General features: G+C 40.5%; 4 protein-coding genes across 6 annotated transcripts; 2 read left to right on the top strand and 2 right to left on the bottom strand.

The window, feature by feature from the left end:
- The first annotated feature begins 20,667 nt into the window (after window positions 1-20,667).
- LOC120793483 (alpha-1,3-mannosyl-glycoprotein 4-beta-N-acetylglucosaminyltransferase C-like) lies at window positions 20,668-22,435 on the top strand. Its single transcript, XM_040133602.1, has 3 exons — window positions 20,668-20,796; window positions 20,925-21,072; window positions 21,267-22,435. The coding sequence occupies exons 1-3, from the start codon at window positions 20,668-20,670 to the stop codon at window positions 22,433-22,435; spliced, it is 1,446 nt and encodes a 481-aa protein (XP_039989536.1).
- Window positions 22,436-26,541: 4,106 nt separating this feature from the next.
- rnf141 (ring finger protein 141) lies at window positions 26,542-36,009 on the top strand. Of its 2 annotated transcripts, none has more exons than XM_040133875.1 (6): window positions 26,542-26,629; window positions 29,136-29,339; window positions 30,258-30,366; window positions 32,079-32,260; window positions 33,174-33,281; window positions 33,430-36,009. In XM_040133875.1, exons 2-6 carry the CDS (start codon window positions 29,203-29,205, stop codon window positions 33,578-33,580), a joined length of 687 nt encoding a protein of 228 aa, XP_039989809.1. In that variant the 5' UTR covers window positions 26,542-26,629; window positions 29,136-29,202; the 3' UTR covers window positions 33,581-36,009. The 2 variants fall into 2 exon arrangements, with proteins under 2 accessions (XP_039989809.1, XP_039989810.1); XM_040133876.1 differs by lacking the exon at window positions 26,542-26,629 and adding an exon at window positions 26,641-26,741.
- A 2,018-nt stretch (window positions 36,010-38,027) lies between these two features.
- ampd3b (adenosine monophosphate deaminase 3b) lies at window positions 38,028-62,322 on the bottom strand. Of its 2 annotated transcripts, XM_040131885.1 has the most exons (16): window positions 62,088-62,322; window positions 54,542-54,615; window positions 49,626-49,848; window positions 49,265-49,442; window positions 48,462-48,627; window positions 46,663-46,882; window positions 46,290-46,419; window positions 45,846-46,040; window positions 45,322-45,453; window positions 43,473-43,636; window positions 42,856-42,982; window positions 42,478-42,641; window positions 41,581-41,701; window positions 40,682-40,855; window positions 40,227-40,337; window positions 38,028-39,279 (listed from the first exon to the last, which is right to left on the bottom strand). In XM_040131885.1, exons 2-16 carry the CDS (start codon window positions 54,597-54,599, stop codon window positions 39,103-39,105), a joined length of 2,340 nt encoding a protein of 779 aa, XP_039987819.1. In that variant the 5' UTR covers window positions 54,600-54,615; window positions 62,088-62,322; the 3' UTR covers window positions 38,028-39,102. The 2 variants fall into 2 exon arrangements, with proteins under 2 accessions (XP_039987819.1, XP_039987820.1); XM_040131886.1 differs by lacking the exons at window positions 54,542-54,615; window positions 62,088-62,322 and adding an exon at window positions 52,641-52,954.
- Window positions 62,323-67,683: 5,361 nt separating this feature from the next.
- Window positions 67,684-70,625, bottom strand: admb (adrenomedullin b). The gene is made up of 4 exons (XM_040131889.1): window positions 70,515-70,625; window positions 70,012-70,127; window positions 69,025-69,159; window positions 67,684-68,561 (listed from the first exon to the last, which is right to left on the bottom strand). Exons 2-4 carry the CDS (start codon window positions 70,113-70,115, stop codon window positions 68,276-68,278), a joined length of 525 nt encoding a protein of 174 aa, XP_039987823.1. The 5' UTR covers window positions 70,116-70,127; window positions 70,515-70,625; the 3' UTR covers window positions 67,684-68,275.
- Window positions 70,626-70,904: the final 279 nt, after the last annotated feature.

The raw sequence follows: 70,904 nt of genomic DNA, 5'->3' as shown, positions 1-70,904 counted from the left end.
CGTATATAAGGAAAGGGAAAACGGGAGAAACACGAGGAATAAGGGGAAAATGGGTGTAATGTATGATCATTTTTGAGGATGTAGTTTGCGGTGCTGTTGAATTAAATTGTGCTACACTGACAGGTGTTTCTATTATTTTGTCCACCCCATTTATATCAATGAGGGCAGGTTAAATACTATTAACCGTTGTGCCATCGTAGCTCTTAAAACACTAACTTACCCTAAGAAGTGTCTACACCTGGTTTTCTTGGCAGCAGAATTCCTGATTAACTCCGTGAATCAAAGTGCAGTATGTCACCTGAGCCCTGAGGGGGACAGGACAGTATTTCTCCTTTGACACGACCCAGGCCCACTTTGGCCCAGTGAGCACAAACAGTGTCCTCCCCAGTGTTTAAGGTCAGTGTATGGATCCTCTGCTCTTGTGCTTACGGTAGCAGTGGTATCCTCAGTGGCATCTCGGACGGTCTCAGCAGTTTAGTGGTGCGGCGGCAGAAGCTGCCCTTCGGTGTCTTGAACAGCAAGTGACCCTGCTCCGGATGAATTTGTTACAGTTGTTTCCAAGTCAGTGTCCGGTCACTGGTGGTGCCAGTGTTCGGTCTTCCTCACAAGTGGCGTTTTGTGATGAGGAGACGCCATGCTAACGTTATCACAGGCTGCAGCAGAGTTGTGAAGTAGCTGAGTCGCACAACTTGCACCTGCTGCTTTGTCGTTTTGAGCCTTTTCGGATAATCTGGCTAATTTTGATCGGCCTTTTTCGTACGGTTTGTTTGTTTGTTTGATTTGTTTTAGCAAATCCTGGTCCCCCGGTCCACCACGGTTGTTTATGATACAAGTGGTCGACGGAGCAGCTCATAACGTTACAACACCATGACTCCAAACTGAAGGGCACATTGTTATTGTTATTATTTATTATTTATCATTATTATTATTTATCATAATTATCATGATCATTCTAATATTGACATTGAGAGTCCCTTTGTACGCCCAGGCCCCTGGGATTCAGGTCAGCAAAGTGTCTGCATTTTGTCACCCGTAACAATGAGGAAGGCCGTCGCTGTAAAGATGTCATTTTCAATCATCCATTCCCACTGAAATGTGTCCGTTGCAACAGATCTTTGATCTAAACCTCATAAAACAACGTAATGCTAACAGATTAACTTAGTAGTGGTATCGGTAGCTCAGCTAGCCACCTTACAGAGAGGTTTTCCTCTGCGGTAAGAAATATCCCATAAATCTCATCTTGAACCGACCACTTGGTGTACTTACATTACCTTATTAGCCTACAGTAACTGATTAATATTTTAAGATTAAAACCTGTTTAAAAAAAAGAAATGAGACAAACCTAGTTGCATCCTCAAATATTAGGTATTGCCCAGTACGTTCTCAAGAGAAGTCTTGGTCAAATTTGTCACCCGGTAAATCTGTTAATTCCTTTGCAGTCGTCATCTCAGGGATGCATTTGTGGACTTGCACTTGGGAAGTGAAATGTGTGTCATGTCGTTGCTGGGTGTGTGCATCCTCATGAGCATGATAAATTTATGACCTCAGCAACCAGCTGTTCAGGACATTGTCCTCCTTTCTTTCTTTTTTCTTTTTTTTTTCCCCCCCGGCAGAATAATTGTCCTCAGTAATCAGATCTACACGGTGATTTGTCTTGTGGAGAATGTAAAAAAAAAACACACACACAATGGTGTTGGCCCATAAGATGAGATTCAGTGTGGTTTTTCCCTGCTCATTTTGCATTTTATAGGTATCCAATGTGATAAACCCTCCAGCCTCAGTGATTACTTCTGAAGAGCCCTGAAGAGCCCCACTAAGCTGAGTGACGAAAGGGAAATACTCTTCTTAAGCATAATTTTGAAGTAGTGGTACTTTATTAGCTCCGCCTAGAAGGTTACGTTTTTACTTGTGTCTGTTTGTTGGTTTGTCTGTTTGTTTATTTGTCCGTAGGATTACGCAATGACTGCTAAGCCGATTTGCACCGAACGTGGTGGAAGGATGGGGCGTGGGCCAGGGAAGAACCCATAAAATTTTGGGGCAAATATGATTTTTGAATTTTTTTCTATGAAGCCTGGTGTATGTTGTTTGAGATTGGCCGTGGTCTGTGCTCTCTGAGTTCCCTTCTAGTTATGTTCTGCCTTCTTATCCATTGTCCTTTCCCTTTTATACTTTGCTGTGTTGCCTTCATCTTTGTTTCCTTCTTTTCAGCCTTCCTTCCTTCCTTGTCCTTCCTTTTTCTCATTTATCCCCTTCTTTTCTTTCCTTCTTCAACTTTTCTGAAAAAAATGGGAATCGTTATAACTGTAGATACAACATTTATCATCCTCATTACTCCAATATCGATTTTATATCCATTCTGTTTTGAGTATTCTCAATATTTCACTGCACCTTGTACATGTTGATGTAGCCATAATTTTACACAGTTGGACAGAATTTTTCACCATCCGTATCTTTATTTTTGGCACCGGAATACTTTCTACCACTAAAGCGTGAAAACAAACATATGAAGTGCTGCCATCTTTTAAGTAAAAGAGGCAAGTGCCTCTTCCATCACTGGGCTCCACTCACTAACTCACACTCACATGCCTGTGTGTCTCCGACATACAAACAACCTTTTACCGTCTGTCAGAGCGCGCCGAGTGAAACCAGCACCAGTAAAACTATATGGAGCTGAAACCTTTATGAGAAACAACGGAATGAAGCCCGACAAAATGAAACACGAACAAAACGTCTTTCTCTCTAGCTCGTTTGAAGTGTTCTGCCGTGCCTCTGAGCAAGGCACCTCACGCTAGCTGCTGGCTGTCCGTGGCAGCTCCGAGAATATGTCTTCAGCCGGGTGTTGTGGAAACCGCACGCCAGCCAACTTTCCCTGGAGTTATCAGAGGCTATTAACGTTTCCAAGGCGACCAAGTTTCTCAAAAAGACCCACTCACCATCACAACTGCACCCACCTCCTGTCCACCGCTTCTCACCCAAATCAGTCATTTTCCACCATTCAGCTCAGCTTTGACGTCACACAAACCTGGAAAGGAAAAACTGAGTGAGTTAGTCATCGTGCCCTGCCACTGATCCCGAACGCTACATAATAATCAGACAGGCTGTTTGGATCTGCCTCGAATAGACACTGACACATGAAGTCAAATAGTGAGATAATCCAACCAATATGCATCATTCAAAAAAGACCTTTTTTTTTGTTACCGCCTCTTAGATAACAAAAGAGTTAAAAACCAATCTATTTTAAATCGTGTTTCACACTGTAATTGACATATTACTGCTGTAACTTTGAAGCCAGGACCTGTTTTCCTTATGTCATCTGTTCAGCTGAAAGCTCTCTCTGAATTATTTACATTTAAGATATTGTCAGTAGTGTTGTGCTCTCTGACAAACAATCAAAGCAAATATATTACAGTGTTTTTGAAACACCGGCAACAACAATGTAGAAATCAGTGCGATGTTTTGCGGGAGATTGATTTATCTAGAAACTCTTCTCCTCCCGTCTAAGATCCACTTGTATCACTGATTTGCTACAAGTTTAGAGGCAGATGTTTGCTGTTTGTTAGCTGTGAACGAAACGAGTCAATGATGCTGCAAATGACTTCTATGAAAAAATATACAATAATGTAAAACTAATGAGTGTGGAATTGGATATAGCCTTTGGCCGTGCAAACAAATGTTGACAACCTCTGCTTTCGGTGAACATTTTCGAAGAAACTATGAATATTTCATCTTTATGATGAATTGATCGATACTGTTGAGCGAGTACCACAGAGTTACTGACCAGGGGCTGAATGAAGTCCCAAATCAACCCGCTGTTTTGGGTTCTTCTTAGACGGCATGCTTCACGTCTTACGGCACCTTCACACTGTGCGATTTTTGTGAGGTCCCAGAGGAGAGAAACGTGGCGGAAACTTCGGTTGTCAATCCAAAACAGCGCTGCCGGTTGTGAGGCTGTGAGACACACCCGTCAAAAGCTTTGGAGACCAAAGACAGGCTTCACCAAATGATCACAGTGTGGTCGCTGCTACGACCCGTTGAAATACTGCATGAAATGACACAGACCTCACTCATAGGCACCCATACACCTGGCTGTAAACTCGTACTGTTGTTTTCTGTTTACATCACAACCCTTCGATTCACCGGGCATTCATAGCACAGTTTGATATGCAGTGTTGGGCATTATCGCACGACTTAGTAAAGTTTTACTGTAATGTAATTACTATTTTCAGTAATGAGTAGTCTAAAGGATTACAGTTTGAAATTCAGTAATTACGGTACAGTTATTAATCCCAGTTACGCTCCTTTACTTACATTTGTGAGTCGGCTTGTCCGCTGCCTTACTGGGAGTTAGGAGGAGGGTTGATATCGGCTTGGTCTATGTGTTCGCTGGGCAGACTGGTCCGGGACGTGCTGGTTTTTTGATTCAGGGGGGACGTTGTCAGCCACACACCTTAACATTTGGCTGTAACGCCTCTGTACTGGAAGCAACGGGTCTCATTAATGTAAAAAAAAAAAAAAAAAGCTTAAATAACGTGCCTTTTTTATATTCAGCATGCAGAAATCCCAAAAGAGTCTGGATTTTGACTTTTGAAATTTGCTTATGAAGACTTATGATCCGACTTGAGGCTTGATTCGACACACTTGAGATTTGACAAACCACCAAAGACTTAAAAACAGCTCTGGTGGTCTGTGTTGCTGCATCTTTTTACTCAGATTTTCTGTTGATGAGGTCTGGGTTTCTGTATTTGCCTGTGGTGGCTGTCTTGCTTCATGTAAAATACTCGCTTCTTCTTCTGTTTATTCCAAACGAACTGCACCAGTTCATTACCTGTACACCCGGGGATTTCCTCTGAAAAGATCCCGCAGACTCTTTTGGTGTTTAGAATAGCAAATGTAACGGCTTCGTGATTTGCAAGTTGAATCAGTGCGGACTTATGTAAATCACTAATGGGAGCTCCAAAATAAGCAGGAAAATGTTGCAATTATTACTGTAAGCGCTGTGAAACCTGGAGGCAGAATCAACAAACTGAAGACTGTAAATACATTTAACTCTCCTTCCCCCTAACAACTACGTCCCACTGGTTTGCTCTTGAACGCGGCTCTTTACCACAGCTTTGGTGTAGGCATACATCTGTATTAACAACTGCCTCCAATATGATGTAACTTTTCACGTACTTGTACAAAACTGGTCTCTAAAGCTCAATCGCTTTTGATCACTGTTTAACTGATACCAAATGTTAGAACTGAAATTTGCATCACTGACTCACCGCTGCGACTCCTTTTTCCCCCATCGGCTCCAAAAGAAATCACTGAAGTCATCACTGAGTTGAAGTCATGACTTCAATTAACTGTTCTCTTCTCTCTCTTACATGAAATGGTGGTTTCTACCACCTTTTATGTGTTAGCAGCAGTGTTAATGAGAAAGGAAATGCTCTTTTTTATCATCCCTTAAAGGATCGTAACACTGTACAAATGGTGTCTGCTTTTTGAGTCCTTTTCAATTTCCCAAAATACAGTTTTAGATCTTTGTTGTTTCTAACTTTTATTGGCAACCACTGATTTCTATTCATTTCCATAGAAGAAAGTTGGATAGAGTCTGCATTTATGTTTGTCAATGTTACATTATTGTTGTTTGATAATGCAGGTTAACTGATGGTTGATTTGCAGAAAGGTCTGAACCGTGTTACTTCATAAGAAGAATGGAACATATTAAATGCAGACTCGATGTTTACTGATTACAAAACTCAAGCAAGGTTCAAGAACCCGCTAACTGATTTTAATATTGCATGGATATTAATGGAAACTAACGGATACCTGAAACTGTAGGAAAACAACAATAAAACACAGAGGCATGATTTGACAATGGTTAGAGAGAAAAACAATACAACTCACAGCAAAAATAGCAATATTATAAGGGGACCTGCTGGCTAGGCGTCTTATTTTACTTAAATGGTAGTACTCTCCCTCCCTTTTTATGATAACTGGATTAAAGACATTCCTGACCATATTAAATTGGAAACGGTCAGATTCTCCCAGCTTGGATCCTACCAGCTTTGGTGATCGCTTGACTTTTCATCTAGTGTCACCGAGAGGCTGATATTTCTTGGCTTTTAGTGAAATGTGTGGACTGAGCTATTGGATGGATCACTGGTATAAACAGTCATCGTTAGGTAAAAAATATTTTTTTCCCAATGCTTCGGCATGTACTTTAAAAACTAACGACATTCCCATCAGCCTCAGCTGTTCTTTGTGTTTTGTGGTAATTAGCAAATGTTAGCGTGCTAACATGCTAAACTAAGATGGTTAACATAGTAAATATGATACCTGCTAAACATCAGCATGTTAACATTGTCACTGTTGGATTAAATCTATGTACTTTTCTTTGTTTTTTTTTTCCTTGGTTAATATATATAAGATTGTTATGTGTAGGTTGTTTTTAAGACAGAATAAAACCATGACTATGTTAGCATACTGACTTAGCGCCACGCACTGCTGTGCCTAACCCCTAGCATGGCTGTGGACTCTTGTTTGTTAAGTTCATAGTTAATATAAGCACATATACATTTTTTTCTTCTTTTTCTGATTTTTGGTTTCTAACGGATGGCCTGTGAAAGGGGCTTATTTGGGGCTAAATGGGAGGTTTAGGGGGCATTGGTTCCTTTTATAAAACTGTGCTAGCTTCATTTTTGATCTCTGAACTTCCATTTTGCTAAAATACCCTCTCTACTTCTCATTCCTTTTGAAAAATGTTTTTCTGTCGTGACTCTGAATTTACCTGGTTATGCCTGTGCAAAATTAATGAAAACATTTTTGAAAACAGAAAGGATTATTTGTTTTGATTGGCTAAGCATAAAAAAACTACTCTTTAAAAAGTTCTTTTTGTAAAAACCATGACAACAAGGCGAAACGCTGAATCACAGACTTCAATCCCCTCTCCGCTGAGAGAGTCACATCAACTCTGCATGCTGACAACCAAACATGCAGCGTGTGTGTGTGTGTGTGTGTGTGTGTGTGTGTGAATATTTGGTACACGTCTTTGCAGCCGCGCCTATTCCCATGCATTTTTAATCGTGTCTGCCCCTCTTGTCCAACAGCAGAAAGAGGGTAACTGCTGGAGCCTGGAGTCTGAGAAACTAGCTGGCCCCCTCCACCTTGATGAATAAGTAAACACATTGAACCCGGCAGAGATGTAGTCGGTAAAACTCCCAGCTGGAAGCAAGAAGATTTGCTTTCTTCTCGAGGAAATGTTATTTACTCGCTGATGATTCCACAGCTCGCTCCCTCTGAACTCTATTAACATTTTCCTCTGAGCCTGGATCCATGCATCAACTCTAATTCTGGCCAGGAGATTGCATTTCTGTGCCTCAATCAAAACTCACAGCAACCCTTATTAAAGCACAGACACCAACAAATCTTGCCTCAGCCTTGATATTTGTCTGTTAAAATTGTAGTTTTAAGATTTAACTTTCTAGTTTTTTGTTTTTTTTCTAAAGAAGGAGTAACTCATAACTCATTTTTGTCTGTATTTGTGTTAAATCTTTGCTCTTAGTTTGAAGTTGGTGGCTGTGGTGGGAAAAGGTGATACCGGGTATTTCCATGCACCAGTCAGAGTGTAACAATATATAGGTCTGTGCAGACAGAACAGGAAGCGAATTTTAGATGCGGCGCGATTGATTGCAAAGCCAGTAAAAAATATGTGGACATGAAGATGCTGCAGTTATAGACTGAACAGAGGGAAATGTGTGTCCGTGCAAGATGAAAATGTAGGGGGGAAACAGCTAACCTGGCTGTGTCAAAAGTTCCAAAATACATCTACCAGCAACTCTAAGCCTCACTAACTAACACATCATATCTTGTTTGTTTAGATATGATTCCCCAAAATTTCAAAATACGCCATTTGAATTCAAGTTTTTGTTAAGTTTTTTTTTCAACAGATAAAAGACATAATGCAACACCAGAAAACATATTTCTGAAACACAATGAAGAACAGGTAACAAAACAAACAGAATAAAACAAAACTAATCTGGGCACATATAGTAGCTAATCCAAATAAAATAAGTGAAATCAATAAAATAGGGGAGAAAAAAAAATTTGGGGGGGCACAATGTTTACAGTTATATGCAAAAGGTTTATGCACATGCTTGCATACAAGTGTAACTAAAAAAAAACAGAACATAAAAATGGGGCAGCAAATTTTCATTATGAAAACAGTAGGAATATCGTCATTCTGTTATGTTTCTTTCTTTATATGCAGTAAAAAATTAGACAAAACTTCAAAAAACTTCCCTAATAATAATTATTACTACTTGCGAATAAAGATTCAAAATGTCAAAATGTCCGTCATTAATTTTGATCATTCAGCAAAAACAGGCTTTGTCTGCCTTGAATCGCCGATGAAGCCTGCCGGTGCGAGTCGAAATTTTTGTTTACCTGGATTTACTTGGTGGTAAGAGAGAGCTGTCTCTTAAAAAACACAGCTGGGGAGATTCTGGCAGCAGTTTCCGCTGCCACTCTCCAGTACTCTTCAGTGCTTGTTTCCGAAAAGGAGGAAAAATTACAATCCCCCATCGTGTGAAGAAAAGCACCGGCTGCCTTTCAACACCTCAAACAGTAATTGTCATCCATTAGTCCCATTTTTTTCAGGTTCAACCGATGTAAAATAATACCTATGTATAATTCTGTTGTGTAACTGCAGCATCAGCCACTTCTTTTGCACGTATCCTCTTCTTAGTTTGATTTAAATTCTCTTTCCCAGATTTTTCCTAAATGTTCCTACAGTTACCATGCAGAGTGTTTGCCATAATTTTATTTAAATAAAAAAAAAAAAAACTGTGGCTGATTGTATACTCATAGGCAAAATTAAAATATCATAATAATTTATTCTTCTTTCACTTAAAATAGCCCCCAAACCCTTTATGCGGCTTGTAATTTGTAGGTATCGCAAAAATTCCCTCTTGTCCGTTAAGCCAGAAGTCCCCATGTTTTTCTACCTGGGTAAACAGCCGTTAATTGGCACAACACCAGACCCATTTCAATCGCTGAAACTGTCCAGTGTCCTAATTTGACAAATCATAGTTTACCGTAGGTCCATTTGAATCTTGAACCAAGGACGTTGATTTAATTTGTCATTGTTTGTAGAGAGTTCCATAAATCAGAATCAGTTTCATCTCCATCTCATTTATTCCGAGGTTAATCAAGTCATGGTGACTAAAAGGGACTCCACCGAAAATAAAGACTCAAGGTTAAAGATGGTCTGCCATGTGCAGTTCAGGAAAAATTTAATCTACCTTAAAAGCTCATCTAAATAAAATCACTGAAAAACATCGCGACGAAAAGCACCGAAATGTTCTCATCATTGACATCTCATCAGCGTCTTTCCAGCTGCCTGTTTTCCTGCCACACCCACACACTCCAACACACACGCACACACACAGACGCAAACACACACAAAAACACCCAAACACGCACCAGTTCTGCCTGGATGTCATCAGGCAAATGTACAATAGTGTTTACCAAATGGTTTTGTTGTTCAACACACAGACTTATTAAAGTGGCATCTCATTAGAGGCACTGAGTAGCCATTTTAGAGGAGACTAATTGCTTTTTTTGAAAGCACTTTCTCGTCATTATTATTCCGCGTTGCATATGGATTCGCTGTGACCGTAACAGCCCTACATATTCATATAACAGGGAGCTTAGAAACGGGCGGGAAATGAGCCAGATTTAGAGCCGTGTTGGTGTGCAGGCCGATGCTGAATTTCAAACACAAGCTTTTCTGCTCTGGATGTAAAAACAGACTCAGTGTGTTTCCTGCTTAATTGCTGAAACGTCCGACAGTGTATCTTCCACTGTCCGTTCACCTTCTGATGTCCTTTTGTACAGTCAAATTGTGTTAGTTATGCTGAGGTTCAAAGTTCACTCTTGACATTGAAAACAGTCTCAACTCACAAGGTCAGTTGAGGTGCAGTCCTGGAGTTTTCAGTCCGATCACACGATCTTCTGCTGAAGTTGCCCGTTTGTTAAGAAATTTTAGATGCTCAAATGTTTTTCTGAGCACTTTAACGTCTCGTCCACGTTGGCTCAAAAGGTGAAGTCCAAAGTTCCACGTCCATCTTGTGAACAGCAGTTGAGAAAACAGTCTCTTCACGAGCTCCATTTTTGTAGCTGCTCTGGAGCTTTCGATTATATCACACAAGCTTTGCGTGAATAAGACTCTTCTCCCAAGTCATTTCAGCAAATGCCTCAAAAACATTTGCTCACGTTCACGTGACAAAGATGAAGCAGTGTGACATTGTTGTAGAACAACAAAGTCGGTAGGGGGAAGAGGTCGGGGTGGATGGATGGGTCAACAACACCCCAAACTTTAACACCGGAGACAAATGTACGTTTCCCATATTTTTTAACCAACAGTCAACGTTTTATATATATATATATAACCATGATGATGATCATTCTCCAACCTTAACCACATGGTTATTATTCTATCCATGGCGACAAGGGCGCCTTAACCTCAATGAGGTACTCATTTTAACCCAAACAACAACGTTTCCCTAAACCTAACCAAATCTTAACTACGACGGTGTAAGACCAGCAAACATTTTCTTTTTGTAACAGTTTTGAAAGGCACAGACAGATTCATTCAGTGTCACACCCATCAAATCCAATGTTCTTCAAAAAAAATACTGATGTTTTAAGATAGGGTTGTTTTTCATAAAACATTAACACTGATTTTGGATTGTTGTACCTGCTTGTATTTGCATTCAGTAGTTAGTTAGAGTCTAAAGTGCTCACCAAAACAACTCACTTCACAACCAATTAAACAAACAGGTTGTAGTACTTGCTCATATTTTCCCTCTGAAACTTAAATACAGGGGGAAAAAAATCAGTTACGAATATTGTACAAATTCATCAAAACGTCTCACTACAAAGCAAATTAATAAGCTGATTAAAAAAAAAATCTCCAATAACATTATTATTCAAATCTCCGTCGATGTGTTGAATGTAATTTTATGTTTCATTTATTTTTATTGGTTTCATTGGTGGTGATTAGAGCCTGACCAATACTGGGTTATTTAGACTGATACATATAATGATATTTGACGTTTAAAACATCAGGTAATGATATATCTGCAATAAAAATATATGGCAGCGGAAACTGCTGCCAGAATTTTCCCAGCTGTGTTTTTTAAGAGACAGGTCTCCCTCACCACCAAGTAAATCCAGGTAAACAAAAATTTCGACTCGCACTGGCAGGCTTCATCGGCGATTCAACAAAAACAAGCACTTTTCACAAGGATTCCTTGAATTAGGTTATGACCAAAATGTGAACTGGGTGGGACATTTTAAAGATGAAAAATAAACTTGTTATTGCTCTTTGGTGGACAAACTATGTGACATTGACAAATTACTTTTATATATTATTACTTTTGTCTTATGCGTACAAAATCTGTTTACTCATGCGTATATTTAAAAAATGCTGTATAAAGCCTTTCGGGGTTCCAGAGGGAGCTGAATGAAATCGTCGAATTTGTCAGGAGGCTGCAAGTTTGAAAATGAAAACAATTCTCTTGGTGTGGCGTCGGAAAGAGATAAATCAGAAAATCGTTTGAGTACTCTTTTAAACATAGAGTACTCTTTAAAAGTTTTAGGCACTTTAGATGTTTACATTCTTGTCCATCACAAAATACCATCAGGAAGGCGTCTGATCGGTCACAAACTCATCCTTCAGCAGGACGACGAGTCCAAACACACGGCCAGAGTCGTAAAGAACTATCCTCAGAGACAAGAGGAACAGGGAGTCCTGCAACAGATGGTCTGGCCCCCACAGAGCCCTGATCTCAACATCATGGACTCTGGGATCTGGGATCACATGAAGAGACAGAAGACACTGAGACAGACTAAAGCCACAGAAGAACTGTGTCAAGTTCTCCAAGATGTTTGCAAGATGCAGAGTACCTTGAAAAACAATGCGCAGGTTTACTGAGGAGAACTGGTGCTGTTTTAAAGGCAAAGGGTGGTCACAGCTAATGCTGATTTGTTTTGGGTTTTTTCTTTTTCCTGCACTTTGTATGACACAAACTGAGAAAAACTAATAATAAAGACTATTCATTGGATAATTTTTGAAAGCATCCTCACTTTACTTTTATTACCTAAAACATTTTACACTGCACTGTATATGTGGCAATCCTGTAATTGAATTTATTGTTTTAATCGGCAGACGTACGCATGCACCTGTATGATATACCTGTGACAGGTTAAAAAATAGTCTGGTAATGTCAGCTTGGCTGATGCATTGATCTGGCTCTTTGTTTTACTGTGAACAGAAGGAAAAAAATTCGAGCCTCTTGAAACCTTTTTGGATAAACTCAAAACTAAATTCAAAGCAGGTTCAAGGTACTGTGCTGTACTAGTCCCTGAAACCATTTCAGATGATCATTACCATTGTTTAAAAATAATCAGATCTCTGTAATCAATGATCACGGTTGCCTTCAAAGTGCAGCTGCACAGTATTCGTCATTAAAGGAGGCTTTAGCCCTAAGCGGACGTAATGCTCTGCTTCTAAAGCTTGCAAGGGCCTGCTGAACATGTAAATTCCTTCTGGAGTGTATTTACCTTTCAGGTCAAAGACGAACATGAAAGGCTTTTGCGGTCCCAGTGGTAGCAGTTGTAATGAGGATAGGCTCTCCTCAGCAGTCAGCGCTTTGACCCACATTAGCTCTCTGCTCGAGGCTCGTGGAGGCAGGATGGAGATGGAGAATAATAGCTGGATATAGTGTCAGAGACGCGCATTGTATATTAAATTATATCCACAGAGTTCCACAAGACTGTGTGAAGTTCATAAACTAGAGGGGATTAAAGAAAAAGAAGAGAAAAGCCATTAACAGCCCTTGGCACAGATTCCCGAGCACATCTCAGCGCCGCGAAGATCTCTTAAACAAAGCTGAGACGATCTGGCTACAGAGCATCATTACTACTGTTCAGGTTGCAGTGGACTGAGAGCGACTGATGTTCCTTCAAATGTCTTTAAAGTTCTTTCTGTTTTTATTTATAGAAGATGTCAAATTGAGAGAAGACCTTCAAATTAAAAGGGATGAAAAGATAAAACAGCAACAAAGAACATGTAGAAACTCGAGGTCACCAAAACAACATTACAAAAACAGAGTTGGTGAAAGCAGACAAAGCACTAAATGTTAAAAGATGCAGCTGGCAGCGCTCTGTGTTCTTCATGCAGTCAACAGATTCCATCAACCGACTGTCCCCGCTGCTGTCGATGCGCACTAGAGCACCGAATGTCTTCATCCCCAACACATGCATTATTTACTCCTGTTTGCCTTGGGTGTGACAGCCACAGACAAGGTAGGGAAGATGGACTAACACATTTTTGTTTGGTTGGTTGGTTTTTTTTCTTTTTTTTTGGTGTTTCATGGGATTATTGAAATTAGGAAAAATAATGTATAATGAAATAATGAAAAACAACACCTGCCTTATCCTTTAAGTGATAAATGCTTACACAAAAGCAAATGTATTGAATTACAAATGACTGCGATGAGCGATGAAGATTATTAGCATATAAAGGTCTTTTCATCAAATTGTGGAAGTGTAGAATTTAAGAGAATATTCATCAATTCTAAAATACTTTCATCAACACTGTTGTTTCATCTAGGGCTGTCCCGAGTCGTTGGTTCACGCTTTTTCTCTTCTGCATTTTTTTAAAGCCGCCACACACCATGCTCCTGTACTCGGGACCTCTCGTTGGCTCTCCCTCTGCACCAGCCTCCTCCTCCTCTCTCTCCACTCATTTTGTTTTTTTAAAATAATCAGCTACACACCACTTCGTCTTTGAAACACAGTAACAGCTGAGTGGATAGTTTTGCGTTTTTCGTCATCAGTTCGCCTGTGATGAAGTTGCAGGCAGGGGGAGGCCAACTGAGCCAGTTAAGAGGACAATGGCTAACGCCGTACCCGTGGTTGCGGTATGAGGGGAATGCTCTGCTGTGTGTGTCGTGTAATGCGGCAACTCTAAACCTGTTCCGAGGTCAACGCGATTTAAGCTTGAAACTTCGAAGTTGCACAGCGACAGAAAGAAACACAAAACCTGCAGGGACCTCGCGCCGCCCGAAAACGCCGAGCTCCTCCCCACTTCTTTTGAGCAGTGAGATGAGAGCGATCGCTCAACGGAGGAGAATGAAATGGTCGTCGAGTTCAACACTTGCCTACAACACTGTGAAAGTGGAACTCGGGTTCATCAAACAAAACAAAAAGAAAAAAAGGGTGAGACCTATACGTGTGCTTGTCGGCCGCACCATCGCTGCCAGTGAACAAGTTAATCCCGGAGACCCGATTTGTGGATGTGAAAACATTTGATTTCCGCACCATCAGAGAAAGTAAAAGTTGGAGACTTGCTCATAGCTCAGTTATGAAATCTTATCACACTGCAGAGAGTCTCAATCGACTCACAAAATGCAAACACAGACATTAAAAATGTCAATCAATGATCTAAACTACATCTAGAATTTAGAATGCATCCCAAATGCATCTCAATTTATCACTCGTGTACGACTTACTTTCTGCTTAAATTTGATTTTATTCACCTAGATTTTCTACTTAAAAAAAATACAAAAACATTTGTTGTGTGGCGGTTATTTGCATAAGAAGTGAAACCACACAACCACAACAACAAAAAAACACAATGAGCAAGAGAGAGCTAGAGACAAAAGTGAGAAAAACGTGACAGTGCGCAGAGAGACAAACAGGACGGTAACTAACCTTGGGCATGGACTGTCTGGGGAGCTTCAGAGTTGAAAAGACCGCACTTTAATGCAGTCTGGGATGCATTTGATTAGACTCTTCCCACTGAAATACAAAATGGATCATGAACACATTACTTCCTGACCACCTGCCAGCGTGGCATTCCCACCTCTATTGGTGTTTAAAACCGTATTTAGATTACCTAACATGCAATGCACTGCCAAGTTTGTCCGGGACTCAAGCTCGCTTTGTGATAGAAACGTGTGGCTAGACGCTCTTTCTGATGGATTTCTTTACAGAGCTCACAGCAGAGGCCGTAGAACATAAAAACATCACAGTCAACCTAAAGGAAAAGCATTAACAGCTTCAAATCATCTTCTGTCAACTGACTCAATAGCGTCAGCCAGCTGTCATGTCGATTCATCGCAGTCGAGTCTCCCAGCGTGTTGTCTCTGCAGCAACAAGTATCCTATCCATCTTTTTTCTGCCTTAATTTGTTCAGCGAGGGCTGTTTTGCTGAGAAGGCATATTCTGTTTCAGCATTTCATACGGTTACACACGTTCCCACTTTGGGAGCCTCCCAGTACAACCACAGGCTCTTACTGGTGGAGACGCTGCCGCTGCTACTGACACAATTGGGGATTAAGTGCCTTGCTGAAGGGCACCTTGATGGACGTCGCTGAATTTAAAGCATCACTCATTCATTTCCCACAATCAGGCTTTCGCAGCGGGTCCAGTTATTGACTCAGAAACCCTCCGGCCACAATCCTGTCTCCGCTAACTTTCACTCAGGCTGCAGGCCTCCCATTTTCCAAATTACTGCTCAAATCAGACTTTTTAGAAGGCTGTTAATCTTCATTTTAGGGTCCGTTACCAATTCGAGCTGACAGGGACGTTGAAAAAAATTCCATGAATGTGCAGAATCACACCAGCGAAGGACATTTTGTTTTGAGCTTGTTCTGGTTGTTTTTACCATATTTTCGACTGTGGTTTCTGTTTTCAGTGCATCTTGTTGCCCATTTTCTGATCTGAGGTTTATATGATAATGGTGTGAAAACTTTTATATTAGATGATCCAGCAAAACCCCAGATTATGTCGAATGGCTGCGCTTTTAAAGGGGCCACTCCACCATTTTTACTCATCATGGGGAGTACTACTTAGCTTGTAAAAACAGTTATATGAGGAGCTTTCTAAGGTCTTAGAAAATATCAAATTGGGCTCGGATACAAGAAATTTATGACAGAAAGCCTGTGTTACAAACTGGGACTATGGATTTATTTGGGTTGTGGCCATGTACGAGGCAGAGAGGCAAGACGAGTTATTTATATAGCACCTTTCAACAAGGCAATTCAGAGTGCTTTACATAAAACATAAAAGGTATTAAGGAATGAAACACAAGGTAATACATTTTAATAGGACTTAAAAGTGTAAAATTAAATACAATCTAAAAATAAGCTAAAAAGGGAGGGTCTACTGAAAGATGGGTTGGAGTCGCATCCAGTTTTCTGGAGCTTGACCCAGATATAAGCTCTAATTGTGCCTCTCCAAAAAAAAAAAAAAAAGCACATAAACTTCACTGCGAACCTACGTAAATCCCCGGTGAGCTGATTGGTTGATTCACCCCCTTTCAGGAGTTGAATTTGAAATGAAAAAAAAAAAAATGAAACAGTCATGCGTGTATTTTACACTGCGTTGACTGCAATCATCAGCTATTCCTCCATTTTGTTTGAAGTACTTCTATGCAGTTTGATGTGCTTCCTTCCCATGTGGAAATAACTGGTTAAGCAAGGCAGCACATTTCATTACATACGTGCTTTACATCTAATCACGCATTGAGCATATGCAGTGCAGTGGTACAGACACATATGCACATACATACTGAGCATAAATGTATAAATACTGTACATACTCGAGGGAGGTCGTTCATTTGAAAAACCAGCTATAGACACTGATACCAATACAGCCCCCACAGAGCAGCAGTTACACATTCTCGTAGGTTAAACCACGAGCACACACACACACCAACACTGATCCTAGACGTATCTGCAGTTTTTATTGGTCCCATTGTCCCTGGACCTGGTAATTGTTAGGTTGTTGGCTGCACCAATCAGGGGGACATTTGAACCTTTGAACCTCCAGCAATCAGTTGAACCTTAGTCAAACGGGCAGCTCCTCACACTCGGCGGGTTGACGCCGGCGTGATTTTTTGAGGTTCAGTTCACAGTGAATCATCCTGTTGCATCCAGCATCCTGTTGCACCTGCACTGTTTCATTCTATTTTGGGTGTAATTGTCAGGATAATTTGGCCTGAACTGCGTCGATTTTGACCATTGTTTTCTTTTGAATGCACTGAATGCAGTCAAGACTAGATGCAAATCCAAGACTTTTGTTCTGTGTTCTTCAGCCACTGAGTGCCTATATTACTGCACATTTTTAGCATGTTAAATGCTACAGCCCCCCCTTTTTCCACTTATACTACTGTATTATGGTTATGGTTGGACATCTAACCTTTACTTTGTAACTTTCTATTTGAATGTTGAGTTCCACTTAGTCCAGATCAGAATTGGAAGAAATGAGGCTGTACAGCTTTTTGCTCTTAAGACTGACAGACAGACTGAAGAGAAAAAAAATCGAGACCCTTTCAGCTGCACTATAAACAGGGCCCTTGACTGCTGGCAGCCTTGACGTGCAATTTAAGAGTGTAATTTAATCACATTTGCTGCAGTACACCAACTTCTTCAGACAATTTGCCCTTTCCTGTTACCTGCCCTTTACCTTTACTTTGTCCACAAGCTATGGTTGAGCCTGATTAGATGTAAATCCTGGAAATATTAATGGAAGGAGAAATGGCTTGTTTGAATCATCAAATTCAGCTTCATTTTAGTTACTTTTAGTTTTCATCCAGAAGATTTACCTGTACCCCAGGAGAGCTAGGTTCATACTAATATTAAGTACTGTTGTAATTCCCCTTTTCTGTGGAGTTTACATTTACGAAACAAAAGATTAGTGGATAGGGAAAATCTCCTGTCATTTCTGCTCTGGAGAGACTGTTTTTAATGCTCACCAGTAAAGATAAACCCTCCTATAGGAAATATAACAATTTTTAATCCTGGAACTCATTAGTATTCCTCTGTACCTGTTATTATTTCCCCAGCTCTAATCTAAAATGACTTCAGTCATAGAAATGAGCTTGCCAGGCGTACACACTGATAATTTGCTGCGGAGAAAGAGCAAAACAAAAAACAACTTGGCAGAGGAGCGTTTTAAACTAAAGCACACAGGCCCAACAAATGGTGCTTATTTATTCATTGATGTACCTTCATTTCCATATAAATATACGCGACCTCTTGGAGGCTTGTTTGTTGTTTAGATTCACTCAGAGAAAGCAAACAAAAAAATCGAATTTCTTAGCTGCATTTCCTCTTGCAGAAAAAGCATGGGGCCATTATTTCGCCTCGTTAGATATTCTTTCGTCGTCTCAATATCTGATTTCACAGGCTGCCATCTCAAATAATGATCTGTGTGTGTGTGGAGGTGCTTTTGTGAGAACTTTGATAATATCGACTCACAGCTGTCATTGTGTTTCCACTCACTATGGCGCTTCGTCTCTCAGGTGCCAGTGTGGAGCGTTTTTTTTTTTTTTTTTTGTGTGTGTGACAGACACACAAAATGGCTTACTTCCCCGGCAGATGGCAGATGGCTTTCCCCCTAAGATGGAACTCGAGCAATGAGTAACACAATGAATAATAAGTCGTTTATTGAGTTAGGGCACCCGGTGGCAGGGGCACGGGCTTATGCCGAAAAAACTGTCCCTGTCACCGTGGAGCTCATGGTTTCTGGTACCGAAGGCTTCGTTTTGGTGTTACGCAACATCAGAATTAGGGAAGGTGTCATGGGATCAGTAGTTTTTTTTTTTTGGTTTTTTTTTTGATGAGGTGCCAAATAGAACAGAGAGTGAGCAGGACTGTCAACACAATGAGCAAATACCACACTGAAAAAGGCTGAGAGCTTTTGTGTTTGTTTTTTTTTTATCTAGAAATGTCACTGGTGTTTATTGAGTACTGAAACAACATCTGGCTCATGTGACGGTCGCACACAAGCTGAACAGATGACGGACGTGTCCCCTTGTGAGTAGTTAGATTAATGACCAAAATGAATGATAATTATTAGCAATCATTTTGCTTAATCCAATCGTAAACTTTGAAGTCAGCCTTCTGTACCCCCGTGTCAGTGCCCTTGGCCACATTTTTCACGCTCAGTACCTCATCATAACCCACTTAAAGATGAGTGTCCATCCAGCTTTGGGATTGATACTGCAACTAAAGTTTATTTTTTAATTAAATTGGCGCATCAGTACTTTTATGTTAATATGACAGGAGTCGCTCATAGTGATGAACCCACAGAGAATTATAATTAGACTCTTACAGTCCCCTAAGCTATACCGAATGTTTTAGCGTCTTTCAGCTCACTGTTTTGGTTTTAGGGCCCGCAACTTTACCCTTCTGCTCCAGGCTCTCCGCTTTCTTCAGCCCAATGTCTAGCAGAAGCAGTTGTTGCTGCTGTTTTTAGCAAAAAAGCTCGAAAGATAGCAAGATATTTAACCTCAGGAGCTGGTAGAGACCAAAAACAGAGCTAAAAAAAGAAGGAAAAGTGGACACAACTCCAAATCAATGTTAACGTCGCTCTGTGTCTCCTGCAGTGGGGGAAGAAGTATTCAGATCTTTCACTTGAGTTTACATAACACCTTAGCATCAAAGTATACTCTACAATACTAAAAGTAAAAGTATTCACTACGCACAATGGCCCCTTTCAGAAAAATGTATATGATATTATTGGATTATAAATATTGATGTACTGATGTGTATGTTACTTTAATGTTGGAGCTGGTAAAAGTAGAACTAATTTTGATCATTTAATTTACCGCTGGGTAGCTTGTGAATTTTCTCCCGGGGATCAATAAAGTTTTATCGTTAATCTATAATAATCCATCAGAATTTATTTGTTTGATTATATTTTGTATTATTAATCTGAATTCACATTGTAACTAAAATTGCCAAATAAATGTAATGGAGTAGGAGTATAAAGTAGCAGAAAATAGAAATACTCAAGTAATAAGTGCCTCAAATTTGTAAAAAAAAGCACAGTACTTAAGTACATGTACTTAGTTACTTTCCACCTCTGGTCTCCTGGATGCATTAATGGGCAACTGGTTGTTAAAACTTTAATTTCGCTGTCTCTAGAGGCCAAAAAGATGAACTACTGCTGCTTTAGTGATTTGTTTTTTGATTCATCAGTCAGTTTTTTAGTCTATGAAATGTCAGAAAATAGTGAATATTTCACGGAGCCCAAGTTAAAATGGCTTATTTTGGGCTGGAACGCAGTTGGATTCCAGCTGGGGACCCTTGTTATAGGTCATAACACCTCTCCCCATGTTCTCTGATCCCATCTCAAAAGTAAATGGTCTAATGAAAACCATTTTCCTGATCAACAGACCAAAATCCAGACAGTCAGAGAAAATCTGCAAATTCTCACATTTGAGAAGCTGCAACCAGTGAATTTTCGACTTTTTTTTGGAAAAATGTATCTACTATCAAAATTGTTGGTGATTTGTTTTCTGTTCATTGACTAATTGATTAATCAACCAATTGTTTCAGCAATAGAATACTTTTGTTTCATTGAAATATCAGCTGATTCATCCTTTTTGATTTAAGCAGGTGCTTAGGTCTTTGTTATTCTATTCACAGAAGTGTACCACTATTGTTTAATATCAATGCCAAAACCCCAATGTCTACAAGGATCAGAATTTGAAAAAAAAAAAAAAAAATGTAGTCAGCCATGTGTGCCAGCTCTCATACATTTTAATTTCTGTTCGATGACCAGCTTTCTGTTTGTCTCTGACTTCCTGCAGTGAGAGGCGAGATCATGAGGCTGATGTGGAAGTCCGTGGACAAGATGAGGTGTTTCAGGAAACGATCCATGTTCCCATTCCTCGGCTTCCTCGTCACCTTTCTGCTCTTTTTCAACCTTTACATGGACGATGGATTTGTGCTGGTAGGTTCCTCGCCTTTGAGATGTATCAGAGCATTACGACGGTGCTTGAATGCTTCGAATGCCTCCGTCCAATTATTGCTCTTGGCATTTTGCTTTTGCTCAGCGTGTGCTTGTTTTTGTAATTTTAGGAGGCTGAAAAAAGACAGCTGGGAGAGACACTGATGCATCCTGCAAACTCTGAAAGATACGTCCACACATTCAGAGACTTATCCAATTTCTCTGGGACCATTAATGTGACGTACCGCTATCTGGCAGGAATTCCTTTGCCACGCAAAAGTAGGTGTTTCTACCAATTTGATGTTTCTGAGTTTCCTGAGTTTGTGAGATCTGAACATACACATACATACATGCGCCCACGCGCGGACACACACGCACAAAAACGTGTGATCTGTGTATTTAATTACAAGCAACAAGAAATGTTTGAAGATTTTGTTCCACAATGAAGTGACTAAAGTGATTTCTGTTCACAGAGTATCTTACCATCGGTTTGTCGTCTGTCAAAAGGAAAAAGGGAAACTATCTTCTGGAGACGATCAAATCCATCTTTGATCAGTCCGGTTACGAGGAACTGAAAGAGATCGTGGTTGTGGTCCACCTGGCAGACTTTGACCTGGTCTGGTGTGAGAACCTGGTACAGGAAATCACTAGGAAGTTTGCTCACCACATCATAGCCGGACGCCTCCTGGTGATCCACACTCCAGAGCAGTATTACCCATCTCTAGATGGGTTGAAAAGGAACTACAACGACCCGGAAGACCGGGTCCGTTTCCGCTCTAAGCAGAACGTTGACTACGCTTTCCTCCTCAACTTCTGCACAAACCTCTCTCACTTCTACATGATGTTAGAGGACGATGTGCGCTGCTCCAGGAACTTCCTGACAGCGCTGAAGAAGGTGATCACCTCCAGAGAAGGTTCCTACTGGGTGATGCTGGAGTTTTCCAAGCTGGGCTACATCGGGAAGCTGTACCACTCCAGAGACCTGCCACGTCTGGCTCACTTCCTCCTCATGTTCTACCAGGAAATGCCGTGCGACTGGCTCCTCATCCACTTCAGGGGTCTGCTGGCCCAGAAGGACGTGATCCGCTTCAAGCCCTCACTTTTCCAGCACATGGGCTACTACTCCTCATACAAAGGAGCAGAGAACAAGCTGAAGGACGACGACTTTGAGGAAGACTCCATAGACATTCCTGACAACCCTCCTGCCAGCCTGTACACAAACATCAACGTCTTTGAAAACTATGACGCCGCCAAGGCTTACAGCAGCATCGTCGATGAGTATTTCTGGGGGAAGCCTCCCTGCACCGGAGATTTCTTTGTCATAATCTTCAACAAATCAACCAAAATCAGCAGGATTAAAATTGTTACGGGTACAGAGGATCGGCAGAATGACATTCTCCACCACGGAGCCCTGGAAGTGGGACAGAAGTCTGTGGAAACTAAACAGGGGAGGCAGTGTACATCCTACATCACGTTAGGGGAGTTTAAAGGCGGAAGCATCGAGGTTAACAACGTGGACCACAAGATCGCCTTTGACATCGAGTGCGTGCGGATAGTCGTCACTGCCAGTCAGAGAGAATGGCTCATCATAAGAACTATCAGTTTATGGACCGCACAGCCAGTGAGTCAGTTAAAGAAGTAACGGAGGACGTTTTTAAATTATCACCTGTATGTTCATTTTGGACTGCTGCTGTTTGTTGAATTCAAAACGATCCATATTTTCTTGGGTTGTTAAAAGATCCACTGTATGTTTTCAATGTGACGTATTAAAATGACCAATTTGTACAGTATGGAGCCTTTATACTTGTGTTCATTTTCATTTTTTAAAATTGTTAATTTTTCCCCCTCTTTGTAAGCACTGAAAGGGGATTTCCCCAGAATCTAAGCTTGAAAACAATGAACTTACCTCTTATAAGTGTGTTGTTTTTTTTTTTTTTCCTTAGTTCAGACAGATATTTTTAAAGACCGGTTCCAGAAACCCTCGAATCACCGACCAACAGCCGGGTCTGCACCCAGGCTCCACTAGTGGATGGCTGCCTTTCGTACAGTGTTTCTGAGTCTGAAAATGGGTGAGGACGGTTTCAGCGCCGCACTAAATGAGTGTTTTCGCATCTAAAACTTACCAAACATATTAAGATTTCTATGCTAATATATGTTGTGAGAGAGGATTGTGTCAAGTAGCTGAGGTAGAGCTCCCATCCAAAAGTGTCAGAACATGCTAAAAAAGAAAAAAAGAATAATAAAGAAGCCCTTTAATAACTGGTCATGCATTTCTTGTATTTGGGTAAAAGAAAAATCAGCAAACTGTGTGAGGTGACTTTTTTTGTTTCCTCCTACAAATCAACAGTGAAACGTCAATAATTACTCGATTCCTTGGAGAGCGGAGGTAAGTGGATCGGCTGCTTCCCACGACCGTCCTCGCTCTTTTACATCCGAACAGCTGGAGCTTCTTTTAACGTCATGGCAGATGTGCCGGCTCCCGTCGAGGTCCCATGTACGGCAGCGTCATCCGAGGCCGAGGCCCCCCCGTTCTCTGTTCTTTGCCGCCGCCTGCCGGAAAATGCGCAGCCGGACACGGAGGGGACTTTTGTTCTCCAGCCGTCGAGAAGAGGGTTATGGTTCAACGATGACGACGATGTAAATGTGATTAAAAATGTCCTGATTGTTGGATCAAAAGTGTAACGAGACATCATGTAAATCATTTTAAGTTATCAGAAAAAAACACTTTATTAAAATACCTGCCAGTTGTTAGTTTATATAAAAGGTTGTAAAGTACTTGTACCTGGCGGTGATAAAATGGAGTAGCAGGCCACTGTGATACGAGACAGATGTGCTCAGTAACATTATTTAAGTCAATGTTATTATCACATCATAATCATGTTACAGCTCCTTTTAACGTGTCAAAACTTTTTTACAGAAAGTGAAAGAGGGACAATATATTATTACCAGTTATGACATTTAGATTTTTGCACTCAACCTAATTTACCTTAACTTCAATTGGAATAGCTTATTATCTCACATAAGCCGTGTTTTTATTAAAATATTTATTACAAAAGTATTTACTGCATTTTATGTTCCTTTTATGCTCAGCAGCTCACTTAGCTATGTGTAACTTTATTTGACTTAAATCAACGCTGAAATTCATGTCACTTCTGTTCACTCTAAGTCTAAATTCTGTCTGTCTGTCGCTCTTAAAACCGTCCAGAGCAAACGGTGATGTTTACCCGGTTGGATGAGGAGGCATACTGCTCTTGTTGGGGTCAGACTCCTTGCGTCAAGTCAAGTTAGTTTATTTATATCGGCTCCAAATCACAAATTTGTCTTAAAGGCCGTTTGTGTCTGTGTCTTACTTAGAGACCAGAGATGTCATTTTCCACACATGATAAACTGTATCTGTTCCATTTGTGGTTGTGTGAAATCGTAAATCTGTTATATTCAGACAGGCCAAACTATATTATTGATTTTTTTTTTTTTTAAACGTTATTAGTTCATATTTATTGGGATTAACTGTACATTACAATAGATTCATGAAGAAGCATGTAAAAGTCATAAAACTCCTCCCTCACGGAGAGACATTCAATAGATATTGTTTATACAGAATAAACAGAAACAACAACAGTAAAACTACAACATGGAGAAACTGAATGACATGCGTGAGGACTGCGAATCTGTGAAGATCGTGTCCCTCTCCTCTTCAGGTGTGAGAGAGTTACAGGTGTCACCTGTGCCGCAGCCTCTTCTCTGTGCGAGTCCCCTTCAGGTGTTGCGCTTGCCAGCAAATAACAGATGGCCTGGCTTGAGATAGAGCCAAACCTAAAATGAGATTTGGGTTCGGCTGAGGACCAAGTCCACCTAACTTCTCTAACTCTGTCACAGTGACACTTCATTGAGTTGTATCAGAAGTTAATCTGCTCCTCTCTTTATTTTTATTATTATTATTTTTAATCATCTTATCAACAGCCCGAGGCTTTATTTTATGGGCTGTCTTTTGGGATGTTCTTGCACCTATCAGTTCATACACATATATATATATATATATATATATATATATATATATCCTAAATAGATCTTATATTATCCCCCTTATATCTGTCCACTGGTATCCTGTTCTTCTCTCCTGCCTCCCTGTCAAATGCAATTTCCTTCATCCCATTTCTCGGCTCATTATATTCTCTACGCTTCTTGTTTTTCCCCCACCTACTGCCTCCCAGCCCTCCTGTAGGTACGTGTAATCTGAACCAATCTCCCATCATCTTTCTCCTGCTGTTTCAAAAAAAAAAAAGGGATGGTATTCTCCATTCAGGGAATGCATGGCATCATCAGCTTTGATACACTTGAAGTCGTTACAGGTCACTTGTCTTAACAATGGAGCAGGTGGTACTAACATTTTAGGCTTCACATAAAGATATTAAAGTTGCCTTAATTAGACAATTAGACAAATTTATTATTATTGTATTATTGTAACATTTTGAGCAAAAAAAAAATCATAATTCATATTCATTCTATCGTGCCTTCATTACAAAAAAATCTATTTCTACCATCCCATTTTAGAAAGCAAACAATCTGGAAAATCTATTCACTGAAAGTTTTTATTTTTTCACTGAAAAGTCCACAAAACATTGATCCATTATCTGCTTTGAATCTTGTTAATTCAGTATTTTGGGTTCAGATTGGGGCATCGTGGAACATCTTGAATGTATCTTACGACAATCAGACGCCATAAACAAAAGACCATTTTTATCCAAATACCAAATATACAGGGAGCGACAAAAAAATAAAATAGCATTAAAATATTTTTTTTAAAGCAATAAATAATAATAATAATAAAATAAAGTAATGAGTAAAAATTGTAAGAGATAAGCAACATTGTCTTGCATGCTGTAACCAATATGCTGGAAAAGAAGGTGAAAATGTGAAAAATCTACACTTGTGTATGTAATATTTTGCCAGAACGAGCAGATTCTGCGTTTTTGTCATTTTAAAACACATGAATCCAAATTTGACTTCTTTTAGGGAATATCTGGCACAATCAGGTGGTCGTACATACATACATCAAAAACGTGCAGCAAACTCGATATTATTTTTCCAAAAGGGTTTCATGGCAGGGGTATGTTTCAAGGGTATATCTGCGACAAACCAGAACCAGGAGGCATGACCACAGCGCTCCTGTTATAGCTTCATTACACTGGCGCCAAGATTTTTAAATCTGGCTGATTAAGTTTAAGGTTCTTCATGGCCTTTTAGTACGATATGGGCCACTGTGTAGTTTGAGATCCTCAGGCCGAGGTCCTTTATCTGTTCCAGAGGCCCAGCTGAAAACTAAAGGGGACGTTTGCAGTCCGGGCCCCGAGGCCCTGGAGCAACCTGCCTGAGGAAATCAGTGGCATCTTTCATGTGCCGTCTTAAAACAAACTTTTACCAGAGATCCTATCCTGATTTTATTTGAGTTTTTTTACTTTGTCTTTTTATTCAGTTTTAATCCCTTTTTATAATTTATTTTACCTTACAACACTTGAACTGGTCTGGAATCTTTTTTTTATGATATTGTTTTTATTTTGCTGCCCAGTGTGAAGCACTTTGTAACTTGAGTTTTGAAATGAGCTGCCATTATCATCATCATCATCAACGGTAATGTTGCACTGAAATAATTCAGTATTGCATTTCTTGCGTGTTCAGATGAATCAATTTATCGGGAATTGTCCGTTTCACGACATTTCTATAAATGGGTAAGTGACGTGTCTGCGACGTCATCGAACCGCGACCCTTCGGCGTCAACCCAAACAGAAGCTAACAGCTAAGCGAACGGGGAACTTCTGCCTCTGATGTTGGCACTTCGGTAAGAAGCTTGTGTCTCTCTCTCTCTCTCTCTCGTCGCGCCACACAGTCGCCTCCATCTTTCTTGCCTCCAGGAGGAACGTCGGCTCCTCCGACCCGTGGCTGGTCGACTGGTGAGTTACCTGCAAAGTAACGCTGTTCCAGGTTAGCGAACTGCTGCCGCTGTTGCTATGGCAGGGAAGTCGTATTCGACTTGAGGTTTAGTGCGGGATTATTTTTGAATTAAATTGTGTTTTTAAAAGAGCCACTTAAATGTGCGAAAGCCAGAAGAATGCTGTTGTTCGCTGCGGTGACGGGTTATGTATCTTAACGTCCGCAGCGTCAGCTTCCTGATCAGGTGGACTTCGTTATATAATGCTAATAATTAAGCTAATACAGTTCCCGCGAGTTAAAACGATTCAGTTCTAAAACATGGTCGGATTTCACTGATACCAGATGCCTCCTTGCTGTAGAAATGTTGTACAGGCTCAAATGTTGCTACTACGCGAGGTGTTTGTGCGGTTAGTGGACGTGACAGGGTTTGTTTTTTTTTTTCCGGCTTGACAGTAGTTCCTAATTAACCGAGTAATAGTTTTACTTTTACAAACTTTATATAGTTTTGTTGTAGCATCCGCTCGCAGTAGAATCAGCCTCTACTGTTTTGTACGTGTACACTCAGGAGCACTTTATTAGGAACACCTGTACACCAGCTTATTCGTGCAATTATTCAGTCAGCCAATCGTGTGGCAGCAGTGTAATGTATGAAGTCCTGCAGACACAGGTCAGTAGCTTCTGTTAATGTTCGCATCAAACATCAGAATAAATGGGATCTCAGTGATTTTGACCGTGGCGTGATTGTTGGCTCCAGACGGGCTGGTTTGAGCATTTCTGAAACTGCTGATCCCCGGGGATTTCCACACACAGCAGTCTCTAGAAGTTTTACTCAGAATGGTGCGACAACAAAAAAAAAAATCCAGTGAGCGGCAGTTCTTCGGAGAGAGACGTCTTGATGAGAGAGGTCAGAGGAGAATGGTCAGACCGGTCGGAGCTGACAGACAGTTTACAGTAACTCAGATAGCCACTCTTTACAACTGTGGTGAGCAGAAGAGCATCTCAGAACGCACAGCACATCAAACCTTGAGGCGGATGAGCTACAACAGCAGAAGGCCACGTCGGGTTCCGCTCCCGTCGGCCAGGGAACCGGAATCCGAGGCTGCAGTGGGAACAGGCTCACCACAACTGTTCAGCCTGCGACTGGAATAATGTAGCGATGTCTGATGAATCTAGATTTCTGCTGAGGCAACAGATGGTAGGGTCAGAATATTAGCATCAACAGCATGAATCCATGGACCCAACCTGCCTTGTGTCAACAGTCCAGGCTGGTGGTGGTGGTGGTGGTGGTGGTGTACCGGTGTGGGGAAAGTTTTCTCAATACGCTTTGTGCCCTTAGTACACTCAATACCAATCAATTGTCATTTAGTACCAATCTGTCCCTTAGTACCCACCAATCATCATTTGAATGCCACAGCCTATCTGAATATTGTTGCTGACCATGTGCATCCCTTTGTGGCCACAGTCTACCATCTTCTAATGGCTACTTCAAGCAGGATAATGCACCAAGTCACAAAGCACAAGTCGTCTCAAACTGGTTTCATTAACATGACAGTGAGTTCACTGAACTTCAGTGGCCTCCCGAGTCACCCGGTCTGAATCCAGCGGATTTGGGATGTGGTAGAACGGCAGATTGGCGGCTCCGATGTGCAGCTGACAAATCTGCAGAAATGATGTTACGCAATCACGTCCACATAAACCAGATTCTCTAAGGACTGTTTCAGAGCCATGACCTCTGCCCCATGCAAAGCTGCCAAGTACCTGCTCTTCTCTCAGGTGACTGTAGGATTTAAAGGCAGTTTAATGGCTCAGCAGATTTAGGATAGCACAGCCTGATACCCACCACATGGCCTGATGATAGGGCAGAACATTTACCATGAATACTGGGTAGATGGAAAGCTCGCCCAACTTTTAACACATTTTAATGTGTATTGATAACTGTCAAATTGATTTTCTAATTTGCTATTATTTGACAGTATGTTGACATTTCACATTTTGCTCTTAAAAATAATAACTCATCAATAAATATCCACACCTTTTATATACTTTTAATACAATATTGTATCACCTGATTGCTGTTAATTAGCCGTGCCTTATTTCTAAGTACACAGTATTACATTTGGTTCACACTAACGTGAAAGTGGCCTTCATGACATCTCGTCACATTAAGAGGATTTCTACAAGACACAGCAACTGAGCTCAGACTAAACCACACATTAGATTCCATTCAACTTTATTGCCATTACACAAAGTACAAATAATGAGCAAACAAAACACAGTTTGGCATCTAACCAGAAGTAATCAAAATAGGGGGAACAAAGTGCACTGTTATGAACATGTATTAATATAGGTTATCACAAACACAGAGTCCAAACTGGAGTGTAAACATTGACTTTTATCTGTTTATTTCCCTCCAGGCTCTGCAGAACTGAATGAGGTGCGGTCTTCTGCTAGTGCTGTTTTGTAAGTCCTGCTGCTGCCAGGATGGGCCAGCAGCTCTCAGGTCAGGCGGTGATAAACCGTCTGCCTGAGAAGCTGGTGAAACACGTCGGACTGGTACGTGACAGCGGCTACCTCACCTACGAGGAGTTTCTGGCAAGAGTGGCCGAACTTAACGACGTGTAAGTCTCAGTCTGTTGAGGGCTCATAATCGCTGAATAGGACGAATAAATGTCCATGATGGGTGTTTCATCATGCAAACATACAGCTTTAATGTAGTGGAGGGACACCGGAATAAACAGGTTTGCTTTGGAATAATCTTTTTCCGGCCGTTCCAATTGAGAGCTAAACTGCAGAGCTGCAGCACTATTCCATCATCCAGGATTTGGCCGATTTTATTCCCCAGGCCCAGTGGGCCCTGCTTCTGCCCATTTAATTTTAGCTCACTACCTCACAGAGATAGTAATAGGGATGCAGGATAATGTGGTTAAAGTGAGCTAGTCTCAGTTGATCCAAAAGAACCGACAATATCTAATGGAACAGAAGAAAAAAAAAAATCAGTCCGCTACACCCGCTTACATGCTTTCACGTTATCATTACACGTTACTGAGTGTGGATAAATGAGCAAAAATGGCAGTTTTTTCCATTTAAAATAAAATCTACAACACAATAAAGTGTGCAAAAAGTGAAGGGGTCTGAATATTTTCTGGAACCAATGTACCTCCAGAGCTGATCTGCAGAATCAGTATCTGGCTGGTTTGACTTAAAACTGCAAAGCTCATTAAATTTTCAATGCTGCGCATTTTTGAGAGTGTGCCAGGGGTCAAAAAACAAGCAAACAGCAGTTTTATTGATTATGAATCATTGGAATAATTTGAATAGTAGTAGTAATGTAAGCATTTTTTAGAGTAGAAAATTTAGCGAAAATGTCAAGCTTAATACAGCAGTGTTCCAAAAACTTTATGTACAATACTTTGTGTTTGTTTGCATGCGTTGCTGTGTTCATATGCTGTACTGTTTACTACTAAAGCAAACAGCAGTAAAAATGATGCAGAATGCTTATTAAACTGATCGTACCCTCTCTTCTGGATCTCTCTCAGTACGGCCAAGCTAGCTGCAGGACAGCAGAAGCACCTGCTGTTTGAGGTGCAGCCAGGATCTGATGCCACAGCCCTGTGGAAGGTGGCCGTCAGGATCGTCTGTACCAAGGTGAGACCAAACACCCTTTTGCACACACATCACATGCCAACCTGAGCATCTGCCTACACCTTTTGATTTTGTGACAGAGAAGGAGACAGATGCCTTTGAAACCATACAGCTGCACATTGTGATTATGTGTGGGATATTCTTTCTTATGTTCGTGCCTGTTTTAATAGGGTTGAACAAATTCATCAGTTTCAAATAGACCTCTGTCAGGCAGATGATGTCCTTCTTAGGAAAAAGAGACAAAAAGTCACAAGGTAAATGCAAAGAATTTCAAACCAAAGTTGGAAGGTTTTACATAAAAACAACTCATACTGTTTAATGTTTAACTCATTTGATATTGGTCTTACTTTGATTTGCTTTAAAACATTTTTTTTCTTATGTCACTTCGTATTCTATGTGGTATCATTTGAACTTGTCCCTCTTCTTTCCGTGCAGCTCTTCGCTCTTTCTCTCTCATTCACTCACTCTCTCCTCCAACAGCAACCCCAACATTAACGGGGACCAGACCAAGTTTATCAGCTTGTAGAGTCAAACTCAAACTAAAAAATACAGTTTTTCTGTACAGTATTTATTTATTTATTTATTTATTTGCGTGGCTATGGATTGATTCATTTTTTTTGTCTAATTTAGTTTGTGACATCATATTTGTTTCTAGCTCATTCTTAAAAGTTTTTAAACAAGAAATCTCTAAAATAAAGTGTATACAGTGAACTACAACAACAAACCTAGTGTGTTTTTGCCTGTAAAAAATGTGGATGTACATGGCCGCCAAAATCCATAATCAAAGCCTTAAGGGCATCTTACATCAAAATGTGAGCAGCTGTATCTAGTGCTTTCTGTCAGGACGTGGGACTTGTAAATCAGTGTTTTTCTTCACGGAGGACATGAAGTCATTGCAGGCAGAGACATACATGTTGTTCCCTCAGTATTCAGCCCATATGCCATTGAGGCTGAGTCATTCTGCAATTTAATTTTTACGGGAACACGCTGTTGAGTTTGTGCAGAACTTCATGTTGACAGCACCACTACTTTTATTACAAATAGCAAAACAAGACTTAGCCTCTTGAGAGATCATTTACATGCCAGCTGTAACCAAAGAACTGTGTCAAACAGACTGAGAGATGAACTGAAATATGAGATTTTTCCCCCTACTATTTAATACTACAGATTGTTCGTGAAAACACAGGTTTTACTGTCACGCGATGATCAACTGCTATTTCAGATGCTTTCAGTGACTGTGGTCCCAAAGGAATTTTTAGACATAGATAATCACCAAATTTAATGGAGAGGTTCACAGTTTTCTATCTTATTACAATATTCAGGTGCCCATATGAACATTGAACTAGGTTTTGCTTGCCGTGATCATTTCTCCTGTTCATACTGACCATTGAAGGAGCCCTTCCTAGTGTGCGTTCTGTGTAAGTGATGGGGGACAATATCTACAGTGCTCATTTTGTTTGAAAAATCATTCTAAGGTTTATCTGAAGATACTATGAGACTTCATTAGTCTGAGTTGGGCAAATCAAGTGGATATCCTTCCAAAGTTAGTCAGCTTTAATTAAATAAACACCTGTATTGGCTGTCAAAAGTCCGCACAGGTTGAACCCAAATGTTTTAGAGCAGAGTAGGACTGCTGTGTCTGAACGGGCACATACATCTAGTAAACTACGCCAGTATTTCATACGAGTCATGTGATTGTCTTTGCCTCCTCGCAGATCAACAAGGAGAACGGTATGGTGGAAGCATCTCGGATCATGAACCTGTACCAGTTCATCCAGCTGTACCGCGACGTCACCAGTCAGGCTGCTGAGGTGCTGTCTGCAGAGGGCGCCACCGAGGGCCCGTCTGCCCAGCTCCCCTCCACGGACTCCTGCCAGGCCAGCATGTGGATGGGCAGGTCAGTATCCCATGACACGATCCTTATCAAAGACCCAATAACTAGTACAGGATTTACCTCAGTGTATCGGTTTGACATCGAACAGTTCGATTTACATTCAGTTTTTCACGCCAAAGACTCTTTGTGGACATGGCTAAGATCTAAGGCTGTTGAATGGATGTCCTACTACTTTCCAACATTTACAAAAGCTTTTTTTAAGGGTTAGAAACAGGGGTTTGTTGTTGAAGCTAATGGAGATCCAAATAAAGGATAAAGGATGAACCCTATGTTGATTGGCTTGTGGTTTTAACTGTCCTGGTGTTGAGGTTGAAAAAAATTCATGACCTGTCTCTTCAATCATGATACAATGATTCCTGATTGAGTTGAATTCATCAGTATTTTTATTGATTAAATGACCATTAGTACTTTGAAATGCATCGCTCGCAGTGACAGACTTAAAAATAATTATCAGCAACACTAAGCCTTGTAGCCCTTTTAGTTTTAACTCATGTTTTTTGGTTTTCTGGGCCGTTTACAGCAATTTTTTTTTTTTTGTACTTATCATAGGTGGCAGTACAGCTGGGAAACAGGAAAAGAGGGTTTCGAGTTGCCCCAGAGGCTGCTTAAATTATGAGTTTTACAACTAATTTTTCAGTAGAATAACTGGTTATCCCGGAAAATGTATTGCCCTCCATAGGAGGAGCTTTGGGCAGGCAAGGGGGTATCATGTCTGAACTCTCATACATTTTTATAACATTCAAAGATATTTTTCTCTGGCAAATCCCCAGTCAGCAACCCATCAAAATTCATCCAACATAAAGCATTTCATTCCAAAATAAGCTATCTACCGTTTAGAAAAAGTGAGGAAAAAAAAAACTTTCCTCCTTTGAAAATAATGAAAAGTTGAACCCTTTCTGTTTGTGTTTCCATGCAGAGTGAAGCAGCTGACTGAGGAGGAGGAGTGCTGTATCTGCATGGATGGAAAGGCCGACCTTATCCTGCCCTGTGCACACAGCTTCTGTCAGAAGTGCATTGATAAATGGTAAGATGACAGAAAAACCTTGAGTTTGGCTCGGTAATTAATCCATTACTCTGTAAATCATTTTAGTTTTGTCACACAAAAGTTTTAGTGTCATACGACACACACACAAAAACTGGTAATTACTACACACTCTCGTCTGTTACTGCAGGAGCGGGCAGAGCCGAAACTGTCCCATATGCCGCCTGCAAGTGACTGCTGCCAATGAATCGTGGGTAATGTCTGACTTCCCCACAGAGGACGACATAGCCGGCTACATCCTCAACTTGGCCGATGAGGCAGGCCACCCACACAGGCCTTAACACACAAAGCACTGAGCCAATTAGATAACAATGGAAATCGACCCGTACCAAGTAGACTTCGCAACACAAAATGTCACTTTCACTGAGGAGGAGATTCTTTATTTTTATTTTTTTTTAAATCTAAAACGCTAATAACGCAGAGGAAACCAGTCTGGTTTCCTACTCCTTATGTTCTTAGTGACAGGCACAGAACATGAAACTTTATTTTCCAGGTCCCCTTTTTTCCAGATGAGTTCCTGGAACCCTTCCTCTTAATTTCCTAACAAATTGGCTGGTAATTAACCATAAATTACTAGAATATTTCCAAGAAAGGCCTATACAACTTGTTACTAGTTATAAGGGAAAGGCGTTAGTCGCTACAGTTATTAGGTACTTGTTTGTTATAATTGACTTTTTAAGAAAAAAGTGGGAAATTATGTAGTCGGATGTGAAAAATACTTAATTAACTGACGTCAATATCTTGGAATAGCTTCTTGGAAAGACTAACAAATTTTCTTAGATAGAAAATGTGCCACACTGAGTCACTTTATTTTACAGGCCCGGTGTGTTGAAATTAGGTAGAAATATATTTGTAAGCATGAATGCTGAGCCTGTTTAATTTTATAGCATGTAGCGTTTTAGTTGTGGTTCAGTGTATCCGTTTGAAATACAAAACTAAGGATTTTTCCACTGCAGGTAAGCATGCAATTCAACCACTATGCAGCATAATGTCAATCAAATTAATATTTACCAATTACCAAGTGGATCAATAATATGAAAGGAGTAGAATCCAAATTAAGAGTTTTTGTTTGTCTATCTAGGAAACTCAAATGGATATTGTTTGTGTACATGAATTATTTTTCACCTACCTGCTACTAGTTTTTCTTTCAAAATTAGGAAATTATGTAGTCATGTAATTAGTAACAAATTAGGCAGGCCTTTCTTGGAAACATCCTGGTCATTTACAGATAGATTTTGGGAAATTATGAGGGAAGTTTCAAGGAAATGAGCCGGAAAAGACAGGATCTGTAAAATAAAGTGTCACCATGAAACCCCGTCTCTTTGAGTCTTAAAAATCCCAGGATGCTCTTTGTAACCCACGCATTGTAGATGTGGTGCTTTATGGTAACTGTGTGTGATAATATGTTGTCTGAAGTGAAAATTCAGTATTTGTAGTTTGCTGTAATAAACTATAATCTGTTAATTTAACACACACAATAACCACAAGTACAGCTCTTACAGTACTTCTTGGGTTGATTTAACCGACACGGGAAACCAGAAACTTTATAATGTGAATCCTGATCCAAGTGGAAGTTGCCTTTCTCGTTAACATGAACGGGACAGAAGATGAGGCAAAAGGGGTGAACTAAAGTCAGCTCTCATATGCAGAAGGGGTTGGTAAATATAAACCCCACACACACTCATATTCAATTTTAAAGGAATAGTTCAACATTTTGGAAAATATTTGCTTCATGGCAGAGAGTTAATGAGATAGTTGACGCCGCTCTCATGTCTGTCTGTTAGCTGGTTACCTGACAACAGCTCAGAGCCAAGAAATAGTCTGGCACACAACCCCCCATAAAACAGCAAATTGACATTTTTATACTTTAATTTCTTTTTATGTATGTGTTAATTAGTGAGCTTTAGAGGTGTTTGTAGGGGAATTTTGTTAACTCTGGAAAGCTGTTTACCCCTGTTTCCAGTCTTAATGCTAAGCTAAGCCAACTGGCTGCGGTCTGTAGCCTTCTGTATAACCAGCAGATTTGAGAGTGGTATCGATCTTCTCATCTAACTCTAGCGGAAGGCAAATAAGCACCTTTCCCAAAATATAGGACCTTTGCTTCATCAGCAAATCCTAGACACTAAACGCGCCCCACGTTTTGCCAGAGTATCCAGTCAAACTTTAAAGCTAAATTTATTTTTCCACATGTAGAGCCGTTCAGTAGTCTCTGCAATGTAAGCCTGCATGTTTATATCTCACAAGACCTGCCTTATGAGCTGTGTCATGTAAACATGTTATAAACTGATGCTCTGACCACTTCAGACCTGACGTAGTGACTGATACTCTATTGGGTGTACAGGACTAATCAGTTTTATATGATTTTAATGAATTTGCTTGCTGTGGTATTTTCTGTACTATGTCGTTCTCATCTTTTAATTTTTTTTTTTTTTCTATTCCGTAATTGTATTAAGATTATTTTAATCTGATTGCTGTAGAAGTACTGTAGTTCCCTTTCCCAAAACAGCCAATCTTGGCTTTGCTTTGCTCCACTTTCTCATGCCATTAATTCAAGATAACTGATTTTCTGAGATAGGCAGCTTTTCAGTTACAACTGACCTCTTGTATGGTTACGTAGTGTTACGTAGAATTTAAAGCCACAAAAATATTTTTATTTTGAATAAATATTTCTGTCCTGGTTTCCGAATCAAATAAATCACAGGCAGATTTATGTGAACTGGATCCATGCTGAAGTATTTCATGAAATGTGAATATGTTTTAACCTTAATTTTCATTAGTGGTAAATTTCTATTTTACTAAAAATCTAACGCTTTAAAGTTGTAGAGAGATGAAATGCTAATTCAGCTTTTTGTCGTGTGACATTGAGTGAGTTAATCAACTTTTAATTTGATGTTTTTCCCAGTATGAGACAATAACTCCACATTTATTCAACAGCAATGTAACATAAGCCTTTTTAATTTGACGCTGTAGTCATTCACTATATAGCTTTTTTTGGATTTCTGCTCTATTAATAGACCATAAACGTGAAATTTTATCAGACCAAAACTAATTTTTGGTCGTCAATGCTGACTAATTGCACTATGAAACCTCACTGTAGCTGTCTTGGTGCACTACAACTGAGGATTTTATCCCTGTGGTGGAAAAAATTATCTGACACTGTAATTCAACAGCAGCTGAGACTGTGTCTACTTAAAGATGTGCAGAAGGTGGAGATTTTTTTTTTTTTTTTTTTTTAATGAGATTAAGCAAGAGTTTGGTCATAGTTGGTCTGATCGAGTGGCCACATGACTGCGTGGTCCAATGAAAAATTATCAAACATCTGATATTTAAATAATGATATTTAAAATGTCAGTTGAAAATTGGTTCCAATGCCACTTTTCATAACGGATTACTATAAAGCATCTGATCCCACATACACACTTTGTATGGAAATGTTGTTTTGAAAATAAGTACACAAATTGCTGTGCAATGTAGTGTTGCAACCTTAAGGTGGTAGTATTATCCTAAAATTCTACGGACATGAGTCCTGGCATCACACAAGGCATTTTATTTGCAAAGCTGCATGGAAGGAAGTTTATTAAATTTCAATTTTGTTCACACTGTTATATCCTTAATAAAGAGATACTCACTTTTGCACTTTAAAGACGTTGTGTTCTGATGGAGTTAAAGGTTAAAACCCATCTGATTCCTCTGAATCTATTCAAAGACAAGTTGTATAATTGACCATATAAAAACTGTTTATCCATCTGATTTCAACATGCAAAGGAAATCTTACGCAATAAAAACCTAAATGCTGCCATGTACCAATGATGTAACATTAAAGCTATGTGCGATTATAGCTTTTTTTTTTTTTTAAATCAACATTTTTTTGTCCTTATTTCATACATCATTTCAGCCTAGTACTGTGCAATGTCATTTTACAGAACACTAGGGCAACAATCCTCACATGGAGTTAAGTCCAGGGCCCTGGTATTTGGTTTTTGATATTAGGACCCAGAGTTGTTTGATTCATTGTACATATCAAATCAAACAACGTTTATGAACACTTAGCGGTAACTCCAGATAAATGCAGTCAACAGATGCGGGTAGCACTTTAATGGGCAGGATGAGAACTGAAGAGACGAAAATCGTATTTATTACGAATTTCATGTATAAATGGTGATTTCGTAGAATAGGTTTTTGCGATATCAGTGGCACGACTGGGCGGCGTAGTGGTGGGTGGACGAAGAAGAAATTTTCCGCCATTTAAATTTTAATTGAGTGGGATTTATTCAAATGCTAATGCCCCGCGCTCCGCCAGATCAAGTTGTGTTTTGGTTACTGTACACACACACGCTGGGTTGATGAAAGGGTCGTGCCCCCTTTTGCTCTGTTCGTATTTGAAATAATCTTTTAAGAAGTTTGAGCACCGGATATGTGAAATGAGCAAATACGGGATCTTATGAAGTATCGTAGCTCAGTCAAGCTAAAGGCTAACAGACCGCTGGCCCGGACAAGCAACCATCTCATAGGGGCTGAGATGGTTCAGGAATCAAGACGCAGCTGCACACAGACGATCAGGAAACCTGAATACTGTTACGATCATGTATACAGGGATAGTCTATTTCTCACAAATCTGAAACCACATTTTAAAGAGTCTTTACCTCATCTGGGATAATCTAGTCCAGATTTGACAGGTCTAAATATAGTGATATTTGATCTAGACCTGGTCCTGTGGGGTTTAGAAGTGGGGGGGGCAGTGAAATCTCCCTTTCCCACTTTCATGAATAAAATAAAGTTTTCACAAATTTAAAAGTGGGTTTCAAACAGCGTTGAGGCTTTAATTCCTAACACCCTTTCAACAGTTAAAAGGTACAAAAAACTGAGAACTGGTCTCTCAAAATAGTAAGTTTAGTTTGATAAACAGTCATTTTGATAACCGATTAATCATTCAGTCAATTTATTAAACTGAAACTCTCCGGTAACATTTTCTCCAGTGTGAATATTTGTTTATGCAAAAACATTCTCGACTCTTTTGCAGTTTTTTATTTTACGTATGAAAAACCATGAGAAATTACAAACATAAGAAAAAAGAAAATCCTTCTAATGAGTCTTTTCACAGTTGTGAGTTTAACGGGTTTGTGATAAGTGATTTCACTTAGAACACTAGCTTTAAGTCTCAGGTACACTTGCATCTGCCACTGTGAATATTTGCCTGGCCTCTTACTCCTCTCTGTCAAAATCATGCAATTGACATACTCATTGTGAAAAGGCAAACCTGACTGCAGCCTCAAATTATTATTTTTTTCCTCATACACTTGCTAAGGACTACAGGCGTGAGTCTTTCAAGTCTTTCGAAACATGCATATGTGCAAAAGTGACACAAAGAAATTCAGCATGCAGTGCTACTTTTGGAAAACTATCTCAGTGGAAATCATTTTATATCCTGCTTCTAAACGTCTCAATTCTAAATCAGGTTTTCATATGTCCAAATCCACAAGTAGACTCACACCCTTCAAAAGACATTAAACCTGTATCCCAATAAAATGAGGCAAACAGTGATGGGCGAGGTTTGTTGATGCAGCTTTGAATACAGTCTTAAAAACAAGTTTTTATCATGCTACGTTAAGTAGGCCACTCCGAATGCCTGCACCAAGGTCAACAAAAAATAGTAAGAACCCCCTTTTTTCAAATCTGGGTCAGAAACAGTTATAAGACAATGTAAAAAAAAAAAAAAGGGGAAAAAAAAAGAATATGGCGTCTAACTCATAGCCCTTTATCCCCTGAGGACGTATCCAGGTAAAGTCTGAGCTGGCGTAGTTAATCAATTAGCTTGGCTAGTGTCAACCTCCGCCTTCACTGCGTCCACTAGAAAACTGAGCTCATTGCACAGAGTCTCGTGACGGTAGGCCATGCGGATTTGCGCCACGTTTGTCCGACGAATGTCGTTGCCATCTGGCCCACCCTGGAGGTAGTTGGAACCAATGAAGTGTTTCTTCTCCTGTGGGTGAAAAGATTTTTTTTTAAAAACTGTAGAGTGGTTTGCAGAATGTGGCAGGCTCTTTTTGTCCGGAGCAGGTAAGAGTTCAGGGACCTCAACATGGGACATGGGCTCATAGCAACAATTGTGTGGTTGGGTTTTTGACCTTTCTCTCAGTGGACAGCCTGTCCCAAATACCAGGTCAGCTTACAGCCCGACTGAATAGTGTTCCTCTCTATATAAGAACTCATGCAGTAGTAGTATGAGCTCTGGCACAAGCTTTCGTTTTGGCTGGGACTGTACCAAAGTGGAAGCGTGCATCATTATAATGCAGGCTGGGCTAATGTAATGTACTCTGTGTTGTCTGACAAGTAATTTACTCAAAGGAAACGTTGATTTTTTTTTTTTCGATGATGTTAAGTAGAGACTAACCACTAAATTTGGATAATCCATTAAACTGGCCAATATTAGTTTATCACAGATACTGTATATTGGTATTAATGAGAAGAAATGGTAATAATGCCAAAAATGCATTTTTCAACTGAAAAATGTCACTCGCATTGACGGTTCTTAAAAACCATATTTTTATACGTAATGTGTTCATGTAAGAAAAAATGAAATCAACCGATACACCATTATCAAATTTCTTTATAATCTCAAATATTTATTGGTATTGTCCTTAACCATGCACTTATTCGCTCAGGGACATATAGTTCGCAACTACCTTTGTTAAACTTTCCAGGCTGCCAAAAAAAGTCCAGTTCTTCAACTGTCAACAAGAGATTTGAATTAACGCTCAAGCCCCTGATTTGATCTTATGTTGTCAGTTGAAACCTTGGTGTTTTTTTGTTTTTTTTTTGGCGGCCCGAAAAATGTTACCAAGCTAATCCTGTTAGTCCAACTGTGGAAATAGGGAGATGTTTGATAGGAACACACGTAGAAAGGATTGCAAAAAAGTTGGACTTTACCTGGTGTGAGAGGCCGCTCTGCAGCACACTGTTCCTGGCTATCTCACACAAATCACAGGTGCTCAGCTTCCACAACTGGCCTGCGATGGCATACTCCTCCATCAAAGCCTCCTAAAAAAGGGGTTAAAAGGATCATTTGTGATGAGGTACTACCAAGAAAACGTTAGCAATAATTTTAGGATAATTTCAGGATCAGGTGTGAGATGTGTTTCGATTAAAGAGGGGATGTTTTTTAGCTAGTTTGTACTGGTGTAATTTTGGCTTGCATGGCATGAGACACACCAGTACATGTTTAATTCTACTGTAAGTGAGGTCCAGTTATCTGCCTAGATGTCTCTCGACTAGTGTCACCTAAACAAATCTTTTACTTCCGCTGTAGTTGGGGATTGAAGTGATTCTGAATGTGACTAAAAATGAATTATCACACGATTCCTTCTCGTTCCTGTGGTTCTGACCTTGGTGTAGTGGAACTGCATGGGGTCGTCAGTCGACAGCGACACACAGAGGCCTTTGTGAAGAAACTCTGGCAGAGGGTTCTTGGAGTACTGCAGGAACAGGCTGTTGTTGCTCAGCGGGGACATGGCGATCGGGACCTGGGCCAGGTAGTACAGGTACTGCAGCACTGGACTCTGGGGAGGGGGAGGTGTTGACACAACAGTAATACGAGTAATGAATGAGAAAGTTAACCACCTGAGGTTAAAGGGGTAATCTGCAATTTTTTCATTGATGCAGTATAAATGTGTCATTGGGTACTATAAACTGATAGTAATGTAAGAATGATTCAACCTATGGCCGGTTCATGAACGCTTTTAAAACTGCTGGGGCATGGCAAAAGAAAGCTTTTAGGGTTTCTGTCAGCGGCAACAGTAAATCGTTTTGAATAAAATAGCAGACCTATCTAGCGGGTACAATCAGAATTAGCCCCCATGGCTGAAGGTAGAAGAGAGTGCCACCTGAAGAAATTCCAATCAAGAGACAAATGAGACAAATTTAAGTGTGTTTATATTGTAGATTAAAGGGGCTGCATGAAGATGAAGTTTCATACAGTTCTTGTTCAGTGTAGCGGTAGATTTTGGTGTTGTTTCTTTTGTCATCCGGTCAGTGACTGCTCTTGTCATGAACAGCCAAAGCATTGCTTGCTCCTCAGGTTGTCATTTACAGCCAAAACAAACAAAATCTTGGAGGTCGAGCACCACAGGGTTAATAATCTCATTCTGTTTCTGTTATTGGTAACAAAATGGTGTTTATTATGCTCTGATATTGGAACGAAATATCAGATATCCGTATCGGCACCCTCAGCTATCAACATGTATTGACTCGTGCATCAAACCCCAGCATGAACTGGGGACTGCACCTTCTTTAGGTTGAGTCCATGGGAGATGTTGTCGGCTGTGAGGAAGGCGGAGACGAGGTGGGTGATGGAGCCAGCCTCACCACAGTGGGGACGAAACTGGAAGGTGTTCAGTCCTCGCTCCCTGGGGAGGGCCAAATAATAGTACAAAGTAATGCGAGTAGTAAAATATGTAGCATTTCGTGAGGTTCATTTCTTTGAAGATATTCTAAGAATCTCCAGTTACTCGAGAAGACCAGTAGGTCAAACTCTTCTGTAACACTGGGTAAATTATGCAGTTTTATCGGTGGTTCCCCCTGTATGAAAGCATTTGTGAAACATTAATGATGAAAAATTTTCCTTCGTGTACATGTAAAAATTTTGGTGTGCAACAATTTTTTTTCCCCTCTCTGGTGGATCAGAGTCATTTAGCGGTGGGTGGCAGTAATGCACTGATGCTGCATCTGCACTGCAGGAAATAAGCAGCAACGGCAGACGTCATGGTTTATTTGATCAGCCTTTATGGCTTCATCTGTTTATCGATACCCCATTAGATTTACCATGGCCAAAAACTTTTCAACAATACATAGCTGTTTGCTTAGATTCAGGTTTTATGATAGATGCAAAAGACGAGCAGATCACCCTGAAAACGACTTTTTTTTTTTCCCCTGTGAGGAATCAGCCTGAACAGGTTTGTCAGACTTAACTTGCAGCCTGTCCATATGACCCCATCACCCATTCCCACCCGTGTGTGCCCAGAAAAACACAGAAGATGGAAAGAATTCTGGCCTCTAAAATCCTCTACATTACCAGGAAGACGTTTGTGTACCTGCCCTGTTAATTGGATTGGCATTCGATGTTGTAAAACCCACTCGGGAACCTTTTGCAAGGTTGTTGCATGCACAAACATGGTAGACTTACTTGCGCAGGTTGTTTAGCACCATGACGTTGGCGTACATGTAGAACAGGTAGTAGGTGTAGGGAGGGTTGTCATCTGTGGTCCACGCCTCAGGCTTCGGGCTTTTGTAAGAGAACATGTGGTCGCTGTGTTTGGACTCGTCATCCACACTGTCAAAGCCTGTCACCTGCAGGACGACAAAAAAAATCCCAGCACATTTGCAGAATGATTATTATTAACAATATAACAGAACCACACATGTTTCTTCATCAGTGCAAAGAGGTAGTTTAACCTTGTCTTTTAATGTTAGTCTGCTCTGTCTGTTCTCAAAGACCTGAAAAGTCTTTCACTTTAAAAGTTTCTTGTTTGTTACAGATTCCACGCATCATAAAAGTACTTACGTATTTTAAGAATACATGTATTTCTTTGTGCTTCTGCGGATTGACTGTCGCCTCAAAGAGGGGGAGGAAAATGTTCTCCAGCATCTTGGCGAAGTGTGGTACTAATTTCTTTGACCTGAAAATGTCACTGCGAGACAAAGGGAAACAAATCAGCTCATCTTTCCAGTCAAACAACAAACATTTTAGCATTTGTCTACTTATTTAGAACAGCCTGGTGAGTAAAATCCTACCTTTCTTCTGAGTTTACGAGTTTAGAGCCAAAGTTAAGCGTTATAGAGTTTATCCAATCAGGATTTCGTAAACTATGATTGCAAAAATGAAAAATTGGACATTTGGAATTTCGTCACTCAGTATTTAAAAGAGGACGCAATGTAGCACTCGTTAGGGTTGAGTGGCTGATATATTTGCAACCCTATATGTGACTAACTGTTATGGCATATGGCAATCATTTTGTAACAGTTGGTAACATGTTCCTTTTTTCAAATGCCCTCCCTACAACAGCCCTCCCCCTTTTAAATGCACCCAGTCCCTTTTGTGTTGACCGGACCCTGTTTGTCTTTTTGTAAGGCATATGCCTGCTGTCTCACAGCTGGCTTCTGCTTTCACTGAGCACTTACTAGATCCTGGGAACTTGGATCATCCATCTCATGTTGGGCGAGTGGACCTTGTGCTGGATAAACCAGGTTGCCAGGCAATCCCATTCACTGGGACAGCGGCCGTAAATCGACAGACGGGGCTCAGCATGCTGGTACTTACTATCCTCCAGCTCCTTAGCTACTTCCTGAAACACACGCCAAACCACAGGAGGTTCTTGATGTGTTTTCATAAAGCAGAAGTGAATGTTAGTAATCACTCACTGGACAGATAATATATAATTCTACCATATGTGCGCCATTTCTAAATATTCACAAACCAAGTGCACTTCATACTCCAAAGAAACACAAGCATGAAATAAAACTTCATGTACTCTAGTGACAGTTCAGTAGACCACCACTAGTGGGCGCAAGGCATCTACAACCTTTCCCACAAGATACACTAAAGATCCAAACCATTATACACAAAGATATAGTACACATACAGTACGCATATGTTTGAAGAAGGGAAAAGAAATCCTGCTTTAAATAAATAAAAGGCAAAAAGCTAAACAAAGTTAAGGCCCTACACACTGCTACTGTCGAAAGATCTTTTAGTGCAGTCTGTTTTGTTTTTTTTGTTTTTTTGATGCACCCACGCACGATTGATTTAGTGCATTTAAATGTTCTCTTTGGTTTTTTTTTGTGCTCTGATCCTGAAAAAAAAATATCTGCTGTAATTTCCTTTTCCTTTTTCACAGCGGACATTTTGGAATAAAAGGTGCAGCAGTTTAACACTAACGATGGCTTTGTTCTCCTGTCCGAGTAAGTCATGACAGTGGGGCAGTTGGCCAGCGTGCAAAATACCATGACCCTACAACTGAAGCAGCAAAATGGAATTCACCTATCATTGATTGCATTATTTTCACCTGTACTTTTCCTACTGTGACATGGCTAATTATTTTCAGTCAGAAGAGCCTGTTAGACCTTTTTTGAAGACTGCACTTAATATTTACCTCGTAGAAGTGGGAGAAAATCTATTTTTGTATGTTATTGATAATGTTATGGTGACGGAATGAAAACGGGGGAACTCAACGACAGCGCAGTGCAGCACCCGGACAGTGTATAGTGTGCACCCACCGGAGTTATTTTGTAGTTACTCTTTAAAGAAGACAAGCGTTTGGCTGCATTTTGTAATCAATAACTTAATAACCAGCAAATACATACACCAAACTTCCGAGAAGAAAAATCTAATTCATAGTAAATGATGTGGATGTGCCCCATAATGTAATGAGTTCTTCCATTGCCCATGCCCCATCCCTTCACCAACTTCGGTGCAAATTGGTTCAGTAGTTTTTGTGTAATCCTGCTGACAAATAAACAAACAAACAAAGACACATGGGTAACACACTTCCAGATTAATGCAGTTAACTTTTTGAATAAACAAGATGTGAACTTCCAAAAACTTTTCCCTGCTTTCTACTGTTTTTCAGAGGGCAAGTTTAATCAAGACCAGTTAGCTTAACTGCCAGTTATGTTTCATCTAGCAGTTTAGCGGCCTAAAGACATGTGTGATGAGTGAATGGTTTGGCATGCAGTGAACAGTGAACTGGAGTAAGACCTAGTGCCCCATTTTCTGTTTGTTGAACCAAAAATTGGTTTTGTACCGACAGTCAATTCTGAATGGAATCGTGAGATTCAAAAAGATTCTAACTCTTGCACTTATGGTTGTCTCCTTGACCCTTATTATCATCCATATTGTTTTAAGGAGTTACTTCATGTAGTTCCATCCCTGTTGTATCCAACTTAAACCTGAACAGAAAAATCTAATTAGACCTGATAAATGAAAACACCAGCGTGCAGAGGCTTCAAATGATGTTAACTCATACTACACCTTGACGAGACGTGCAAAGTATTCTCCTTTGATGTAGTTGTCTGACTTCAAGTAAATCTCTCGCAGTTCGCTGGCTCCCACGGGGTTGTATTTGGAGTTGAACTTGTCAAAACGGTGAAACGTTTGTCTTCCCTAGGAGAGTAATTCGTGAGAGACCATGAATCTTGTGTACTCGTGATCACATTCTCATTCCGGCAAAGTGATTGCATTGATTATTTTCATATTACACACTGGAAGGGCCTTGCATGGAACATAGAAAATGATTGTGTAACACCATATGAAATGCATGAACGCCCATAATTGCATCCTTGTGTCAATAAGCACAGGTTAGTGAAATGTGCTGTAGTTATTTGAAAACAACAAATTAATTGTTGGCAGGCGCATAGCCATTATGCCTGATATAGTTGCTTCAAGGACATTGTCTTTTTATATAAATGATGCAAGGGAAACCTGATGAAGGCTTCAGCAGTCTGGGAGGAATGATAATGGAAATGTGTAATGTTTAAAAAAAAAAAAATTCTTACAGCATGCACATCCAGCGAGTCTACAGTGAGGTCGTAGGGGTCCATGTGGAGGTTGTTGAAGACTTCCTTGAGTGTGACCTTCTGACAGCCTTTCTCCAGTATCACACGATCTGCCTCTGTCTGGTATGTGGTCTTTATAAATTTCAGCAGATGCTTCTGGTTCATGCAAGCAGCAGCGTGTATATGTGTGTCCACCTGTGTTTGACATGAAGGAAAGAGTGATTTTGTTGGACAAGTTACAGAAGATCCATAAACGTAAGTTTATTTACACTGAGGGCACTGAAGCTAGCAATAACTTCTGCTGTAGTGAAACAGCCCCTCAGCCCAAGGGCTCAGGTTGAAGCTGTGTTGGCCAGATGGATTTGAATTGAATTTTTAGTACAGAATTTCTACGAAGCTATTCAATGTTTGCATACTGAGCTAGACGGAAAAATGCCAACCAACCTTTCTGACATTGTAGAAGTCTCTGTGGGGAACGCTTTTCAGCTCTTTTAGCTCTGCCATTTCATTCAGCATTTCATGAAGGTAGAATTTAGAGGCCAAGAAGTTCAGCCGTCTGTGACAGTAGGTTTTCCTGTGAGGCAACACAACAGAGGATCAGCAAAACATGTCATGTAGCAAAAATAGAGGATGTGTCATTTTTAGAAACTACTTTCAGGACCACCCTACTGACTTATCCTCTGCTCTAGGCATACTGTCCAAACACATCAGGAAGGTAGACCTATTCACACTATATTGTGAAATATCAGTTAAAACTGTCTAAAATTTCTTTTTGATGTGATGTGTTTAAGAATATTGAAAGTATTTGTGTACTCACGTTGGGCCATCAGCAATCATAGCAAGGACATGGCTCAGGTCTATGGCAAAGGTCTCAATGTCGGGGTAAGGGAGGCTGTGGGGTTGCTCTTGTGTCAGGGCCTCTGCATTGTCGTAAACATGAATTACGCCATCCTTGATCTGCAGCTCATAGTTCAGGTCCTCGGGAATACCCTCCATTGAGTATGGGTCCTCCCCTTCATGGGGCAAAGGCCAGATGTCTGCAGACAATGGGAGTAACTTAGGAAAACGGCAAATGAGGAATAATCATAGAAATTTTAACTATAGAGAATGTATTTCAATAGGGCTGAGTTTCATAGATAAAAACAGTATTACAACATCATGCAAAATATTCAAGACTCCATTAAATTATCATCGTTATCAGTATAAATTCTGTATCATAATCAATGTTTTACTATGGTAAAATTGTTGAAGATAATTTATAACAGTGTGGTAGCTTTGTCACTCTTTACAGATAGTACCACAATTACAAACAATTAATTGTTTGTAATTGTAATAATTAAAACAGGCATTAAAAACAGGCATGTATTATGGAATTAAAACTTGAGCTGTGTTTCTTATGATTTTTGTTATGAAACTTGTGGAACGATCTCTACGTATAGGTAACGACACGTGACAAATGTTCTACACAGCCCAAGGAAGGCTAGTAAGGGCTTAAGAGTTGCTGTTCTCTGAAGTGAAAAATTCACAATTTGAGCGAGATTTGTGAAATGATATTACACCAGTTTGGCCACCAGCGAACTATGATGTAAAGAACCAAAGTGATGTTGTTCTTGAAAGGGCACCTTGAAATTTCTGTGGCTAAAATTTGGGTTTCTGTAGGCTATGTTAATTTGGATGTTAAATTGGTAACCCTGTTGCTTGTGCTAACGTTCAGAGGGTCTAGTAGGATTTTGTCTATGAACTCCAACTCTTAAAAAAACCCATTTTTTTGTATACTGTTTCTTCTGACTTGTTTGAGGTCATACTATAACTGAGTATACTCACTTTATCAATCAAATACAAACTCTGCTTGTTTGTTACTGATCAGTGCAAAAAAATTTTAATGACTACCTAAACGGAGTAATACAGTAAATGTGTTGGTCAGATTACCACTAAATATTTGTCGTAACTGTATTAATGCATCGAAAATGACACCTTTCCTTTCTCTATCCCTCGTTGTTATTCACTGGGTTGTATTCAGCAGAAGCCTCTGGGAGCTTGTCCCTATCTGAAGTCAGGAATATTCTGACTGACCTTGGCTCACACACTTCATACACATGAACGGAGGTCTTAAAAATAGTCGTGTAGAACACCCGATAACCATTTAGCTTCACCATCACCATGCAGTACACAACTAAAGCAGAGACTGTGCCCAACCCTTGACATCAAATTAATGTCCCAGTTGTTGTTTCATTTGTTATAGTCGAGCACTTTTCTTCTTCTGCCATCGTGTTATGGAAGGCTGTTGCACTTAATCTGATGTGGGAATGAGCAGGTATTTTATTGCTCTCTTTAGTTGTCATTGCTTGTTTCTACTCTCAGGCTAAATTGTTTTGTTAACTTTGGATGTCAGTGAGGGCCGTCTGGCCATCCTCCAAACTTTTCTGCATCGTCCTCCATGTTTTTGTTCCTTACCCAAAAAAAAGTGTAATGTTGGTCAGCTGAGCTGGAGAAACAGCTACAGATCTAGAATGAACGTACGTGGTCCCTATTTGGGCACGTGTGAGTAAAGAGTATACAATAAATACAATAATTTTGTACTTTGCAGGAGTATTAACCTGTAGAGTTTGCCCCTACCTGGCAAAATCTCATCCTCCTCTCGCCACTTCTCATTTTCAGCGTTGCGAAGGAACTGGGCAATGGTCCTGGGGAAGCGGTGGTAGGCCAGCCTGGAGTACTTCTCTCTGATGAATAGTGCCCGAAGGAGAGTCTTAGCTGCCTGCTCATAATCCTCAACTGTGATCTGGAAATGTTGTAGAAACGTTTTCACCCTTTTAAAGAGCTGTAAATTCAGGTGGTTAAACGTAATCTTAAATCTTAAATACAAAAACTCTTTTAGATTTGTAACGAAACATTGGAACCATGGCACAGAGCTATTTGAATGCGCTTTCTGGAGCAATCTTACATCAGCTGAAAGGAAACACTTGGCCAGTCTTCAACAGACTGCATTTCAACAAGCACACAATGGGCAGTCACAGCAGTAATGAATTGACATTAATTTCTGTCCTGCTCTCGGGTGAAAAAATTAATATTTAGTCAATTGAAAGTTTTATAATTTTTGTATTTAGTTTTTTGTCTATAGTGGTGACTGTACTGAGGATAAACCCTTTCAGTTTACGTAAAAACATGGCCATTCTTCTGATGACACCTGTAGTCCAAACCTCTTTTTAACCCACTGTTGGTAAGAATCAAAAAATCTGTCATCCATTTAGTTTTCTGGTGGGAAATGACCACTGGGCCTCTCTCTTCTGGTTGTTGGGTGTTTAAAGCCATTTGTTGTAACGATGGTACCCATTTTGAATACTGGGAAATGTGTGAACTCATGTGTTCGTATCGCGTGTAGTTGTGCATCAATGTCCTGGAGTGGTAATCCTGTTTACCCCTGCACAGTAATCCCCGCTGATGGTAACTCTCTGGAAGTCTGGGAGGCTCTCTTGGAAAACAGGCTCAGGTGTGGTTGGGGAGAGAATTGGGGAAACCGCAGACAGGGCCCAATCACCGCTGATGGGTATCTGTAAAGATACCGACTGGGAACGCTTCAACATGAAATTCTTCTTCCTAGTGACACGAGAAAGGACAAAAATTACTCACCTCACAAACTAAAAGCTCACATTTGCCTAAGATCCAATTCAAAGGGTTGGAAGTATTTTTCTTATCTCTTTTCTGTTGTTTGGAGATTTATGATGCAAAGGCTATGCAGAACGAGAGGCATGTTTGATCAAATGTATTTCCATTTCCTACTTTTTAACAGACTCTTGAGACTGATGTTCAGCCATCTCCTTCTGCAGCGCCCTCTCCCTGTCCTCATGCAGACCGATGGGACAGTCCTCCGGTACAGTGAACAGGGCCATAGCATCTCTGGTGTCTTCCTCCTTCAGAGCCGAGGCGTAAACCTTCTCTGCTATAACGCGCACCCTCTCGTCCTCCGCACTCATTGAAATTTTTGGGAAGTGCCGTGACATTTCTAAGAGAGTCGAGAAAGATGTGAGTTTAGGTGAGTCCTTTTTTTTTTTTTTTTTGGTATTGCCAAGGAAGGCTTGGTATAAAAACGTAGCTTGGAAGAAAGTGTGTATTATTATCAATAATTTGCAGTGATATCAATAATAAGGAGTGATTCAGGGGAAAGAGCTTCTTTTTGTGTAGGCCCACAGTGAATGCTGGGTTATACCCAGTTGACATTTATAATTTTTTTTGTTTTTCCTGGCAGTTAAAAATGTCAATTGTCCTACTGGTCCACATAGATTAATATAAGGCATGTAATTCAATGGAAAGGAGAAAATCCACCAACTTTCTGTCACTGGTGCTGGGCAAAGATTAAATTTCAGGCTGCATCGACTCTGGGGTCGGGTGGTCGTGGTTCATTGGTCATAGCTCAGTTGTGAAATCCTACCACACTGCAGAGTGTCTTTCTTGCCGGGCTGCTGGCTGTGTTGTCAGCCAGACACCGGAGCTGAGCGTACCGGAGTGGCCAACAGAAACAAGTTGTCTTGTGCTGCCCTCCGCTTCCACCACCTGACTACTTCCACCTAAGTTTTGTCATTTTAAGACGACTCGGTTGGTAAAGTTTACAGCCTGCCACAATGTTGCGCCTGCATTGCTCTTTGTACTAAAAAAAAAAAACTGACTCATCAACTTTTGGGTGGCAGCCCTTATTGCACTAGATGTAGCCAAAAGCCAATTTACATCTATAGTCCCTGGGTGGAGGCTACCAGTTACGTGCAGATTGACGAAGTAAATGCTTGCTCCACTTTGATATTGTGTAATAATTGTGATAACTAGGTAATTAGTTCCCCACAGCAGTCATTAGCAGCAGTTACTGAAGTAGTGTTATGTTATGACTTGTGTGTGTACTGGAAACAAGGATTACATTTTCGATGCGATGGCGTGGTTTCAGAATCTGAGCAACTTGCTAACAAGTTATATTTTATGTCTTAAATGAGATGAAATATGGCAGCACTTGATGGACAAACAACATTATCTTAGTGGTGGCAGTAAATGCAAATACCAGAGAGATAAACATTAGACATACAAATATGAGTTTGAGGTTAGGGGTGGGTGGGTGGGGTTAAGGGTTGAGCTTGGCACGTTTTGCAAATCCTCGTCTTAACTCACATCAGTAAACTTGTCTCGAGCGGCTGACTTGTGTTTCGCTGTCCTGCCAATGTGTCAGGCAAGTTACAGTAAACACAGTTAATCACTGTCCCATGTGTCCCAGACTGGCAGTGTGACCTCTCAGCCCCTCGGTAGGGGGGGGTAAGGGTCACCCTCTCTGAGACCTCAAAGTACTGGGAATGGTATGCAATGCAGAGAAAACAGAAAACATGAAAAGATCTTGCTTCCACAGTCTGCTGTCTGTCTGTTGATGCATGGCTTTGATGGATGACTTTTTAATCTATTACCATTAATGACTCATACATTGGGAGGCATGATTTTTAAAAGCTTGATTGACAGGTGATCTTTTATTGAGTTTCAAGGCTTTTCATCGTTCCTGCATTTGCCATGGTAATCTTTTAAATTGGTCAAAATTGTTTTTCTCTACAGCTCAATTTACAATTTTCGCAGAAACTCTACACCAGATCAACGTAAAGTACAAATGTATGGACGGCAAAGTAAGTAAACATTCCCAAGGAATCTGAAGATAAGTATCCTGATAGTTCACAGGATTTCATTTGACTAGCTTTTACTCTAAATGGAAAGTGAATGTCTGAGGATTTGTTGATAGAACTGCAGTTATTATCAAAACTTTTGGTTCTCAAGACCTTGTTGGTGGGAACACAGTCGTGTTTATTTGTATCGAGCTATTCGCTTACATACCCATGGCATGAACTCTGGTCCTATATTTATACTTGGGACCCTGTGAATTCATATTTTGATCAGACCAGATGAAGCACAGCAGAGTTGCTTCTTAAATAGCTTTGTCTGCTTGCTTAATCTCCCTGATGTGAAAACTACTGTTGCTATCCAACATCCCATCAGTAGTGGAGATGTTTGGCTATTCTGATTTCCATGTCATCGCTGTTACTAATAATATTAACGTTGCAGCCAGTCTAAGACACTTGGGCAGCTCCAGCATCAATCCGTGTGGGAGGTATTTGAATCAACAGGCGCGAGACAGACCAAGCAGTACCAGCGTATAAAATAGCGAATTACTCTGCTGCAGACTTAGCATCCTAAGAGGTTTACATGCAGCTCAGCCCACCTGAAATCTGAGTGATCTTGGCACCTTCACAGATGACAACACGAACATTTGCCCTCGCACTGGCACAGTTTGCTGCCTGTTTCTAGGCTAGCGCGTTTCGGTAGCTGTCATTCCTGACGAGCCTCTCAGCACGTGCACGCTCTCTCTACTGGAACAGCTGAGCGGCTTTTAGGATGACCTTGACTTACATGCCCCAGCTGTAGAAACCTGACCTACACGAAGCAGTCTGGGTATGTTTGGAGGGTCTTTTAAAGTATGTCATAAAAATTTCAATTAATATGCTGATCTGTTTTTTGGAAGAGTAGACCTTTTATGTAGCCTATCACAAACATAATATTATATAAAATAATTCACAATACACACTTTTAATAATATTTATACTCCTTTGTTTCAGCTGTCCCTTTTGGCTTAAAGCTGGTGACCTATCTTAGAATCAGAAAGGGAAATTGACCACCAAACGTCAGTGCCTCAGACTATAGACACTGAATGAACCCACTGGTAATTGTCATCACATTGCATCTCAGTGCCACTATACAGAAGCTCTATCTGTCTCTTACCTTCGGTAGTGATTCGGGCCATGTTTGGCTCTCTTAGTCTCTGCCTGTTGAGTCAAGTATTTCAGCTTTCATGTGTCTGCTTCTGTCTCTTCTAGACTCCCTAGTTCTTAGCTTTGGGTCCACTATTTTCATATGACTGCCGCTCGATGTCGGGTCTTACAGAACACATCAACACCATGTAAGTGTTGCTGAAACCACTTGATGCTGTCAAGACTCTCCTTGGACTTGGTGTCTGTATCTGTCTTGTATCTACGATGCGTCTCTTCTGTGTTTTCACTCCGACTGCCTCAGCCAGGCTTTGCTCTGCTGTTTATGCGGTCTGGTGCCTGTATGTATAATGCAGCTGCTAGTTGTTGCTGTCTTGAGTGTCCCTCTCCATCTCTATTTTGGGGTGTTGAGAACGTCATGGCGACAGGGGCTGCTAATCCAAGCTGGTATGTCACAACTGGCTGCTAACATGTGAGTGGCTGTCTGTGAAATGGGGCAATAACAAGGGCATGAAATGCCGTGGTTCTCTACGTAATATTAAAGCCCTGGGAAAGTATATCTGAAAAACTCTTTAACTTCTCCAAGATGACTGAGTTAAGTATGGCTTTCGCTGCCTTACCTTGCATTTAAAGACTTAAAATGGCCATTTACTAAATGTAAGCCGTTTTTACTGAGGCAGTTGTTTGGATGTGCAATTTTCAAAAATCCATTATTTACCAAAAACAAAACCCTTGCTTGATAAAATGACTATAAAAATACATTGGTTGTCAGATGAAAACAATTTTCCATGGTTAAGCTGGCGTATAAAGGTTCATGCAGCTAACTGTCTGTGTGTTTCCTGCACAAAGCTGACGATAAGTCATTTAAACAAATTTTTTTTAACAAGAAACTTACTTTTCCTAATCTGGTGGGGGGATCAAGAGAAATCCATGTACAGTAAATGCTTAACTGAGTTTCTAATGTTTACATGTGCATGCGTGCACACGCAGCGTATTACTTTGACCTCAGTGCAGAGGGATGTAAAGAAGGCTCATTACTCATAACTTTGCATCCTTTTATCCAAAATAAATCAAAGTCTGACTAAAACTGAAACTGAAGACAAAATATGCCTAAATATGTTGGCTTCCACTGAAAAACAGAAAGGTATTTGTAAAACGTGTAAAAAAAAAAAAAATTAGCAATGCCTGTCTTCTCCCTCAGATATGAAAAAGAGAGACGGTTGAAGCTACAGGGTTTGGCTTTTGCATCACTTTGTGATGATAATACATTTCAGAAGAAAACCTGTTTGGGCCTGTTTTGTATGGATGGTGAATGTTTTTTTCACAAATCTATCGGTTCAGGCTTTTGTTACGTTTCTGTCTCACTTTATATCACTGGTTTAACTCTGAGCAACCACTGTCTGGAGTACAGTGGATTAGTGTATCAACTTTCCTCTTGGTTTACTGTTTCATTGTTCTCATTCGGAAACTAAAACCTGCTACAGTTGTCCCCTGAATTGTATAGCTCTTAGAAACAGCTGGCTGAAGACTACAGAACATGTAACTTTGATTTGCACTGGAACAAAATTTTGCTTTTACAATTTTGATGAAAAAACTGCAAAGTCATTGCAGCTCTTCGCCTCATGTTTCCAACAGATGACATTAAAAAAATGTACTTTGCAGTATTTAATACTGTTACAAGGCAGTGCAAAAAGAATGTTCAACAGTTTAATCGCTGGACAAGGATTGTGGCATTTACCAAGGCCACATATCTGTCGACAGCAAACTGTGGCATAAGCTCAAGTTTTAATAAGTGGAAGTGAGAGCTGTGCTTGTGTTTTTTTGTGACACTATTGTTAGAGTTTGTTGCCCTGCACAAATGTGCACATGTGCCTGTGTATGCTATATTGATCCTACACTAGAGTATTTACTCACCTTTCCCAAAGCATGGTGTAGACTGCTGCTTACACAGGGGCGTGTCCGTTCTCCTCATTTTGATCCGTTTTGACCTAGGTGAAACAAAGCCTTAATCAACACGGGACCAATCAACACTTCAGTGGTGGAGTTGTATTCTAGAGGTGAATCCTGAGTGAGCTGGGAGAGTTTCAAGTCTACAGAACTGAAGTAAAGTAGTAAACACAGTGCCAAGAAAAAGTAAGTGGCACCTTTGGAATTATCTGCATTCATGTATAAATTGGTTTTGAAATATGGTCAGATCAACATCTAAGTTACAACTGTGAACGAAAACAACCTATAATAACACACAGGTCATTGTTTGTTCTTCTCAATATTCAATATTCAAACACTCACAGTTTAGATTGTCAAAGACACAAGATTGGGGGAATTGGTTAGAGCTATTTTAATTTATAAAAAAAAAACAAAAAAAACAACAGTCAAACATTTTGAGTTCTCTATCCAAAAGAAGCATCTGCTCATGTGAACCAAGACTTACATTCAAGATTTGTTGATCTGCATAAAGCTGGAAAGGGTTACACAGTCATCGCAAAGAGTTTAGATAATCATCAGTCCACAGTCGAACCGTCTGTAACTGGAGAGGATTTAGTTCTGCGGCTACCCTCTCTAGAAGTGGGCACACAGCTAAGATGACTCCAAGGACACAACACAGAATACTCAGTCAGGTAAAAAAGAAGCCCAGGGTAACAGCCAAAGGCTTAAAGGACACACTGGAGCTGGTCAACATCCCTGTTCATGAGTCTTCCCCACACAAATCATAGTGCATGGTTACATGGAGTATGGTATCCATAGCAGGACACCACAGAGGAAGCCGCTGCTCTCCAAAAAAAATCACTGCGCACCTGAGGTTTGCCAAAGAGCACCTTGACATTCCAAAACGCTACCGGGAAAATGTTTTGTCGACTGATGAAACTAAGGTTGAGTTGTTTGGGAAGAACATGCAGCACTATGTATGGCCTACAAAGGGCGCTGTATATCAACATGAAGACATCTTCCCAACGGTTAAGTACGGTGGAGGGAGCGTCATGATTTGGGACTGCTTTTTACAGGATAATGTCAGGGTGGCTTTCCACCGGCAGAAGCTCAGTAGAAGTTAAGTGATGCAGCAGGACAATGACCTTAAACATCAAAATAAATCTACTACAGAATTACTTCAAACAAAGTAAAACTGCCTTTTGGAGGAGCTCGGTCAGAGCCCAGACCTTAACCGAACAGAGATGATTTGAAATTACCTCAGAGAGCTGACAGACATCCTAAGAATATGGCTGAGCTGAAGTAGTTATGTGAGGAAGAGTTCCCCCTGAACATCGAGCAGGTCTGATCCATAGCTACCGAAAGGACTTGTTTCAGTTTATTGCTGCCAAAGGAGGTTCAACCAGTTATTAAATCCAATGGTATACTTACTTTTTCCACCAGCACTGTGAATGTTTAATGGGTTCTGTCCAATATAGACTCAAAAGATTATAATTATTTGTGTGTTATTAGCTTAAAAACATTGTTTCTGTGAATGTGTGATTTAGATAAAGATCAGATCACATTTTATGACCAATTAATGCAGAAAAACAGGAAATTCCAAAAGGTTCACATACTTTTTCTTGCAACTGTAAGTGTCTAAAAAGTGGTGCAGGCAATGGCATTTCTGGAATTTCAAGGAATGTGTATAGAGAGCCTGCATGACTTCTGGGCTAATTTCTGCTTAACTTGCTTTTGTTTGCCATAGAGGGTTCCTTTGAGCTCTGTTTCCCAAAGTGGTTGAACATGATACTGGACGACAGTAAAATTTGAGAACCTCATCCGTTGATTCAAGACAATTATTTTGTTAGCATTCAACAACTACTGCACCAGCGAGGTTTTGATACTGTGCTATGGCCAGAGTGACGATAGCTGTAGTTGTTGAATGCAAATAAGAGAATATTTGTTTGATCTTGGCTACAATTATGAGGGTGTCAGATTTTATTTAAGTAATAGATCAACACTTAACTTAGAATACAGACAGAACACACCAGTATCATATTTGAGCTTCTCAGGAAGTACACTTCTTGAGATTGTTTATGTCTGACTAAGGCCAGTGGAGCAGACTAGAGATCAGCTGCTGAGAGTGACTGAATGCTTAGCTGCATATTTAGGTCAAGTTTGGCAAGTGCTGAGGTTCAGGTTCTGAAGAATCATATTAAGAAAAAAATGAAAATAAAAGCAGGAGCAGGAGGCTGCCAAGTGTTTTAAAATAACAGATTCATTCCACGCGGGCGGAGAGTCCAAGTGAGAAATGTTTGGTGTTGCAGCGGTGTCAGGTTGCCAAAATGCTAACGTAACGGCCATGATTCTGAAGCTTTACACAGTGCTTGCCCACGCAACATGTGTTTTCAATGATAGATCTGCTGGAGGGTCAGTGGAGTCAAAGAGATTAAAGTGAAGTTCAGGGCTCCTCATCGCTCTCTCACACATACGCACACACACTGCTTTCGAAGAGAAAGGGTCTGTTTTACCCAGTCATTGATCCAAGTCATTTATCCTTGTATCCAGTTTGAATGTTTTGATTGATATTGGAAGTCGACGTTTTTAGACAATGAGTGAAATCCCTGTTTTTTTTATGTAATACCTTTTCGCTAAGGAATTTTGTAGCCGGTCGAGGCAGACGGCCACCCACCATGAGCCAGGTTCTGTTCAAGGTTTCTACCTGTTTAAAAGGGAGTTTTTCCTTGCCACTGTCACCAAGTGCTTGCTAATGGGGGAATGATGGGTCTCTGTAAATATGGCTAGAAAGAGTACGGTCTTGACCTGCTATATGTAAAGTGCCCTGAGATAAACTCAGTTAGGATTTGGCGCTATGTAAATAAGGTGAACTGACAGATGACAAATGCGACTCATTTAGAATCAGCTTTGCTGCATCTAGCATAATAAAGATAACTTTGACTTCTTGCCCTTTTGAACTATAATAGTGATTGCTCATTCAGTGGCACGGCTGCTAACGTTAGCATTAATAAATTTGCTATCATACTGTTCTCGAGCAGGTCTGCTCTCTGACCCTTCACCTCCTGAGCACGGGCACTCGCTTAGGTCATTTGGTTCCACCTTGTGGCCACAGATGAACTTCCATCATGATCAGCAGCTGGGACCTGTGGCATTAGAACGGGACCCAACCTGGACCTGTTTGACCATAAGAAACGTGTATCCGAACCTGTACGGGTCCCAGATGGGGTTTTGGGTAGTAGGGTGGGGGGTGGACCCGTGAAGACCTCTAAACTGCATGACGGACAGGAGTCACACGTCACTTTTATTGGTTAATTGAAAATGAAATGCAGGGCCAGCTGAAAGGAGTGAATAATTCAAAAACATTTGGTAATGTTGGTAATGAGGTTTGGTAATGATGGCAGAGAGTTCATAACCCAACTCGGCAACAGAGAGATTGATTTGCACTCCGAGCAATCTGAAAAGCCCCGTTTGGCAAACTTGTGGAACCTCGAGATAAAGTTGTATGCAAGCTATGTAGGCTACAGTTGGGCTAGCATCGCAGCACTAGCAACCTGAGGGCACATCTTGAAAATATACGTTTGCCCTCTTATGGACATAATAAGGAAATAGATATTTGAACGGTTCAAACCTACATGTTTTTTTGAAGGAATAATCAAATGCCATTTTTGGCCATATTTGACAGCACCACCACCCTTAAGGTCTCAAAGGCTTCGAAGCTCATTCTCAAAATGACCCAGAGGGCTGTCCGTTAGTGAGTGTTTGAAAATTCCACCTTTTCTACACATTAATCTTGCAATGCTGCTGATTTTGCTTTAGGGAATCAACAATTACATCCATTGTTTTAAGACTGTAATGTTAAAAAGCTGGAATATCAGAAGAAGCTTGAAATTGTTAAATTAATTCAAAGAGCTAGCCTGGAAACAACAAGCTTACAGGTACAAAAGAGGAAAAACTGGTCCTTCATTCTGCAAAGCCATGATTATGTTGATTTGAGAATGCAATTTGGTTGATCTACAATATGCTGCATAAGCCTTGGCATTAAGTTTCCATAGAAATGCATGTAATATCAGTGTGGTATCAATTCAGTTTTTAGCCCCACATTGGGCTTTTTGACACACAAACTTCAATTTACCACAGCTGTGACTTAACAATGGCTAATGTTAGTTGTCTGAGAGTACACAACACCGAGGTGTCCAACACTGGTGCAAAGAGAAACCCAAGCTGGCAGTTGGTTAAGAGCATTTCACATCAAGGGCTCTGTTGGTTTTGGAATTTCCTGTTTTTTCCTGTTAGTGCCGTGTGTACACACCAAAACACCGCAGCACTGAGTCACACTACTTTGCATGTATAAAGGCTCTGCAATGATAGTGTTCGGTTTCAGTGTAGTGAAAACATCATCGTGAACAGGTTTGTGTGTATTTAGATATTCACATTTTCCTGAAATGTATGTTAAAAATTTCAAAGCTACAGTGGCAGCTGAGGTAGTTTGAGGGTTTAGAAGTTTTTCGTGGTGGGCCATAACTTGTGCTTAAAAGCCCTTAAGAGATCAGGTGTCTTAGCCCCGAAATGAGTAATTTCTGACCATGGGATGTCACAGATGTGTAACGTAAACCAGAAGGTACTTGAAGTTAACGGGCAACACAAGCAGTCGTGATAGTTAGACCAGTTTCTGTGATGACTTGTCCACCCAGTAGGGTAATAAATCTCTATAGAAGACCATAAAACCAGACTCTGGTCACAATTTTGATGTGTACAACTGGACTTTTCTTCAACAGGCGTGTCGAGTCTCGTTGCATTTTTGGGGAAATGCCCGCACAGCAAGTTCTGGCCTCTTAATGGAATGCACTGTGTTTGCTAGCTGTGGTTCAACTGGGACATACGCAGTATAAAATATGGCAAATGAACACATTTATATGGCAACCAAAATTATGGCTGAGTGTATTTGTTTCTATTAACAGCTGAGTGTATGGCTATTTGTTGTCATTATTTTCACTGAGAAAAGCTGTATTAAAAGATACATCCTTGTTTTTTTTGTTTGTTTGTTTTTTTGGCACACTAAGGATGACTGTGTGCATTTTAAGGAAATATAAAACAATAACTTCTCTGTTACAACGACAGCACAAAAGTTGTAGCCAGGCCAGGGATGGCGATATCAGTTAGTGGATTGGTCGGTCAACTTGACAACTGTTGACATCTATTCGATGAATTACCCTAAGATTATGTACTGATATCCATGGTGCTCAGAGGATGAATCCTAATCACTTGGGTGATCCCCTGACTTTTCCTCTATCCTCACCACAAGGTCTGCGTTTGTGGTTTTTCGGGTGAAATTTCTCAGTAACTATTGGGTGGCCGGTAGACTGCCATGACATTTGGACACACACATTCATGTTCCACTCAGGAAGAATTTGATGATCTCTTAACTTCAAAATTCACGGCACTCCCGTCAGCTTCAGCTGTACTTGTGTTTAGTGGTAATTAGCACTAATTTATCCTCTACATTGCCAAAACTAAGATGGCGAACACGGTAAACATTATACCTGCTTTACATGACCATGGTAGCATTGTCATTGTGAGCATGTTAGCATCCTAACGGTAGCATTTGCTCAAAGCACTGCTGTCTCACATAGCTGCTAGCATGGCTGAAGACTCAGTCTTGTTGCACTCTAGCAGTAGCCTTTAGCATTTGTCAGACAGGCCACTGTCCAACTCTTCTCCCTACATGTCCACACTGTAGTCCCTGACGTCAGTGCTGGCTGTTTGCTGGGACGAATTGGCTTAAACAAACACAAATGCAATAGACTCAAGTTATCAGCCTTCCTCGCTTAGTGTTTTAGTGTCACTACGTTGCCGTGAACAGCAATGAATAAATTATATCACAAATACTCGAAGGTCATTTTCACCCTTTACAGTATTGAAATGAACAAATGAGTGTGAACTACCTGCATTCACACATGCAGGGAGTACCTCGGCAAAACCGTTTGATTTGAATAACCCTGTAACGCCTACACACCCCGGGAAAGGACATTTAGGGGGGAGATTTTAACTCCACTGATTGGCCAGGTGCACAATAACAGCCATGGGTGGGGAAGGGTTATTAGAAAATAATACAAAATGCGTAACATTAATTACAAAACAAAAATGAAATAATTAGTTTAGTACAATAGTTCTCAAACCACGGCATCTTAGTTTTCGTGGTATGCAGAGGAATCTCCAAAATATTTTTTTTAAAACTAAGATCATAATACTACAAATGAAAGTGCCATAACCATTAGATTTATTAAACAACTATATGATGTACATGTGGAAACTAACTGAATGCATAATTATTTAACACTAACCCGACTTCTCGCTAGAAAAAAAATCTTGAGTCAAAAAAACACTGACGAAGAAATAACAAACGAAAGGCCACTCCGGCATCAGCCATTTTGGCTTAGAAAATCTGGTTGCAGCTAGTGCACAGGATTGTGGGAATAGAGCGACCAGAGTCCCAATGCTTTGCATGGGCAAATTTTGGGCACATATAAATGACAATAACTAAAGAAGACATGCATATTTCAAAAAGCTGTGAACAAGCGCACTATTCGGGAAAAAGCCTGACGTGATAAAGTTTCCAAAGCAGGAAATGTGACTCAAGTTATGTCAAATATGAATTTGTTGTTGGACTTCTGGATACCGCAACACAGTTAATACCCTGCCCTTTTGGAAAAAACCGTGCGCTCTCTCTTTCCTTTTGCGACCACAGGTCTGTGCGAGAAAGTCTTCGCTCTTCGCTTGCCATCATGAAAACAGATTCAGAGGCAGGATGGATGCTGAGCCGAACCTGAGACTGAAGCCGACCTCGATTGTCCCAGACATAACAGTGCTGCGTTAGCAGAGGCAGGTGCTCCCTTCTCATTAGGCTCGTATGCGTTGTCATTAGTCACCAACATGCTGGCAAACTTCTAACATTATTTGCATTTAGCCAAAAAAAGTTTCAAACAGGTTGTTGGTATATATTTTGTCCTGGAGGATAATACAGATCAGATACTCTACCGTAGAGATGCACATATTCTTAATGTTCTCAAATAACCTAAATAAATAAATAGATAAAAACCCAGAAACCTTCTGGTGCATTTCAGAGGTGTTAACCACAGTGTAACTCTTCATTTTTAGTCTGTGAACTGAAATATCATTGACTGTCACTCTGTCACTACAGCTGAAGTATTCTAGGTATTTTAATTTCTTCTATTTCCTCTATATAGACGCACGACAATCTGGAAAACAAATAATATAGCACTGAAAGTCATCTGCTACATTTCAGAAATAAGGTGCATCTTTTCAGTAGAGTGTCTGATCTGTATTAACCTCCAGGACAACATGCAACTGATGGTGTTTCTGTCAACAGAAGAAAAGTACCAGAAAAAAAAAAGCAAGAGTGATGAAAAAGATAATACGTGGCTATAGATAGCACATGCACCTCTATCTATCTGCATAAGAAGATAAGCGTTAAAAACTCAGACACAAAGCATCACAGACACAGAAGTTTACTTACTGTTTTCCTGGTGGTGAAAAAATGTTAAAACCTCTCGGGACTGCAGCGGCCCTTATTAGGCGTTATGGGACTGAAGATAAGACCTGTCAGAGCAACCTCCTCTAGCAGGCAGACACAGCCATTTCAGTGTTTCACTGCCAGTCTGAACAAGTGTAAAGGGTGTGCAATGTAAAAGCATGAAGTTACAGCCCTCAAAATGAGTTTCAGGAAGTGATTTCCACCAGTGCTGCTCTGTTCAGTAGAGGAAGTGCTGGAGGAAGCTTGTGTTTGCAAAAGAACCCCCGTATCACTTTTTCATGAGCAGGGAAAATATGTATACATCACACACCCTCTTTTAGTATGGGCCGGGCATTGTTCCTGCAAAATCTCGCTGTCCCTTTTTAGGGAATATGACTGCATAGCAAATGTGGATAGACATGTGTGTCAGATAGTATTTACAGATAAAATAGTTTGTTTTTATCTAAATTTAAGGTGGGGCCTCTTTTGAATTGTTACAGTTTTGACAGTTGCAGAAAAGAAAGTTTAATCCATTAACGTTTGCCTCGACTTTTGTACTGCTGTGAGACAGGGTCTGATCCACCCTGGCTGGGTTGCCGGGGCAAGGAAGTCCGATGTTGAAACACCCAAAACACCCAGTGGTTGGTGGAAAAGACACTGTGGTCTTTGGGTGTTTTGTAAGGTAGCGTGTTTATCACACCCTACAGTGCATTATCCTCAATGAACAACCTGGAATTAATAACCTTGCCCAATGCTTTCAAATGTATTGCATTGTTACCTTTATCAAAACTGTGCAGTAGTTTTGCTAAGGTAAATCTCAAATACCTTTTGAATTCTTACTTACTTACAGAACTAGTTATAGTGGTGCAGTTCTTCTCATTTAGAGAGATGCACGGGGGGGAAATGGATCATTATTAAAAGAGAAAAACGTGCTTCCCTGAAATTTGTTTTTATAAAACTTCCTGTCAGGGATTTCTTATAAACATCGGTCATACAAATTTGTCTGAGGACTACCTACGGTATCGCATGCAAAGCTGGGGCTTAGGTGGTTTCTGGGCGGTGGAGTAAGGTTTACAACACCACCACCTGGACGGTGAAGGAAAATCTTCCATCAGTGAAGTCCCTCTCATTGCCCCTGGATAGTTGGATTAGGATTTTGATCCTATATATTCACTCTTTAACTTTTCCACAGATCCAATATTTCTTGAAAAAGAGAGTTTAGCGTTCTAGCATTTTATTACATTTGAGTTATTTTATTTGTCGAGCATTGGTGGCCTTGTTGTCTAAAGACAGTAGTTATAGTATCTAGCCACAATGTTTCCAGTGTCGCCCCCCCCCCCCAGTAAAAAGCACAAAATTCTTCTATTTGCATTATACTTTGAGGGGTGGTCAGGGGTAGGATCTTCCACTCGAGTGTACACAATTGTTCACACGGTCCATCCACCCTTTGAGGGCCGGTGCAAAACAGAAGTACATATTTAAAGTACTGGCGCGCCAGTTAAAATCCACCGCACCAAATGAGAAAAACATTTCTTCCCCTTTTAATACTTGGGAGTAAAGCCTGAGTGATCCTGGATTTTCAACCTGAGGGTTAAAAAAAAAAAAAAAAGATATTTCAGCCAATACTCGTTTTATTAAAAAGTTACAAAAAAAAAAAAAAAAAAAACTTAACATGGATCATTCAGATTTATTTTTCTTGTGACCAAGATACATATTCTGCGGGACATCTTGCAGTTGAGCAATCAACTTGTCAATGCCCTCTGGTGGACAAACCGTATGATGGAGACACTGTTTCTTAATCACCACGGACCTAAATTTGCATTTCTGTGCTGCAATTTCTTGTTACTTATCGGCCAACATATACAACAATGGCAATACAGGGCCAAGAAAAATGATGTGAGCCTTTTTGGATTTCCCAGGTTTACTGCATTGATTGGTCATAAAATGTGATCTGCTCCTCATCTACGCTTAAGCAAATGACACACGAACGATTATAATCTCTCTTGTTTATTGAACACAGCCATTAAACATTCACAGTGCCGGTGGAAAAAGTAAATGAACCATTGGATTTCATAACTGGTCATACCTCCTCTGGCAGCAATAACCTCAAACAAGTGTTTCTGACAGATACAGATCAGACTTTCACAACATTCAGGAGGAAAGTTGGATCATTTTTTCCATGCAGACCTGCTTCAGCTCAGCCATATTCTAAGGATGTCTGGTGTGAACGGCTCTCTGAGGTGATTCCACAACATCTCTGTTGGGTTAAGGTCTGGGCTCTGACCGAGCCCCTCTTTCTTTGTCATTCTTTCCGAACTCGTTCTGCGGTAGATGTAATTCCATGTGCAGAGTCATTGTCCTACAGTATCCCACCACTTCCACTGAGCTTAAGCTGGCAGTCAGCCACCCTGACATTATCCTGCAAGATACCTTGATACACCTCGGGATTCATTTCCCCTCGATGATGGTGAGCTGTCCAGGCCCGGAGGTAGCAAAGCAGCCCCAAATCATGATGCTCCCTCCACTCTCTGTCACCATTTGGTTTTTTAGTCACTGAGTATCCTGCGTTGTGCCTTTGGAGTCATCTTAGCTATATAAACCACTTCTAGAGAGGGCAGCCGCAGAACTAAATCCTCTCCACTTATGGACAGTGTGCTGACTGTGGACTGATGGACATCTAAACTCTTTGAGATGACTGCGTAACCCTTTCCAGCTTTTTGCCAGTCCACTTTTTTTGATCGTGAGTCTTCTGAGACTTCTTTTTTTGTGAGGTGCGGTTCACATCAGCAGATGTTTCTCGTGAATAGCAAACTCAAAAAGTTTGATTAGCTTTTAGAAGTCGAAGTAGCTCTAACCCACACCTCCAATCTGGATCCGTTGGCTGGACTCCCGGTTTGCTAGCTCCGGACCCCAGTTAGCTTTTGTTGTTGATGTCAGTAGCTGAGGGGTTCACATACTTTTTCCAACTTGCGCTGTGAATCTTTGTATAATGTTTTCAGTACAGACAAAACAATGCAATGATTTGTGTGTTATTAGTTAACAGATTGTGTTTGTTCCACGTTGTAACTTATATGACGATCTGATCATATCTTAAGGCCAAGTTGATTCAGAAATGTGGGTAATTCCAAACGGTTCACTTCTACTTCCTGCCACAGTATATCTACGATATGCCAATGTCGGCCCGGTCGATCAAATGGTCTACTTTGAACTATGATTGGCAGACATCAGGAACTTCTGGGGGCTACAAAATCTCCCACGTGGCAGAGAATTATGCAAGTGTTGATTTTGGAAATTTGTAGCATTAAATGGTGAATTGTTCGGTTGACCCAAAATAGTTTGGAGAGAGCTAAATTCATATTGTTTAAGGCATTGTGCATGACGTTGTTTTAAAAAAAAATGACAGTAAAGTTGTATTTTACGGATGGGCCAGGCAAAGAGAAGAAAACTACCACAGAAGACGACGTTTCATTACATTTGGCAAAAATATTGAAACTGGAAAATGTTCTTGATTCAATTAAGGGATTCCTTATTTAAATAAATGTCTTTGAAACAACATTTGTAAAGTTATACTTACATAAAATTAATGGTTTGATAGTCTACTTAGTCCAATGGGGAGGTTTTGATGTTTTAATGAAAATAATCAGATTTATGGTGAAATTGTTTATCGTTTCTCGACAGTGTGACCACTCTGTACTCTCAGTGGAGGTCAAATTCCATAGTTATTATTTTTTATCTAGTCCTGGTATGAGTGTTGTTGATGTGCGGCGAAGCACGCTGCTCTTTTTCTCTCCATTCACCAAAACTTGGATTGTCGCTGCCAAAACATAATTCATTTTGTTGAAATGCCGTGATTATACGTTTTTAGGAACACGTAGATCCAAGACAAATGAAATTTTAGTACGCGTGTTTGTTTTAGACAGGGCAGCTGATAAATCGTATTTTTAGACTGGAATGTGCACCTTTGGTTCACATGTTTTGGACTTTATCAAACTCAGGATTTAACCATGTCTAGTGAAGTTTTATTTGTACAGCACCGTTCAAACACAATGGCAGTTCAAGGTGCCTCTTCATCAGCATAAAAACAACACACACACACACACATACACAAATTTAAAAATCTAAACAAAACACTTCAGCCTCTCAGGCAAAAACTTGCTTGTCATAAGCCTTGGTAAGAAGGAAAGGTTTTAAGTTTTCTTTTAAATGTGGAAACAGCAGTGACTGATCTCAGGTCACCTGGGAGTTTGTGTCAGAGATCAAGACCAAAGTAACTTAAAGCTCCCTCTGAAGACCCGGATCTTACTCTGGGTACCGTTAAAGGACACCTACCAGTATGACCTGAGTGGTGGATGCTGGACTGTGCTGAGTGAGCCGGTCGGCGATGTGATGGGGAGCCAGACCATTAAGCGCTTTGCAGACTACCAGCAGGATTTTGAGGTTGACTCTGCGTTATACTGGGAATTGGTGTGATTTGTTTGTTTTTGTCTGTTGGTGTAAAAGACTGGCTGCTGTGTGGTGAATGAGCCGCTGCCGTGAGATTGTCTGTGTCGGCAGTCCAGCGAAAAGGGTCATCCAATCCCCGAGAGATGAATGCTTGGACCGGTTTTTCCGAATCTGCTAGCGATATGAATCATCTAGCCTTTGATATATCAAGTGATGGAAAGCAGTTCCGCTTATGTTACTGGCATGACTTTGAAAGTTAAGATCGTCATCAAGAGTTACTTGATCTGCCCGCTGTATTTTAGAGGAACATTTACTACAACATCAACTACACGTACCATCGTAAAACGACAAGGCACGTGTACTGGGTTGCCTATGAGCCTCCGGACACTGGGGCATCCATGCACAGGCAAAATCTTTGATATCAGTTCATCCAATAATATCAGAGTCCAGGTTCTTTTCATCGTTGCAGTCATTCATTTATTTCAAAAGGTACATCGCAGCCAGCTGAAAAATAATTAAAATTACTGACAGGTTTCCCTCAACAAGGCATAAATCATGTTACCATACACCATTTCAAGTAATTTCAGCTGAATTGTGACTAAATCATGATTTATTACATTCAAATAAGCAGTTAAATGTCAACGCTAGGGCTTTTAAGATCAAACATTTAACATTACCACATTAAGTGCTCTATTGAATCTGCACTGATTTTGAAACAGCTGGCCCCCTTGCATTTGTTATAGCCTACTGTAAAGCTAGATGGCAGCACAACACTTGAATTAGCTCACCGCTCCCTCCACATCGAAGCAAAAAGAGCCCCTCTGCCATTTTCCGTGGCTTCTAAAGTCTGGCCAAAAAACTAAACGACCTTTTTGCTTTTGAGCTACTATGTTTGTCTGTTTAACCATGAAACAGATGCCTAGAAAACATCTCTAATATGATTAATTTCCAGTAAGGTATAATCATCACAACAATGTTAAGACAGGTGTACACATAACTCAGTTATAAGATACTTAAGTCACGTACAGGACAAGATAATTATTTACACAGTTAAGATACATTTAATACTTCATTGAAGTTAAAAATAAAAAAGATGTGTTTAATATGTATTTTGGCTGTATAAAAATATAACTGTATTGTATGCTTAAATATAAGGTGGCTTTATATATCCTTATATATATATGTATATGTATACACATACAAGCTGATAATTATTTTTAAGTATGTGTAGGCTTAGTACATATTGTGTAAATTGCACTTGACCACATTCAGGTTACTTGTGAGAGGATCCCGAATGTGACAGTTTGGGGTCCAGTAATGTCAGTTTCTTGAGAAAAAAATCCTCCCAGGTCTCCTCTTCAGTTCACGGATATTTCAGAGAAGATCTTTAGGAATTCTCCTCTCTCTCAGCTGCCAAGCTCACGTTGGAAGCTGAAGAAGAGAGAGACATTCTTGTCAAGTCCCACAGGTCTGACTTGAATTCATCCATACATCACACACTTGTTCAGACAAACTGAAACCTGCAGCTGAGCATTCGCACACAAACTTCTCAGTATCTGTTATTGCTGTCTCATCAAGTGTGACCTGAGCTTAATGGGCCATACAGATGTAGCAGCTGTTCTTTCTGCATATCTAGTTGTAAATCTGTGGAATAAAACCTCTGAGTGGACATATCGTCATCTGCTGTGAGCGGAAAAAAAAAACAAAAAACCCCAACAAGGATTTTCCTGTGCCTTTTCACGCCTGCCTTAGGCCGCCGTGCGTGTGCTTCTGTGTCTGTGGACTCGGTGACCAGCTTCAATGCGCCGTCTCTGTCTTCCCGTCTGGAAGGCAAACTGAGCGACATCCAGGATTGAGCGGCGCCGCCGCCCGTAGCCATTGGAGCCCATCTTGTCCTTAGGCGCAACGGCCTCTGTCTCGATGTTGCTCATCTTATGCAGTCGGTGAAGCAGGTCGTGGTATGCACATGTGACTAGGACGCAGCCAGATGGTTTGGATGACGCTGACCTCCTGGGTCTGAAATTTAACCCAAAGCTGGAAAAGGAAAAGAAACATTTGTGCTCTATTTTTAGACTGCTTTCCAGGGGTTGATAAATCTGACCTTGCGACACATAATATGTAGACAGGGTTTAAATCCAAATTGTCATTCAGATTCATGCAAATTCAGTTCGATGGTGCGTCGATCATCCAGTATTCAGTCACACACCGTCTTAAAAATATCTATCTTTTCTCACATAGTTGACATTTCATTTGGAATCTTAACTCGTGTGACACCAGGTGGCATCTGCAGGACACTCAATAAACTTAGTGCTTTGGTGGGTCTCCTGGTAGCCTAATGGTTACACACCATACAACTCTGATGCCCCTGGTTTGATTCCAGCTGGGGACCTTTGTTGCATTTCTGAGCCTGGTCTCCCTCGCTAATGTCTCCTGTCAATCTCTGTCAGCTATCGAATGAGGGCAAAAATGCCCCCAAAATGCGGCATTTGCTCGTTACCTTAATGGCAGCGAGACGGTTTTGGCGTTCTTGCCCTGCTGTGGTCCAGCATGGATGCCAGAGTACTGCTCGTTGGCTGCCACTAAGCTGCTGCCCAGGTCCCTCGTCATACGGCCCTGCAGCCATACTTTAAACCTGCAACACAGAAACGGAAAGAGGCTGTGATAGCAGGAACTGGCCCTAATTCAAAGACAGATTGTAGGGTGCGGACATAAAGTGATGTAATCGGAGTGTGACACAGCACTACACATCCAAAATATGAGAATTTCATTTGATGCCAAAGTAGTTCAAGCTGTTCGAAGAATTTTTTTTTTGGATCAGGCAGCATTATCATGAGGGGAGGACAATCTTTACGTGTTTCCAGAAGAAAAAAAAAATCTTCTGATTCTAAAAACGCAAAGATTTCTTAACCGATAAATCTGCCAGGCCTGTATTGACCAATATTAGCTTATCAGAGATATATTGGTATTGGCATATATGCAGTAAACCAATAAATAACGAGAAATTCCGCTCCAGACATGCCAAAGACATGTTTGAGGTCATTTAGAAACAATGTCTCTATTGCATAGTTTTTCCCTGGGAGATTACTGAAAAGTTTATTTTTTAATTGTTAAATGCACCACTCACTACACGTCCTGATCACTACTCTGTGGTAACCAACTTAGGGATCCTTATCAAAACATTTGAATGTTTTCAGGCATCGGCTTATGTACTTATTAGGTTTTTAAAACTTCAAAATATCCGTCAACAGTTGTTCAGCAAATAGCTGAACTGAAATTCTCAGACCTCACTGGGATATTTTCTTCACTTGTTCTCCTGCACTAACAGACATCATTCGATATATCTCTTGTGTTATTAAGGGCGAGCACCTGGATTGGATGCTAAAGAAGAGAATATGAGTTGTTGTTTTTTTTGTTGTTGTTGTTTTTTTTCTTTCTCTTTCAAGAACACAATGTACTCGACGTGCGTGTTAATCAGTGACCTCACCTTTTTTTCAGGCCGGAGTTGAGCTCCCCTGTGGCACTTTTTACCAGTGGCAGGAACGTGGTGAAAACACAGCAGACGATGACAGCGTGCAGGACTAATCTCATTTTGGCTGCAAGCTGTCAATGGTAAACACACAGACGTCGTATTGAGGAGGTTTAGCCTGAACTGCTGCCACAAGTGGTGATTTATTAGTTGGTGATAGCATTTAATTGGCTAGCCACTGTAGCTTAACAACAGGGTGGTTAAGAAACAGTCAAGCTTGTGGATTACAAATCAATATTAATGGATTTTTATGGCAGGTCATTGATGAAACATCTGTGCATCAGTAAAGACCAGCATCACTGAATAAAAATAAAATAATTTATTTAACTGCTAGTCCTTCAAACTCTATCCCGAATTTGACACAAATTTACATTCCTAATCACCTGAAGAGGTCTTTAGCAGTGTTAAAAAAAAAAAAAAAATGTTAAACTTCAATTAAAATTGTGGAAAAAGTCACTTACCTCAGGCTCTGGCTTGTACCGTGATGTAGGAGAATTTATGGCGCTTCAAGAGCTCATTCAAGAGTGTTGTGTACTGTTTAGCAGAGTTAGTTGTTGTTGTTTTTTTTCCCCCAAGGCTGTAAAGAGTTTACCATGAGTTGAAGTCTGAAGTTTACACTGCTAACATGAGAGGCTTTATAGAGGGAGGGAGGGAGCTGTACCTGAATGCCAGACCCAGTGGGAGGGACTGTGGGACAGTTCATGTCAACCCCGTTCACCCCACATGTAGACAGTCAAACCAAAAATATGCAGATAGAGATTAAAATCGAGTCAGCAATCCTGAAAACTGTGTGACTATTGCTTATTAGTTTGTGTAAATCTTAATGCTGATTTATTGCATCCCATTTCTCT

This window comes from Xiphias gladius, chromosome 8 (assembly GCF_016859285.1).
Source record: "Xiphias gladius isolate SHS-SW01 ecotype Sanya breed wild chromosome 8, ASM1685928v1, whole genome shotgun sequence".
Classification (NCBI taxonomy): domain Eukaryota; kingdom Metazoa; phylum Chordata; class Actinopteri; order Istiophoriformes; family Xiphiidae; genus Xiphias; species Xiphias gladius.
This window is presented reverse-complemented; position numbering and strand designations above follow the sequence as displayed.

What these genes read in the sequence shown, in the direction of transcription:
- admb (XM_040131889.1), bottom strand. Translation starts at nt 70,115, where the DNA reads ATGAGATTAGTCCTGCACGCTGTCATCGTCTGCTGTGTTTTCACCACG. An exon ending in AACTCCGGCCTGAAAAAAAG is followed by an intron (nt 69,160 to 70,011) that starts GTGAGGTCACTG and finishes TCTGTGTTGCAG; the next exon opens with GTTTAAAGTATGGCTGCAGG. An exon ending in ACCGTCTCGCTGCCATTAAG is followed by an intron (nt 68,562 to 69,024) that starts GTAACGAGCAAA and finishes TTCCTTTTCCAG; the next exon opens with CTTTGGGTTAAATTTCAGAC.
- ampd3b (XM_040131885.1), bottom strand. Translation starts at nt 54,599, where the DNA reads ATGAGGAGAACGGACACGCCCCTGTGTAAGCAGCAGTCTACACCATGC. An exon ending in TACATGTATTCTTAAAATAC is followed by an intron (nt 42,642 to 42,855) that starts GTAAGTACTTTT and finishes GTCGTCCTGCAG; the next exon opens with GTGACAGGCTTTGACAGTGT. An exon ending in GTGCTAAACAACCTGCGCAA is followed by an intron (nt 41,702 to 42,477) that starts GTAAGTCTACCA and finishes GGCCCTCCCCAG; the next exon opens with GGAGCGAGGACTGAACACCT.
- LOC120793483 (XM_040133602.1), top strand. Translation starts at nt 20,668, where the DNA reads ATGAGGCTGATGTGGAAGTCCGTGGACAAGATGAGGTGTTTCAGGAAA. An exon ending in TGGACGATGGATTTGTGCTG is followed by an intron (nt 20,797 to 20,924) that starts GTAGGTTCCTCG and finishes TTGTAATTTTAG; the next exon opens with GAGGCTGAAAAAAGACAGCT. An exon ending in AATTCCTTTGCCACGCAAAA is followed by an intron (nt 21,073 to 21,266) that starts GTAGGTGTTTCT and finishes TTCTGTTCACAG; the next exon opens with AGTATCTTACCATCGGTTTG.
- rnf141 (XM_040133875.1), top strand. Translation starts at nt 29,203, where the DNA reads ATGGGCCAGCAGCTCTCAGGTCAGGCGGTGATAAACCGTCTGCCTGAG. An exon ending in GTGGCCGAACTTAACGACGT is followed by an intron (nt 29,340 to 30,257) that starts GTAAGTCTCAGT and finishes GATCTCTCTCAG; the next exon opens with TACGGCCAAGCTAGCTGCAG. An exon ending in TCAGGATCGTCTGTACCAAG is followed by an intron (nt 30,367 to 32,078) that starts GTGAGACCAAAC and finishes GCCTCCTCGCAG; the next exon opens with ATCAACAAGGAGAACGGTAT.